The sequence below is a fragment of the Salarias fasciatus genome, chromosome 19, assembly GCF_902148845.1.
Source record: "Salarias fasciatus chromosome 19, fSalaFa1.1, whole genome shotgun sequence".
NCBI classification, from domain to species: domain Eukaryota; kingdom Metazoa; phylum Chordata; class Actinopteri; order Blenniiformes; family Blenniidae; genus Salarias; species Salarias fasciatus.
The window spans coordinates 25,524,438-25,593,321 of NC_043763.1; the positions used below are offsets into that span (position 1 = coordinate 25,524,438).

A 68,884-nucleotide genomic window follows, 5' to 3' on the forward strand; every position below is an offset into this window, starting at 1 on the left:
ACGCCGCCTTCCCTCACTCCACCCTGCATGTGCGCCAGCTGGCGTTCGTGGAGCAGCGCGTGGAGGGGGGGCACCTCTACGAGACGTGAGTTACCCGCCCGCCGCCGCCGCTAATCAGCCGCTCAATTAAAGGTCTTCTTCAGAGCCTGTAATTTGGAGCGGCGGGCCGCTGGATCCGGCTCGGCGCTGATTGCATGATTGCCGTGTCGACATCCACCCCTCCCCCCGGGGGCGGAGGTGAAGGGGGGGTTCCGAGATGAGAGGATGAAGTTCATCCTCCAGCCGCGCACGTTCATCCACCACTACAGTCTGCGAGTGTTCGGGGCGACCGGGGGAGTCGAGGGCCGGTTAATTCCAGCTGTTCGCTGAGGAAAAGTGTGCAGGTTGGAGTTTTTAATGCATTTAACAAATCAAATCCTCAAACTCCTGCATCTGGAAGGAAAAATGCTTTAAAGCAGTCGGGTTCATGGCTTTTTTCCTAAAGTGGGAAAATATTTATGACTCAACAAGAGCAGACAGTCAAACGTCAAACGTTTATTTCAAGTGTGACAGAAAAGCAGAAAGACTTGCAGGTAAAATGAGGAAATGAAGGAAATCCTCAACAGGAAGTGCTTTAAAACATTTACAGAATGAGAGAGAATTAAAAAAACAAAAAACACTTTCTAAATAACTAAAACACAGTTTCATTATTAGTAAGAGAAAAGCATGCTGGGAAAAAAAACCCAGGTCCTCCCTCAGGTTTATTGGATCAACTCCAGAAGTTGATCCAGTTTTAAAATGTCTCCTGGTTTTCGGACTTGGCGGTCTGTGGAACTCAGAGCTGCTTTCATCCCGTTTACTCAACACTTCGAGTGGAGGCAGCGGCTGTGTTTTCGTTCAGAGAAGGTTCCCGTTCGCACGCCGACGTTCTGAACGTTTCCCACGTTTCCATGGAGACGGAGTCAGACTTGTTTTCGGTGACTCTGACCTCCGTTGTCATGGAAACGAACAACCAAAACGCGATGAGGGTTTTTCCGTTTTCACTTGGAAAACATCGCAGATAAGTCGAACAGAACTGATTTTATACTTTATTATTTATGAACTTTATTCTTCCAGTGGCAGATATTGTAGTTAAATATAGTAAACTTCTTGTTGAAGTACTTGGTACTTTTTTCTGACAGTGTTACTTTCAAGTATTGAACCTTAAAATAAACAAGGACTGAATAAATACTATAAAACACCTCCTCCCCCTCTTCACCCTCCCCCTCTCATCCTCTCACCTCTTCATCCTCCCCCTCTTCATCCTCTCACCTCTTCATCCTCTCACCTCTTCATCCTCTCACCTCCTCCTCCTCTCCTCCCAGTGTCGATAAAAGCATCAATCAATAATCAGGAGTTCACTAAAAATCAACCTGTAATTTGACCCCTGAAGTGAACCCGACCTCCTCCTTAACCTCCACACACACACACACACACACACACACACACACACACACACACACGTCTCCAGCTCTCCTCTCTCCGTTACTTTCTTCCTTGTTGCTTCTTGTAAATTGAATCAAATGAAAGAAGCAGGATCTGTTCGGCTCCTCCGGACTCTCCTCGGCTGAAGAGGGGTTTTCCAGGTTTTTGTTTTTTTAAATCCTCCGTTCTGGCTGGAAAAACATCTTGTGAGTGGGATTTGTGAAAACAGACTGTGCCGTCTGATCGTTCAGTGTCAGAACAGTCGTGATATTTTCTGAGAAAGAAAAGTGAACAAATCAGCTTGAACTCCAGCTCCACTCTTTAAGATTCTGTTGTCCTTGTTATAATGACAAGACAGATGTTGTGTTCCTCTGGCGAACAGGAAGGTTTGATTGCAGACATCAGTCGAGCCGTTTCTTTGTCCATCAGCTTCGGTGAATTCTGCATTTTTCAAATGGAAAATGTGTTTCAACACTGATAAGCAAATCCGACAGAACGGACCGTCTGTTGCATTGTGTGGAACAATCGTGGCCTTTCCATGATCCATTCATACCTGCGTCTTATTGTGTGTGTGTGTGTGTGTGTGTGTCAGGATCGTCCAGGTGAAGGAGACCCGTCTGACGTCTCTGGCTGCCAACATCTTCATCGGCGTGTCGGTGCTGCTGCTGCCCGTCCCGCTGCAGTGGATCCCCAAGCCCGTCCTGTACGGCCTCTTCCTCTACATCGCCCTCACCTCCATCGACGGCAACCAGATGTGCGACCGCATGGCTCTCCTGCTGAAGGAGCAGGTGAGGGGCTGACGGTGTGTGTGTGTGTGTGTGTGTGTGTGCATCTCACACCAACAGCAGTGCAAAGAGCTCAGTCTGTCATGTCCACACTTCAGCATGTGTCACATGACAGGGAATCGAACCTGCAGCCTTAACACTGAGACATAACCCACTACCAACCCGCATGCTGGTGTGCGTGCATGAGAGAGAGAGAGAGAGAGAGAGAGAGAGAGAGACAGAGAGAGAGAGAGAGTGTGTGTGTGTGTCTGTGCATGTGCATGCATTTTTGTTCGTGTACATTTGTTTACAGGCGTCGGTCAGTGTGCACGTGAGTTTATGTGTGTGTGTATCTGCGTATGTGTGCACATAAGCGTGTGTGCACACGTTTTTGTTATTTATGTGCTTTCATTTGTGTGTGTATGGATGCATTTCTGTTCGTGCATGCTTGCTTGCTTGTGTGTGTGTGTGTGTGTGTGTGTGTGTGTGTGTGTGTGTGTGTGTGTGTGTGTGTGTGTGTGTGTGTGTGTGTGTGTGTGTGTGTCCGCTGTGCAGATCCGTTTAGTTCTCTGCTGCTGGAGGTTCAGTTTTGTTAAAATACTGATTTTATTTTTCCAGACTGGATTTCAGCCTCGGAGAGTCTCAGGTTCTCAGATTAGATTTTATTCCATCAGAATTTCTTCTCATGTGTCCGATTTAACCTTCGCTGAGGAAGAGCGAGTCGGTCGGGCTCCTCCTCACCCAGCAGCGCCTCCAGGTGGCCGTGTGAGGAAATGACACAATTGATTGGTTTACAAATTAACTTTCTGTTGTTTTTGTCTCTATTTTTATTCACTTCATCACTTTATTTGGAAATACACATAAATCCAGTGGTTTTTGAGAAAAATTTGCACCAGCAGTATTTTTGTGTGTATTACAGCTGAAGCCAGTACTGCTGGATCTGGATTCACTTTTTATTTATTTATGTATTTATTTTTTACGCTCTCACAGTGAATCAATAAAAAAATGTTTAATCATTTAAATAATTGAGAAAATTACATCTTAACACTGATTTTGTCTATTTTTTTAAGCTTAGATTTAAATGGAAGGTCAAGAAAGTCTTGAATTATTTCAGTGTGTGTGTAACATATGTGGACATTTTTAAATAATTCCATGGGAACTTTCAGCTGTAACTCCAGTTCAGATGAACCCAGCGGTGCTGTGCAGCATCCGGCTCCTTCCAGTGTTTCTTTAATTCTGTTACTGAACAGTTTCCCCTCAGATCGAAGTCCTGGAGCCGCAGCGAGCAGCCGGCCGGGCGCAGCTTTAAAATAACACCTGCAGTGTGCGTCTTATATCACACGCTTCACGTTCTCACCGGAGAACCTCCGACGCTATAAATACAGCCGGCGTTCTCCTCACAGCGAGGCCTCGGCGTTATTTATGACGTGGAGGCCGCGGCGTCGGCCGCCGGCTGCCCTGACTCATTTCTTTCAGACTGCAGGAGAGCTGCGGGGGGGGGGGGGTGGAGATTGTATTTTAATCTGTCCTGATCCTCTCACCTCGTGCAGACGTCTTACCCGCCCACCCACTACATCCGCAAAGTGCCCCAGAGGAAGATCCACTACTTCACCTTCCTGCAGATGATGCAGCTGCTGGTGCTGTGCACGTTCGGCATGTACCCCATCCCGTACATGAAGATGATCTTCCCTCTGGTCATGATCCTCCTAATCCCCATCAGGTACGGCTGCAGACAATTTGTCCCGCAAGACGGTTTTTTTCTCCAGCGCTTGAAAGCAGGGTGACTTTCAGGGCAGCACACGTGACGAGCGCCGCTTCTGCTGTCAGTCTGTCCGGAATGTACCCCAAATCTGCCCTGAACCTGCCCTAAATCTGCCCCAAATCTGCCCTGAACCTGGCCTAAATCTGCCCCAAATCTGCCCTGAACCTGCCCTAAATCTGCCCTGAACCTGCCCTAAATCTGCCCTGAATCTGACCAAAATCTGCCCTGAATGTAGCCCCAAACTAATCTGAATCTGCTCCAAATCTGCTCTGAATCTGCCCCAAAACTATCCTGAATCTACCCCGAATCTAATCTGATCCAAAATCTAATCTGAATCTTCCCTGAATAGAAACACGCTCCTGCTCCACTCGGAATCCACACAGATTCCAGTTTTGTTACATGAATCAGATCGACTTTAAATGAATAAAACTTCAAAAGACACTGAAGCAACACGAATATGAAATAATGGAATAAAACACGGTTAGACGAAGTGACGAAAACGAAGATGCTGAAGTCGTCTGTAAACGTTATGTCATGTTTCCATGACGACCGAGCAGGATGACACTGGCAGCATCGTTTCCCTGACATGAATGTGACAACAATGGACGCGCCATGTTTCCATGACGATGATGGGAGCTCCATGTTTCCATGACGATGGAGCGTGACGACACTGGGAAACATCATGAATTTGATATTTTCAAAGTTCTGTCAGCAGAACAAATGGAGTCCTTCTCCACACTCATCATCAGTCAATCAAACACTACGACCACACCGAGCCTCCAGGAAAACACTCATTCCATCGACTTCAGCAGTTAGAAACACTTTCAGGGCTGCAGTTTGTGTTGCAATTCACTTTTTTAAACATTAAAATGACAGATTTTAACATGATTCACTGCGTGGATCAGCAGATCCCCTGAACGACCCTGCAGTTGAACCCACACAGCAGAACGATGGCGCCCGTCCTCTCTCTGCGTTTCTCTCTCCGGCTCGGGCTTCAGCGGAGCGGAGTTTCTGCTTCCTCGTGTTTTCAGTGACTTTTCTTGTTTTTACATGAAGCGTGAATAAAGATCTTCTCTGTGTTTAGGAACAACGTGCTTCCTCATATCATTGAGGCCAAATACCTGGACATCATGGATGCCCAGCACATGTAGCGACGGGACTGCAGCTCCGGATCCACACGAAGACGTCTGGAATCGAAAAGAATTATAATTTAAAAAACGACGTGAGGATGAACAAAAAAAACATATTTTTCAATGCAAAACTGTGCGGAAGCAAAAAGAAGAAATAGCGACTGTTTTGATTTTTGTATCCCGATGAGAACTTTGTTCAAGGTGAAGCACTGGAAACGCGGCGACTCGTCTGGCGAGGAAGCCCGCGGAGAGCTGCGGGAACTGATAGCATCTCTCTGAGGAACCCGACCGTCCGGAACGCCGCTCCGCCTCCTCCACCTCCGTTTGGCACGCCCCACCTCCCCCTCTGGACCGGCGGCGCCGCGCCGCGCCGCGCCGCGCCGCGCCACGCACGGCCCGCGCTCAGCACGGCGCTGCGTTCAGGCGCGCGGGAAATGGGAAAGTCACGCAGATAGAATCGTGTTTGACGCTAACGTAGCGCCGTGTTCAGCTGCCCAGTGGCAATACCCGCTAACTTCCTCTCAGATGTTTGGGTCGCTGCACTGAAACACTGCAGCAGTGCTTTGCTCTCTTCACCTCTTCATCTTCGGTGCACAGGACGCATTGCTGTTTGTAATCATTCAGATTTAGGTTATTTCTTTATTGTTTTAATGAAGAAAAAAAACTACAGCATTCCCATAAATGAAATCGCTCATGTACACAGTACTGCTCAGTAATTCCACTTTCCCACGGGGAAGTTTCTAGTTCCAGAGAGCTCAGGTGGATTATTCCCACCATCCTGGACTTTCCCGTTTCCCAGTCGCTCCTGAAGGCAGCACGGGCGGTGTGTGTGATCAGCCCGCCTCCAGAGAGACGCGCCGGTGTTGTGCCGAGGTACTTACCCCCGACAGGAAGTGTATCCCCTGAAATAATTTGTACCCCCCTGTAACTTAGGGAAGAAGTGAGCCAGGCCTCTGAAACTCTCCAATATCATCAGTCTCAAACAGAAATGATCAAAAAATAAACTTCATGATGGCAGTTTATGATTTGACCATTTTCAGGGGGGGATACAGGCTTTTCAGGCTAAATATGGTCTCTAAATAGAGCAATGTACTAAATGGATCAGTGATGATATTCTTGTCATTATTGTTATTATTATTATCATTGGGCTGGACTTTCTCTCAAAAAAAAAGTTTTGAAGTTGGTGTTTGGATGCAGGGCCGGCTGTAGGCTCTCGCTCGGGGCGCTTGTGTCGGGCTCGCCTCGGGCGCCTGAGAAGCCCGGGCCGGCCCGTGTTTTTATTTTGAAAGTGTGGATAGATCTTCTGGATGATCGTAAATAACAGTAGAAGGCTAATATAAGAAAAATTATCCTAAAGAGCTATCAAAACTCAACATATGAGCAAGGTATGAAGAGAGAGAGAGAGAGAGAGAGAGAGCAATACTTATGAAGACGACTGATTCTTTGGCAGATCAGTTTCTTATGGCGCTACACAGTGTGATAAAGGACGAAAGCTGGAAAAACTAAGCATTTCAAACGATGGACTTGTTCATATTGATATATTAATTATGTACAATGAAAAATAAGCAGCACAGGAAAACGGTAACTCTCACTACAGCCACACAACAATCTGCATGATAGTACTTGTCATTGTTAGTGAACAGGGGATACACTTTCTATCGGGGGTAAGTACCTTGGCACAACACCGGCGCTAACACACCCGGCACCCGGCCGGGCCTGGTCCGCCGCGTCCCGGCCGCCGTCCAGCAGGTCTTCACCGTTCTGTACGTCCGTCATCGTGCAGTGTTCCAGTCCGTCCCATCCTGCACCTTCTCGCTGTGACTCCCTCTTTTCTACGAAGGACTTCAGTCTCTCAGTCATTCCAGCAAATGTCAGTGTTCATTAGAAAAGAGGAAGCGGCGTGCATGTGTGTGTGTGTGAGCGTGCGTGAGTGTGTGTGCGTGTGTGTGTGTGTCATGGACACAGTTTTGATCTGTCCCTTGTCTCGCTTTCTGCCATCTCTTTAGAAAACCTGGTTTTCATGGTGGAATTGAAGTGCTCAGATGAATTAAACCACATTCCACGGGTATATATTCTATGTGATTATCTAGAACGACAGCACAAACCAAACATAGTGAAGTCTTTATCAAATGATGAATATATTAGAATATATTATGGCAATATATGGAAAAAGGATATAGGTGAAATTGAAATAGAATATTTATTTATCATAATGACAGTTTTATCTTTTGAGTACCAGATGATAATTTTGTGTGTTTTCCCCGTTTCCTGGAAGAGACTCTGATAATTCCGTCTGTTTGACATTCCACAGTTGGTGTTTTTCTTGTGTTTTGAGTGTGTCGAGTCCATCCGGCTTCACTGCAGTGTTTCCACGTCCGAGTCCGTCCTGCTCCGTCCTGCTCCGTCCCAGTCCCTCACCGTTCTGGTGCATTGCTAAACAACACACACACACGAAAAGTTGGGTTGAAGGTTTTAAAAAAAATCAGTTCTTTGCGAAATGCATCCTTTTCGTTGGCGTTTCCTGCGGGAGCAGAGGGTTGAAGAGACCCGGTCTTGTTTTCTATCTCGATGTTTTGACGATTAGATCAGTGCTTGCAAACGTTGTCCTGTAATGATCCAGAGGTCTGGAGAGGTTGTTCTTGTTATTCAGATTTCTAAGCACCGGTGAGCTCGAAGCATGTCTCACCTGGTTTTTTGATACGATGCGATGCCAGTGGACATGTATCCTACACCAGTAGCAAGTCGACTCCTCATTAAAGCGAATGCAACGCTCAATATTCAGCAATACTGTGTATAAAACAGACCGGCGAGACCGGGCGGAGCCCCGAGCCGCAGAACCCACCGACAGGCCGGCTGTGTTTTTAAAGGCAGCAGATTTTCACTTCATCACTCTATGATACAAAGAAAAAACAAAACAAAACAAAACAAAAAAAACTGCTTTGTGCTGATTCAGTTATTGCCTGAACTGGAGGCTTTATTAGTGCTTTAAGGGGCCCATATCACAGCTGTGTGTGTGTGTGTGTGTGTGTGTGTGTGTGTGTGTGTGTGTGTGTGTGTGTGTGTGTGTGTGTGTGTGTGTGTGTGTGTTCCTCCCCTCCTCTGCCTCACTCCAGGTTATTTTTTGCGGCTGTTGGTTTGCCCTCGGTTTTGTCTTGCAGGCTCACTTCCGTCAGGTTTTGCTTATAATCATCGGCCACTGTAACAGTGTGAAACAGTGTTTTTCAGTGATTTAAAGCCTCAACAGTCAACAAGACTCCAGAAAGAAAACAAAACAAGTGAGCCTGCCAGTCTGCACTGAGGGCAAAGAGAAACAGGCGCTTCAGTTCTGTTTTCTGCAGAAAAACAACAAAAACTGGTGAAACGAGCTGAGGTGGAGGCGATGAGGAAGACGGCCGCAAGCACACACATCTGATTACACATGAAAACAACACATTCAACGCACGCAGGAAAACCAATACACACACAGATCTGATCACAAACAAACACCAATACACATCACACACACACGGAAAACACAAATCTGATGCACAGAAGTTTTCACATACACACAAACCTTAACACAGAACTACAAACCTGATTACAAATGAATACGATGTTCAAATCTGATCACTGACTCACAATTCTGGTCAGGCACACAAACCTGATCACACACAAAAATCTGCTGACACACAAATCTAATCACACACACGCACAAATCTGAGCACAGATGAAAATATGATCGCACACACACATCTCGTCACAAACATACAAATCTGATGACAGAAAATTCTCATGAGACACAAATCTGACTACAAAGATATATCACACAAAAATCTCAACACACACACACACACACACACACACACACACACACACACACACGTGCACTGTGACTGCATCAGCCCCGCATCGCCCCGATATCCAAATGGCAGCTCCGTCACGCCGCTCTGTTCTACTGTTGTCTTACCGATGTGAGGACGGCGTCCGGCTCCAGGCAGACGTGCGGCGCTGCGATAGCGAGGCGCCGAGGGAGAGCCCGGCAACATTTGCATAATCTTTGGACTTAAGCCTTAAGACAGTCCTGGTGAGGGAAGAAAGAGACGGCGAGGTATCGAGTAATATGTACAGTTTGCAACGCAGAGTTTAGTTTTTATCGACGATCCACTCTAATCCACGGCGAAGGTTTTAGTTCCCGAGTTTGGAGCCGGTCCCGAGGTTTAACTCTTCTTCTTCTTATGTGACAGTACTGTTGTTGTTCCTGGATTTCTTCACTGTACTGATGACTTTTGGAATAGCAGCAAACTTCTCTCAGAGGACTTGATATTGGCTTCAGTGTGAGCGACATACGACTCCCTTCGTGAACCCCGACCCCCGCCCTTCCCGCTCCTCCTAATTGGATTTGTTTGAGGTTGCGTACTGTGGTGTTTCGTTCAGTTTCTTCTTTTCTTTGACCTGATTTCATATAGCCTAACTTTTCTAATCATGAATGTATGACGTGTGGATTTTTATATAGCATACTAATTTAGGTGTCAAACAGAAATCTGTAATTTTGTCAAAAAGATCAGCTATATTTGTAAGCTGTAAGATGTAAAAATGAGAAAAAAATGGTTATCAAACAGAATGTGTTGGTTTACTCTAGTATATAAATATATATACTGTACACTGAAAAGAGAGACTATCTCAAGCTGTTTGCCAAATAAAAAGTAGTAGTGACGTAAAGACGTGTCCTGCATTTCTGTTCACATCAGCTTTGGTTTATTTCTGTCCTGACAAACAAATCTTGAGGTTTAAAAGGTAAATATGTCTCCAGAATTCATAATTGTCAGTGAACAGACAGTCACGCCCGTCAGTGGACAAAAGACATCTGCAGTGGCAGGACACTCCAGGAAGCTGGTCACCAGGTAACACGGAAACCATCTGATCCGAAACACCGGGCCTGTGTGGACTGAACGCCTTCATCCACTGTGAGGAAGTGAGTGACATTAGCTTCACGTCCAGCTAGCTAACTCCTCTTCTCCCAGGCCAAAATGTACACTCAAAAACACAGGAAGTAGTGGGAATCAAACCCTGAATTGAAAGGCTGGTTCAAGATAAAACGGGCGAACTGCTGGAACTGGAAGGCTGATTTCAACTCCAAACTTAGTGATGTTTAAAAGTACATGGCAGCTCAGACACACAGCCAGGAAGCAAAGGGTTACGACAGCTCCCTGCTAAACAAACTGCCATTTCCGATGAAGACAGGTTCCTCTGCAGAAAAGGCTGACGCCGCCATGGCATCAGCTTCCTGAGAGGAAACAGAGCGGTGGACTTCAGACTGTTGGAAATACCTGGAAGGAGGAAAGGACCGGAGCTCTCATGTGAATTTCATGTGGAGTATGTGGAGGAGAAGTACCACAAATTCATCCAAGTATACACTGATGGATGGATGGAGCCAGAAACAGGAGCGACAGGAGCTGCAGTCTTGTCTGGTCCCAGAGGGGAGAAGACCAGCAGAACATGAAACCAGCTCAGCGTGTTACATCTCACTCTGTGGAGATGGAGGCCATTTAGATGGCACTGAAGTGGAGCAGAGAGAGGAAGACAAAGTAATCACATGCAGTGACTCAGTATTAAAGAGCATTCGGTCAGGTATATCCCGCAGTAGACAAGACTCACTCCATATATTAATGCTGGAACACAAAAGGAATGGACATTGTATTCATGTGGGCTCCTGCACATATGGGGGTTGGAGGGAAAGAAAGATCTGATAAGTTGGCCAAAGAAGCTTTGAGGAAAGGACATATTGATACTCCCATCACACTTTCCAGATCAGAGGGAAAGTCCATGGCGTGGAGGGAAATAAGTAAAAAGTGGCAGCTGAAATGGGACAAAGAGAAAAGAGGAGGACACCTTTACAGGATCCAGCAGGAAGTGGAGGAGGCAGCAGAGAAGAGGAGACAACAGTAACAAGACTAAGAATTGGACATACTTATCAAAATAGCACAAAACATCTAATAAGGAAACATCCTACAGGACTCTGTGATGAATGCCAAGAGCCAGAACCAGCAGAGCGTGTGTTCGTGAACTGCAGGAAATACGGGCAAGATGGAGGAAAATGATGGCAGGATTAAGAAGAGAAGGAATGGAGGGAGGAGGGAGGAGGGCTGAAGGAACTATTGAGGAAGAGGCGGAGGATATTTTATTATCTAAAAGAAACAGCTGTGATGAGGAAAATATTTAGTAAGATTCTGAGTGTAAGATAGGAGTGTAACGACCAGCAGATGGCGGTGATGCAACCATTGGGAGGCAAGCGGCCTTTCAACACCACAGAAGAAGAAGAAGCTCCTCAGAAAAGGCGCCATGACATTAGCTTCCGGGGTGTCGGTCAGGAAGCTGCTCGCTGCCGGACTTCGCGGAGCCGCTTCGGGGAGCAACAGACACCTCAGTCGGGCTGCGGCTGCCATGGCGGAGGAGGCGAAGAAGCTGGCTGCGTACGCCGCGGTGGAAAACCACGTCCAGGTGAGAGCGCGATGCTAGCTGCTGTAGTTTCAGCGTTTCAGCGCGTTAGCCGTTAGCTGCTAGCCGCGTTTCAGCGTGTTTACATGCAGTTACAGCGTGTTAGCTGTTAGCTGTTAGCCGCGTTTCAGCGTGTTTACATGCAGCTACAGCGTGTTAGGTTGCAGTAGCCTCGCACTTATGTTTCGGGTTCATGCCGTTATCTAACATGTTTGTAATGTGGCATGTCCGCTGAGGGATTACTTCCACGTTGTGGACACATGTTGTCCAAGGACAGTGATTGAACTTCAGCCGGCTGCAGTGGTTTACATGAAAGCAGCTGCAGAAAGAGCTCAGCCAGCGTGGAGCAGCAGGGTTCCAAGAGAGGATAGGGTCGACGAGCGCAACTGTTTGCAGCTTCGTGCAGAATTGCATGACTGTGGCTTCTGATTGCATGAATGAGGATTAAGAAATCCAGCTTCATCCTGCAGGTCGAAACTTCTGCTCATGATCGGTTTATGACCTTAACAAAACGGGTCTATTAATCTCCAAAAGCGCTTCGCGAACACATTTCATGCAAGTGAGATCAATTGTATTGGACGGAAACGGTTTTGGAGGTTGTTTAATACTGATTATAGAAATGCATTGATCAAAAGTGAACTATGACCCCCTTTTAGATTGATAGAAGCAAGGTGAATGTCACGTAAAACTGTAGTTTACTTTGATTTAATCACTGAAGCAGTGACAAGTTTAAAAGAAAACTGTGTTAAAGTGCTTAAAAATAAATCCATTTAAATACCAGGACTGTGAAATATTTGGTTTTCATACGTTACATAACGCCTTTCAAAGGAGTGTCTGAACTGTGGTGAATTAGATATTTCAAATTTAAAAAAAAATATTTTAAATGACAGAGAAATGTGTGAGAATGTTTTAATCAGTGGGTCGGTGGCATGATCACACATCCATCTTTACCTGGAGGAAATAGATTATTATCTTCACTATTATTTGTGTGTGTGTGTGTGTGTGTGTGTGTGTGTGTGTTACTGCAGGAGTGAAGAAACATCCTCATTTTGAAATAGATGAACAGGGTTTTACATCCTCCTCCGCCCCCACTCTAAGATGTAGAACAGATGTAGTTTTCTGGCCCTCAGAGCTGAAGTGGGGAGAGCTCAGCTGGATAAAAGACTGAAAACGGTGAAAGTAACTCAAACTATGACGACTGACACTGTCTGCAATGTGTGACTGTTCCAGAACAACCAGGTCGTTGGTGTTGGCAGTGGCTCCACCATCGTGTACGCTGTGGACAGGTTAGGTGAGTGACTACACACACACACACACACACACACACACACACCTGCTGAGTATTCACAGGAACATCATTTAGGTTTGTAAGGTTACTGTGACGACACAAAAACTAATCAAGTGTCGTTTCTCTGAGTGAAAGGCAGAAGAGGAAACAGCACATCTGTTTGCCTCCGTTCACACGACGCTGTTCCAGCTCAGGAAGGCTCAAAGTTTTGTTTACAAGGCAAAGTGCTGAAGCGCCTCTCCGTTTCCATGGCAACAGCAGAAACGCTGAAAGGGTGTAGTGAGCATGCTGGGCCACCAGGTGGAGCTGTTGGTTATTTTTATAATGAAATCACACACAGTGGGGAGTGTGTGATGTTCATATGGACAGAGGAGGAAGTCCAGGCCCTCAGAGTTTCAGCTGTGAAGCCTCAGACTCATAAAGCCAGAGTCTGGACGGCGACTCAGTCACTGACTCTCTGGACTTCTTGCTCGTGAGCAGATGAAGTGTTTCACGGCGGTGGAGCTCGAGCACACTGAGAGTGCTGCGTAGCCTTTCAGCCAGTGCGTCCCTGATTTAACCCCCGGAGGTTCAAACTGTGGCTTCCCTGCATTCTGATGGTTCACCGTTTCTGTGTTGCAGCGGAGCGAGTGCGTCAAGAGAAACTCAACATCGTGTGCGTGCCCACCTCCTTCCAGGTACGTCTGATCGGCAGGGGACGGCACACACACACACACACACACACACACACACAGCCAGTCCTTTGAAGGATTCGTGGTTCAAACATATGGCACGTGGGCCGGACGCGGCCCCTCGGGGTCGCCCTGCGGACTCCAGTCAGGAATGAAAGATTCACGTGGAATCTGCTGCTTGTGATTAATTGAAGGGGGAAAGGAGAAATGTGGCGTTTCCAAGGCAACGGCTGCAGGGCGCCGTAGCGTTTCACGCCACAGAGCATCGTGAAGATTGGCTTCGTGTCTCGTTCATTCCTCGTACACACAAGTTAAAACGCTAAAGTTGCGTCTTGTTGGTCTGTTCACACGACAGCGGCGCTCCAAGTGACTGAAAGCAGAACTTTCTGAAACGCTGTGACCGAAAGCTTGTAATGTTTCCATGGAAACGGGGTTTCACTGCATTCATGATCCCAAAAAATGTGGACTTGTGTCGTTTTAAAACCCAGACCTCTCCGGGCTGCACTGAACGGGACGCAAAACTAGATCCGCCGTCCAGAGGTAGAACATGCAAACTCATTTAGACCACATCACAACATATTTTATTTATTTATTTATTTTTTTAATATAAAATAAGTTTGAATTAAAAAACAGAAATACCTGGGTCCAACATGTTGGTAGAAGAAAATCTAATTTATTCCCTCAATACTACTGGCAGCTTGAGATTTTAGGGTTTAAGGAGAATTTTGGGGCAATTTCAGTTGTTTTTATTAGAAATCAGAATAAAAGAAAGTACTGAAATGTTTACTTTTCAGCCTGTTTGATTCCTATGAGGACAAATCAAAAACTGAAGAATAAACCGTGACTTTAAATGACGTTCTTTGATTGAAATGAGGATGATTCCTGAAGAGAAGCTCAGCCCTCATGTTGAGGCTGACGTGGCCCTAAAATGATTTACAGGCTCAGTCGTCAATTTCAGTATTACTGTGTTGATTTGAGTTAAAGCTGCTGTAGGCAGGATTTTGCTAGTCAATGCTCATTTTTCTGTGTTTTCTTTGGATTAAATGTTAGAGTATCCATTGATAATCCTTTAGGAGTGTAGCGCAATTGCACTACCATGAGGGCGCAGCGTTTCCGTCTGTCTCTGTTCTGAGCTGAAAAGGAATCTCGACAGCTCCAGGTATCTTTGACCAATCAGAAGAGCCCCTGAGGCTCTAACCGTGATTGGTCGAGGGGCATTCGTCGCACGTTCTTGTGGGAGGGGCTTAACTTGCGCAAGGGCGTGATGTCAGAGAAAACAGGACAGGATTGGCTGTGCTGGGTTTCAAATCGCCATCTTAGATGGGTCAAATCGCCATCTTGCTTAGGTAAACCTAAGCAAGATGGCGGAGATGCAGAATCCTGCCTACAGCACCTTTAAATCTTTAAGATTGTGAAGATGTCCACTCCAGTTACAGTGTTGTTTTATCGGACATTAGGTGAAATTTCTGACTTTTTAGTGATTTTGGGGAAAACTGAGCCTGAATGAGCCGTTTCTCTGGAGTCTTCCTGTTTTCAGCGCCAGGTTTTCTTGGAATTTGAGTTTTCTTTCCCGCTGTGTGACGATAACGCGACGTGTTTGTGTGTCTCAGGCCCGTCAGCTGATCCTGCAGCACGGCCTCACCCTGTCCGACCTGGACCGGCACCCGGAGGTACGATCGGGAACCAGAACCGGGGAGGGGTAACGGGGTGAGAGGTCAGCTCTGTAATGACGGCCTGTCTGTGTGTCCTCAGCTGGACGTGGCCATCGACGGGGCGGACGAGGTGGACGCAGATCTGACGCTGATCAAAGGCGGAGGGTGAGTCCGACTCTGCAGCAACAAGGAGAAAGTTCTGCCCAGAGCCCGGTTTGACCCAGAAAACTCGCTGTTTACCCTTTAAAATAAAATCCAACTGTTATTGGAGGATATGAAAGACCTAAAATCACTTTTTTCTTCCTGAAATCTTAGAAAGTGCTTTTGATCTGACATAAAGATAAGAATCAGAAGGAAATTTGACATTTGAAATGAATGTTTTAATTGATAACATTTTTATTTACCAGCTCTGGTATGTTCTGCTGCTTCGTTCTGACTTCCTGTTTGCTCCACAGCGGCTGTCTGACTCAGGAGAAGATCGTGGCAGGCTGTGCCAAACACTTCGTGGTCATCGCAGACTTCAGGTTCGAGTCTTTCTTCACTCTGGACTCTGATCGGACGTTACAGCCTCACATCCATCGATTCCTCTCAAAGTTCCCTCACTAAACGCCTGGTTGAACAGCTTCCTGTTCTGCTCTCAGCGGTGGTGGTGGCGCAGTCAGACCCGGAGGCAGGAGCGTAATTAGATGCTTTTAGACTGAATCCTTTTGTCACTTTAATTAGAAACTCTGAATGACAGAAGGATTAAAGGTTCTTGTTTGCGATGATCCCACAGCGAGGGGAGAGTTTCTCCTCCCGATTGACTGTGAGGAGGGTTGACCTGTGTCCCGGTCCCTCAGGAAGGACTCCACGTCTCTGGGCCAGCAGTGGAAGAAGGGCGTCCCCATCGAGGTCATCCCCATGGCGTACGTCCCCGTCTCCAGGGCCGTCGCCAGGCGCTTCGGGGGCGAGGCCAACCTGCGCATGGCCGTCAGCAAAGCGGTGAGTCCGGTCCGGTCCGGTCCGGTCCGGTCCGGTCCGGTCCGGTCTGGGAGGAAAGATGAAGTCACTTTAATATCAGGATTAGTTTTTTGACAATTTAAAAAAAAAAAAGAAAGATTGATTGATTCCGGATTGAAAAAGGTTCTGCTTTTCTCCAGCAGAGGGCGAAATGTTTTCCCCTCTAAAAGTCATTCGTGCAGCTTTGAGCTTCGGTTAAAGTTCACTTCATGAGAGATTGTCGTCATTTAAAGGATCCTGTTTGCTTTGTGCAGAAGAAAGGAGTCACTTTCTGCAGAAAGTCTTCAGTTTTTCTAGGATGCCCTGATGCCACTTTCACCAAACGAGTACCAGTACTAATATTTGAGTACTTACCGAGTACAGATGGCAGTAATTAAAACTACCGTCGCCACACATTTAAATGATGGATTTAGTTTTTGTTTTTCCAGCACATGTTCCCTCAACAAACAGGACGCCACATCCACAGATTCCACTGAACATTTCAAGCTTTACCATGGCGACCTCTGCATGTACTGATAACACACACACACACACACACACACACACACACACACACACACACACACACAGCCCCTCCTCCACACACACTGTGACTGACAGGACTGCTGTTGTTAATCAAAACAAACCAATCGTCTTACTGTCCTTTCATGCTGCTGGCCTCTGATTGGCTGAAAGGAGACTTGAAGTCAGACAGCTGCGACCGGCCGAGTGGCGGCATGGAGAAGAAGAAAAACCCCGACATGCAGCCAGCAGGCCGAGCAGGGACCGGAAGAAATCTCAGAATGTCCCTGTGCCCAGTCGTGGCCTGCTGCCACATTATTTACTCCCAAACAAAGACCAGGTCCCGGTGCTGCAGCTGCTGCCGCCGCTCCGCCTCCTCCGCCTCCACCCGGCCGCTGGCTCGCTGGTGGAGCTGTTGTAGGCAGTCATTGAACTTTTTCACGTCTGGTGTTGAAGTGAACTAAAAAATCCTCAAATTATACGTATCACAGAATCGGGGTGTAAATCGAACTGATAAAGAAGGCGGTCGTCTCAGTCCTGTCAGCTTTTATCTTACTTGACCAGATGTTGCTGCTTTAATAACCTGAATAAAGACGTTCATGAGACGCCAGACGAGTTTTACCTTCTGTCTGCTCTCCATGAATCCAGAGGAGAAAGGAAATGACATTTATTTAAGGGCAGGAAGTTCATCTTGGTGGAAAGTTGATGTTTTTTGATTATTTCATGCAAACAAAATGAAATGTTTTGCAGTGAAATTGCTTTTTTTTTGTAAGCAATAGAAATGCTGAAGTTAAACTGGATCAGTGGCGCCCCCTGCTGGTCACAGTCATTCTTACAGTTACAGTAAAACTTCTTTTCCTGTGAGAACAGAAAGATGAGATGTTGTCTTAAAATGTTTGTCTGGAAATCCAGGAATCTAAATGTAAGAACTGTGTTTTATTAACAAGAGGTTTCAAAACGCAGTTTCTGATCCTTCACTGTTACTTTTTACTGGAGTCAAATATATGAATGAAATTAAAAAAAAAAAAAAAAAAAAACCCGTTTTATAGACGTGAAGTGAAATAAATGAAGCGTCTGTTCCACCAATTTACCTTCAGCGAACTCAGACTTTACAGATCATGACCTGAACCTGCTCTCATTCTCCTGATCTGTGTGTGAAACTGACACACACACACACACACACGTCGAGCCCTGGAACTCTTAGCGTAGCAATGAAGACTCCGTCTTGTTTACCCACAATGCCGAGTTGTTGTTTAATTAGGAGCTTGCGTCAGAGCCGCACATGACTGCTTGGTTACACAAGTCGCTCTGCTCGGAGGCGTTTTGCAGGAAGTGGAGATCAGCTGTGGAAGCTTCACAGGAGGATGTTGAGTTCTGTTGATCCAGTCTCAGTTCTCTCTCTTCATCGCCAGGGTTTGACTCGCTGCACCACCTGCTGGTATGGAGTGGTATGACAGAATCTGCACCGTCAAACGTTCAGTTCTGAAGCTGTGAAAACTACAGTTGGTCGAAGACTTTAAACCATGAGAACACATGTTCCTGTGAAACGAGAACGTGTTGGAAGCGTTTCTTAGCGATCAGCCTTTGATCAGAGTGAACAGAATTCCAGGTTTAAATGGCAGGATGTCATGTTCCGTCATGTTCTACGTCTGTCGGTTTGAACTGAAGAAATGTCGTGAATCGAAATCAGAGGTCTGTTCCTGAAACCGCTCAGCCTCGTCAGAAACATGAAGTGTCCCTGGTCTCTGGTCTCAGGTCTCTGGTCCCCTGTCCCTGGTCTCTGGTCTGTGTCTCTGGTCTCACTGGTTCTTGTTTCTGTCTCTCAGGGTCCGGTGGTCACCGACAACTGTAACTTCATCCTGGACTGGAAGTTTGAGCGAGCTCAGAACTGGAAGGAGGTCAACACGGCCATCAAGATGATTCCAGGTGAGGAATGCAGCGGGGTCAGGGGGTCAGGGGTCAGCAGCTCACCGGTCCACCACAGGGGGACCTTTAGGAACACTTTAGTGCCAGTGTCAGGCTCATGAGCAGAAGGTCTTGATAAGAACCATCAGCGTGTCGGTGTGAGGATCTGATCACCGTGTTCTCAGCCTGACGGAGTGAGAGTGAAACCATCAGCTGTCTGCACCTGGACCAGACCTAAAACCTCCAGGACCGCCGGTCTCACAGGGACATTCAAGGCTTTATTTCACCTTTCAAACCAGTATCCATGTAACTGGACTCAGCCAACCACAAACTGGAATAACATCACTCTATTTAAAATCCTTTGATCACAGTTTTCTGTACCTACTGATGCTTCGGTTCTCATTGTGCTGAAAATGATCAGCTTTGCTCCTTCAGTTCTCTAGTTGGGTAAATAAAGCAAACAACTGAAAGATGCTTTTATTTCTTAGGACATTGTTCTCAAAATAATGAATGCATCCAGTATCCATACAGTCTGTGTAGCCCTCAGTCGGCTCAGACCTGAAGCAAAGACCCGACTCCTGACGTCTCGCGGCGTTATGGTGGCGTTATGCCAGGGCGTGGCAGAGGTGGGCGGGGCTCCAATGAGCTGCTCCTCATCAAATACTGTGGGAAATGGAAAATCAGGGTTTCATGGTCCTGGTCTTGAAAGGTTAAAGGTTAAAACTAGTGTCTTCCTTCCAGTGCAGAGAGAAGTGGAGATGTTGTGTTGGAGTGTTACTTTTGACTGAATGGGTTGTAAAGATGTTGTTTCCCCCCCTCTCCTCCTCCTCCTCCCCCCCTCCCCCCATCAGGTGTGGTGGAGACGGGTCTCTTTGTGAACATGGCTGAGCGGGCGTACTTTGGGATGGAGGATGGGAGTGTGCAGGTCCGAGATCCTCCGGTGAACTGATGACACTATCACTTCCTCCACCTCCACCTCCACCTCCACCTCCTCCTCCCCCCACAAGTGCCGCATTAGTGATTTCCAGCCGGAGTCGGACCGAAGAAGACCAGAGAAAAGCAGAAAGCCTCTCCCATCCCGAACCCCCTGGTTTGGCTCCCCGCCCCGCAGACGGTGCTCCTGGTTCTGAGTTTTAAAGTGCCTGATGGGTCGAGTCGATGTCGCGCCGGCCTTCTCCTCTGTCCGTCGTCCCGGAGCGAAGGCGTGCCTTGTGTTGGAAACATAACAGCCATTTATAATGAAGCCCCGAGCCAGACCCGCTGTGGTCGGCCGATTAGAGAGAGACGATACACACACACACACACACACACACACTCTGCATGCTCGTCATTTCGTTCACACCTCAGCTGTTACTGTACAGTGTCATGAAGCACAGCGGTGTGTGTTCCTGTTGTCCTGGTGCGGCTCCATCAGCTGATCCGCTTCACGGCTCAGTCAGACCAAAGCCTCTGTCTGAAGTCCTGGACTCTGCCGCCGTGAGCGTGGCCGTGCGCGCCCCTCTGTTCGTCCTGCATGACGTTTATTCCACTGCAGCCGTCATTTATTTCACTGTGAGCCGGTCCGGAGCAGGACGGGCGGCGTTCAGCTGGAGCTCCGCCCTGCGAGGAGAACGGAGGAAGCCGTGCCTTGATTGACTGTGGAAGCAGCAGCGGAGCTGATCAGGTCGTGGTTAAATGATCCTGGATCTCTTCTTCCTCCTGCTGAACCGCAGCATGTGTCCTCATTAGGGAAGCCGGTTCGAATCCCAGCAGCATGAACATCTGGACTTCAGACCAGCAGCCTACAGTGAAAACTGGATTTCTTTACTGTTACTTGAACCTACATAAAGCTACACTTTATTTGGTACGTTTGTGTTTTTTTTTTTTTGTTTTTTTTTTTCCTGTGAAACCATCATGGCTGGGAATGTAATCCATTAAGGAAAAGCAGCTCGTTGGCGTTTTTATCTGCCAGCCGCAGTGAGACGAGGGCATTCAGTCTCATCTATCAATAAAGCTCCTGGCCTCGAGACAAAGACACACAAACACACACCAGCGTTCCCCATTCCTCTCTCCACCAGGCGACTGTGATCATGACTTGTTTTCTTTGTTTTTCTGTGTAAACAATACAGGACCAACATGACGACGACAGCGTGCCTCCTGGTTTTATTTCAATGCATTTTATATTGAACACAGTATTCAAGAAGGAATCTGAGCTTTCAGTAGTAATTTCCTGACAATCACCAACACATTCTTGACATGAGTTGTGTCAATGCATTTAATTTGCTTTCAAAACTGATCTGATTATATTTTAACAAATAATTTAAATCTAATAAATAAGTTTATAAATGTATACATTTATAAATTCCTTACAGTTCTTGTAGATATAAGAATGTAGTGGTGTACGTACACATGATATATATGGAAATACGTATCTACTCTGGACAAAGCTTTTTCAACACTTTAGTTCAGTAGTCTGTTTCAAGCTTTTCGTATCGTTTGTCTCCATCTGAATCAGCTCATACTGTTGGATTAATTTGATCACCTGTTTGATTTTATTTATCTGAGGGAAAGTTTAAAGACGTTTTCGAGCTCAAAAGAAACCTTGAAGAGGAAACCTTCACGTTTCCAGGTGGTCTCGTTTGTCGTTCACGTCAGTCGGGATGAAAACCGTTTGTGCGTCTCTCCCGTTCGGCCACAGGGAGGCGCTGCACGTGCAACCGTCTTATGTTGGAGTTTCCTCTGCTGCAGGTTGTTTACAGTCAGTCCACCAAACAAAGGCTCCGACTGAGCTGACATGCTTTAAAAGATTTAAACAGAAAGTCCCCCGGGGGTACGGATTAACCTGAAGCTGCGGCAGACGTCAGGTGACGCTCCTGGAACTAAAGTTCATTCTGAAGAATGGACAACTTGTGGAACTGGTCCCTGACACGCGCGCACGTCGCGCCACCGGGTCAGGAGTGTCGGATGTTTGGAGTCCTTGAACTCGTGACCAGAAGCAGGAACTCTCCGCGCTGAAGCCACGTTGGTGTTTTCGTGTTGCTCTGTCTTGACAACTACTCTTGATGGGCAGCTGGAGCCTCCAATCCGGACCAGGAGGCGGCGCGAATCCACCAATGGCGTCGCTGTTTACGAGGATGGCTTCTCCTATTGGATGCAGTAGGACTCCGCCAGCCAATCACAGCTCCACACCGGGATTCGCCATCGGGGACTGCTTTTGCGTCACCTCTGCGCAGTGCGCATGCGTCACTGTGATTGACAGCGCTTTGACCAATAGGAAGCACTGTTTGGGAGGCTGGCGCGCTCCGAGCCCGCCTCTTTTAGCGACAGCGGCCTCGCGCAATCAGTTTCTGCTTAGTGTGCGCGGAGCCGTGATTGACAGCCAGCTGGACCAATGAGAGCCCGGCACATGAATTTTAAATGAAGTCGGGGATTTTTCCGTCCAATCCCAGAATAGAAACAAGGCGGGACTTTCCGTTACCAAGGCGAGTCTGAATCAGGTATAAAGGGAATAACATGGTGTTCCAGTAGCTGTTTATGTTTTTTAAAGAGAACATTCGGAGGAGCTTCAGGCAGTGGTTCTCACTTTTATTTGTTTTTTTTTAATCGAATGTGAAGATTTTACCGGCAGCGTGGCATGTAAAGCTCATACTTCACTAATGTGCCAGTTTTACAAATGGAAAGGGGGCTTCACATTGGAAAGGTGAGCATTTCCCTGGTGCTCGTGCTGCTGCTGGAGGCGCTCACCGGGTCCGGAGCTTCTTCTCTGGGTCCGGGCACCGCCGCCGCCGCCGCCGCCTCCGGGGGAGAGCCGCCGCCGCCGCTCGGCTCCCGGGGCTCAGGGTCGACCCCTGCGGGAGATGGTGCCGGGGTCATGCAGCGCAGCCTGGACAGCCTGGGCTCCACGGTCTTCGGGGCAGACGTGACCGTGGAGGACGACGACAACGGCTCGGCGGGGGAAAGCGACGAGTCCCCCGGAGAGAGCCACAGGAGCGTCCGGCAGACCAGGTAACTCCGAGCCGCCGGTTCACCGCGTCCCGGAGGCCCGCTGGACATGCGCCCATTATCGGACACAACTTCCCATGAAAAGGCAAATCTGCTCATTTAAAGACAGATAAAGTCGTTTTGGTCTCTTCAAAGTCTGGGAATGTCCCCGTGTCCTCTCAGCTCGCCAGTAGAACTGTCCGCGTGTTGCTTAAAAGTTACCATGCAGTGTTTGCTTCTCATCTCCTGACGCAAAAACTCTGTTTTACCCCACATCCGTTGAACGGCTTCCTGATATTCGGATCGATATTTGACGGGCTTTGAGCGCAGAGTCCTGCCAGCAGACTGTCAAACCGCGGAACTGGAGGAAGGAAGCGGTACAGAGCCTGTCCGACAATGGGTGCACGCGCCCGGTGAAAGTTCTCCGTTGCGGAGTAAACGCGGTGGGTGAAGCGCAGGGCAATGCTGGGGTGACTTCCGTCTGGCATGCCAGGACATAACACCCCAAAACACACACACACACACACCCAGACTGAAGACGGGGGTCTGACCAGGAGTTTCGCCTCCTGCTGGTGTTCATATGATGAGTCCACTGGAGGATGCAGGGATGTGTTTGGGTTTTTCAGGTGTGGCATTGGTTCCCTGTGCAGGATCGACCCAGGTAGCCGTCACCCTGTGGCTACAGACACATGGCTCCATGTGAGAATAAACCCTGATAACCAGAACAAACATGTCTCTGCCACTCCTGGGTGGATTTTATCTCCCAACCTGCTAATTGAAACGCAAAGTTACATTTATTATCGTGTAACGGTCCCTGTGCACTCCTGGAGTGAGATAACATCCCCTCATCTGCAGCCACTTATCGGCTGCTGGCAGCGGAGCGGCTGAGTGAGGCTGAAGCAAAGTCTGCTCATCTTCTCTGGTTAACCGGGGCTTTACTGGGGAGTTTTGTGGAGGAAGTCATCACGGCTTCGGCGGTTTGTTAATATGGGATGAAGCTCCAGAATAAACCGACTTCATATGCTGACTGACAGTTGGATGTGGGGATTTTGTCGTGATGTGACAAGAGTTTTGCTCTGGATGAGTCGTCCTGTTCCCGCAGGCGGGGGGGCAACAGGAAGGAGGAGGAAGCGCTGAAAGGCGTGCAGAGTGAACGTCAGGACATGTTGACATGTGTCCCTGCAGAGCCGTCCCCCGTCAGGCAGGAGTTCGGGGCTGGAAGTGGTCCTGCCGCAGTGGGCAGGGCGTTGATTCTGTCTTCAACATGCTGCTGGGTGTCTGAAGCGGTGTGAGCAGACTGTCTCACTCCAGAACTGTGTGTGTTTCACACACCGTGTTGAGAAACGGTTCTGCTGCTTCCTCTTCAACCTGACTGTGAAAACTTTCCTTTCTACTCAGCAAGTTTCTCGTTTTCAGTCGACATTTGAACCCCTGAGAGTTTCTCGCCACCCAGACCTGCCTGTGTCCTTCCTGCTTCTCACACTGAGTCCAGTTCATGGAAAACACACTTCTAGATAAGCGGTGGAAATCATTTATTGGCGTGGAGGCGGTGTGGACGCCTGACCCGCCTGCAGCGGGTTTGTCCTGAGAGGACGAGACTCACGCCCGTATCGGGAGGAGATCCAGAGTAATTAGCGAAGAGTTTGCTCAGTGATTCCCCTGCCAGCCACCCCAGCTGCAGGAGAACTCCTGATGCGTCGGTCACACCCTGCACCATCCGCCATCCGCCGCCTCCACCTCTCCCTCACCTCCACTCCGCCACCATCCATCTCAAGCCGGTTTAGAACGTCAAACTCTTTCCTTCAGACTTTAGAATCGGTGTAAACAGGTGTGCATGTTTTCCTCTGACCTAAAAACTCCCCTACACACACACACACACACACACACACACACACACACACACACACACTGTCAATAACAAGCCGGCTCTTGAATGTTTCCATCAACCAGATGAAGAATTCACACAGCAGACGCGCATCAGTGAACAGCTGATGATTAATTGAGAAGCTCGTGTGTAAAACAACACTGTTGACACACAAATTATACAATCAGAGGTTGTTGAAGGGTCAGAGCTCAAAGCGAGTGTTTTCTTTGTCTTCGGCGGCTCCTCGCCTTTAGCTGTAGACGCTGCTGCTTAATGTCGTCTCCTGAGTATCTGCTCGACTCCACAACGGCGCAAACACTGAGGGAGTGAGACTTCCTCCTCACATCGTCCGGGTTCAGGAGGAAAAAGACATAAATGTAGAATAAAACAGTGAAGACTGAGCAAGTTTTTAACAAAGTGATGGTGATATTAAAATGTCAAACAGGTTATATGATCTGAACTGTGAAGTTCAGCCTTTTGAGAATGGATTTATTTCCTGAGAACCACCTTGGAAGACTTTCCAAGTCAAACATTCGCGTGACGACCAGGTGAGCCGAGCTCTGAACACACCTGCTGGAACACGGCCTGAGCAGCGCTTCAGACACACCAAGCAGGTTTCTACCGGGGTGTTAGACATTTTTAAGTTTTTTCCCAGCTCCCCCTCCGCCCTCCACCCTCCGCCCTCCACCCTGTATCCTGTCATCTATAAATATTGGATCTGTTTGCTTTGACGGCCGTCGCCGCTGACAGCTGTCGTCTTTATGTCAGGAACTCCGCTCTGCAGACGCTTTACAGCGTCTCGCCGTATGTAAACATACATGCATACGTGTGTGTGTGTGTGTGTGTGTGTGTGTGTGTGTATGAATCATATATGTGACGGCGCTGCCAGGTTTGATGCCTCCTCCCGGCTCCTCCGGGGCCGCCTCCTCCTCTGGGAGTCACTCTGAGGTGAGAGGAGAGAGGACAGCGGCTCCGTTTGAACCTGCTCCCCCTCGGTGCCTGCTCCTCCTCCCCCTGTACCCACCGCCGCCCCCCCGCCCCCCCGCCCCCCCTCAGGGCCGTGGAGGAACGGCAGCTCTTCTGGGCCGCCGTGCTGCCAGGCTGGCTCCCACCAGCCTCACTGCTTAGCAACAGCCAATCGGCCACGACGGGCAACTTGTTGGCCAATGGCGTCCTGGAGACGGGCCGGAGCTCAGAATTTGAGTCGGCCACATGGGTCTGGCTATAGTTAGGTAAAGGATGGAGTGGGGGGGGGGGGGGGGGGTGAGAAGTGGAGAGTTCACTTCCTTGTAGTGTTTTTTTTTTTTTCCCTCTCCCTCTCTCACTTTGTTTCTGTCGGCGGCGGCGGCGCTGTAACCGGGGAGACGCTGCGGGTTTTATTAATAGACGCTGTCCTAAAATAACAGGTCAGGATGGAGGAGGACTGAGTTTGAGTTGGAGTCTTCTGATAACTCGCTGCTCGAGATGTGAATGTAGGATTCACACTTCAGACAAGCTCAGATCACTTTATTCCTTTGACATGTCAAAGCTCCATCAGGGGTGCGATGACCTCCAGGCTCCAGGCGATGACCTCCAGGCGTTGACCTCCAGGCTCCAGGCGTTGACCTCCAGGCGATGACCTCCAGACTTTCTTTTGCGCTCTGCCCTGAAAGTCTTGTGCAGCCTGAGGTGCAATGACATCTCTGAGAGTTTCAGACAGATTCGGTTGTGATTATTATCAGACGGAGTGTTTTACTGGGTCAGCGGCGGTTCCGGGGAGTCGGCGGCCGGCGTCCTGCGGCACTGCAGCATGGGCGGGGCCGGGGAGGAAAGGTGCGACGCTCCAGAGGAGGAGGGGGGGATGAAAACACCGGAGTTCTCCCGGAGTCGGCGGAACCACGCTGTCTTGTTTTCACTCTCGCCGGCTCCTCACTGCTTAGCAACAACCAATCAGAGGCCGGGACGGGAGCCGCGCGGCAGCCAATGGGGCGGCGGGAGCGTGGCGCCACGGAGTTTGGATTTCACCACGTGTGAAGGGAGAGCAGGGCGAGCTGCTGCAGCAGGAGGAGAGACGGTGTGTTTTCTCCTCCGGATGAACCACGCCCTCTGCTCCTCTGCAGCCGGCCTGCAGGACGGCGGATCGCCGTGTGTTTGACTGATGACCGTTATATGAGCCGCCAGAGCGCTGCTGTCGCGCCACGTACGGCCGACGGCGTTTATCTGCTCCGACTTTTGGCCGTTGTGCTAATCTTGATGTAAACGTCTCGTCTGGGCCGTGGTTGTTTTCTGCTGCGTGCTGTCCCTGTCAGCCGTGCAGCGCCTCCTCCTCCTCCTCCTCCTCCTCCTCCTCCTCCTCCTCTTCCTCCTGCTCCTCCTGATGCAGGGCGCGGCTCGCCGCCGCTGCTGCAGCATCCATAACTTTCCCGCCACGTGCTCCCCACGCGCTCGTATTTGTGTCCGGGCTGCAGGGCGGGCCGAGCGGCGGCGCGGCTCCGCGCTCCGGCTGCTTGCCGTTGCATGGTTACAGCCGTTGCCGCGCTGCCATTGGCCGCCCGTCCTCAGAGCCGATCGCCCATTGGCCGAGCCGGGAGGACAGCGGCGCTCCCATTGGCTGCCGGGGAGGCGGCGGGCCGTGCCATTGGTCCCGCTCGGCGCCCGGCGCTCCTTGGAGACCGGGCCTGTGTAAACATCCCGCCTGTTTCTTTGAATGGAGTGTTTACAGCGGCGCCGCCGAGCCGGTGTGTGCAGACCGGGGGGCCGGGGGTCTCCGGAGAGCCGGGTAATTGGCTCCGTGATGGAAGCGGCGCTCGCTCGGCGTTACTGTGACACTTGGACGGCTCTCAGCCTCCTCGCTCCCTCCTTTCTTCTGCGCCGAGCGTCTTCCCGCCGCCGCCTGCTCCGTGTCGGCCAGCGGCGCCTCGGGCTGCGTGTTCTCCCTCTGCCGACCAGCACAGCCGCTTTGTTTTGTTTGTGTTGTTGTTGGTTTAACAGAAGGATGTTTTTGGAGCTGCTCCGCCCTTCCTCCACTTTGCTCAATTAACACCATGATACCTCCTCAGTTGTAGAGTTAACTGCCCCCCCCCCCCCCCCCCCCCCCCCCCCCCCCCCCCCGCTGCCTCTCATCCTTTATCTGGAGTACAAAGAGTCCACAAAGGGCTTTGATCAGCTGTCTGCTGAAGCCCCCCCCCCCCCCCCCCGCCTCTATCTCTGGAGTTGAACCCGCTGCTCTCTGACTTCTTCTTCCTTACTTCTACATTCACAGCGCGGCTCGGGGGGGCGGAGGGGGGGCAGGAGGCGGGGGCGGGCCAGCCGAGGCCGCCACAGCTTCCACTGCTTAGCAACAACCAATCAGCCCAATATTTTTGGCAGGCGTTCGCAGCCAATGGAGCCGGCGCGAGCGGCTTTTGGCGCCGTGTTTTTATTGGCGGCTGGGAGGAAAAACAATGTTTTCCTCAGCGCTCCACGCTCGGGCCGATCGCGCCGAGAGCAGATTTGGGGAGATAATCTTGGCTCTGATGGGCTGAGAGACACACGGTCCATTAGCGTTAACGGATGCCATTTGCATTTCTGTGCAGTCGTTCCGGTTCCAGCTGAGCTGAAACGACAGACTGCAGCAGGAATCCCTGCGAGTGTGTTCCCCGCTGCAGGAACCGTCCTGAACACGGATCTGCAGGCCCAGGAGCAATCCGGGTCTTTGTTTCCTAAAGCTGACACATCCCTGAACACGCTCCGTCTCCTTCAGGACCGCCGGCTGTTCAATAGGTCGGATCAATCGGTTTTTAGAGTCCGTCAATAGCTGCTGGTCTGCGGAGGAGGAGGCTGGCAGGCAGCAGGGCGGCTGCAGTGTTTTCCTCCGGCTGTGTGGTTTGCCTTGGAGGGAGGCGGTCAAACCCCCTGTGCCTCCTGCAGTCCCAGCTCTGTGTGTGTGTGTGTGTGTGTGTGTGTGTGTGTGTGCGCTCGGCAGACCTTCAGCGGTTAAATAAAGCTAAAAGCCTTGTTGACAGATCCAAATCAATAGGCAGGACGCGGCGGCCGCCTCCTGACAGGCAGAGCGGCGGAGACCCTCAGGGTGGAGCTGAACGCCCCAGAAACCGTCCAGCACGGCATCGTGGGCACTTAGAGGAGTGAGACTCCTGATGAGGGTTTGTAGCAAACCCGTCACCAGTGAAGGTCTGGCGTTGGTTTGTTTTGGGTGGAGGGAGGGAAATAACCGGAGCGGAGAGACTTGTTCAGATCCATCACCGCGGAGCTTCTGTCTCTGTTTTCTCTGGGGTGGATGTTTCTGCTGCTGCTGGAAGTCCTGAGGCCATGCATCATGTCAGGGCGGTCCGTCCGCCGCCGCTGCTTGTCCTCCTCCTCCTCCGCCGACACGGCGCTCCATGAAATACCTCCAGCGTCTCTGCTGGGATTCTTGATACGTCGTTTGTTTACTGAGCAGCGAGGATGAGGAGTTCCTCTGTCGAGGAACACACTCCTCCTGCCGGCGCTCACAGAGAGCCAGGAGGAATCTCACATCTTTGGCTTCTCTATGAATCGAGTCTTCTGACACTGAACCTTGTTCAGCGTTTCCGGTCAGCCGGTCATGTGATCATTTACAGAAACAGAAGTTCCTCTCGCTCTAATAACCTTCTGAATTTACACAAACCTGCATGAGACGCTGCTGTAACCTGCGGGGCCTGCAGGGGGCAGCGTGACAGCGCCACGAGCGGCAGAAAGCCCTCGAACTTCACCTAGCCACATCTGAATTCACTTTTCTGTTTTTTTATCTCCCTGCCCGTCTGGACACTGCCCCCCCTCGACTCCCAGCGGTACTGCAGCGTTGATTCTCCCTGTAGACGTGACGGAAGTCAGAAACGGGTCAGGCGGCGCGGTGGGGAGGCAGTGGGGTTGTTATTAAAGACGGTGTTCAGATAGAAGCAGAAACAGATACACGCAGATAAAAAGAGAAAAGTCTTGTTTTGCTGCTGGTTTGAAGTTTGAGCAGTTTTTATTGAGAATATTAAATGAAGGAGCTTTTTTCCGTTCCAGGCGCTCTGGGTTTGCTTTGTCTCAGAAAATGTCTGCTCGGTCCTCCGGTCCTCTCCGGAGCGTCACGCCACGGTTTCACACTCCACTTTAATATTCAGCTCATCGGCACGACGGCCTGTCAGGCTCCAGATGTTTCCAGATGTTCAAGGTCACCTTGACTGCTGCTCAAGGGCGGAGTCCTGAACGAGTCCTCCTCCTCCTCCCGTCTCCTGACGTGCCGCTTGTCTCCGCAGGTCCCTGGTCATCATCAGCACCCTGGACGGGCGGATCTCGGCGCTGGACCCTCACAACCAGGGCCGGAAGCAGTGGGACCTGGACGTGGGCTCGGGCTGCCTGGTGTCCTCCAGCCTCAGCAAGCCGGAGGTAGGGTGGAGCCTCCCCGGCGCACTCTGACCTCTGGGGAGGGCACATGCACGTCCACAGGCGTTCACGCCGTTAGCGTCGTGTCTGGGGGGGGGGTGGCTTCCTGTCTTCCTGACGTGGGTCAAAGGTTAAAGGTGGTAAAGCTGGTCCGCGGCCCTCGACTGTACGACCGGGAATTGAACCCGGTGCCCTCGGACGGGGTCGGTCTGGAGCTGCTGGTGCTCGCCTTCATGTCATGCAGCGCCACAGATGCCCCCCCCCCCCCCCCGCCTCTCATGAATCCCAGAGTGGCTGTTTGGCCCGGAGGATTCTCCTCTTTGTTGACGGTTGCTTTCCACTCTGAAGCGCAGCCCTCGCCTGCTCTCACGCACAATGAGCCCGCCCACGCCGCCGTGCTGACAGTGGAGTGTAGCCCGGAGCCAGACCGGCGAGACCAGCGCCGATGTGGACTCGCTCTCTGAGAGCGTCCGGCCCCGGGGGGAAACGGCCTCTGATGCTAACGAGAGTCGGGATGATCTGAGATCATCGAGGAGCGCCGCTGCACAAACATGGCCGCCTCCTCTCAGGCCCGGCTCAGACGGGCGTTTGGAAGCGGCGCGTGACGCTCATCGCCGTGGACAGGTGGCGTCTTCGCTCTCTTTCTTCCTCAGAGACTCAGTGAAGTCTGGACTCCGGGTCCCAGTGAGCAGCGGGGAACAGGGCAAGGCTGGAAAACCAGCAGGGGTTCGCTCAGATCCGTCCTCCTCCTCAGCACGCAGCCGGCGCCGGGGAGGATCATGGGAGTGACGGAGAAGCGTTCAGCCTCAGCAGCAGTTCACTGACAGACCTCCAGACCGGAGCTGAGAACAGGATGTGCTTCAAAACTGCTGCGCTCCACATTCAAAGAGCGGCGGATGCACGAAGCCTTGTCCTCCGAGGTTCCGGAGTGGAGAACCCTCGAGGTTCCTCCCAGCACTCCGGCGCGGCGCCGCAGACCTCCGGAGGAAATCCCACCTGAATATGAAGTGGCAGCGCTGCGCTCCGAACTGCACGAGGTTCCATAGAAAACAGCTCTTCTGGCTTTCTTTTGATTTTCCTGAGGAAACTGTCTGGGTAGCACCGGAGGGAGTCGTTTTAAATACAGTATATTTACTGATTTTCACTCTAATTTAATGGGTTAAAAGAATCTAGTGCATCTAAAAGAAGCTCATGTGGTGATCCAGTTTACAGACGAAAAACCATAAACTCATAGTTAACGTGAGTTTAGTTGTCAGGTTCCTGTTTCTTTTTTAAAATTCTTGAGGAATTCTCTTCTACTTATTTTCAACACTTGCAGGCTGTTATAAAAATAATAATTTATCCTCAGAGTGAAGCAGAATAAGTACGATCTTCCTTCAGTGTGACAATCTGCCACAGCTAAAACGCTTTTATTTACTCTGTTTAAATACCCAGAAAAGAAAAAAACAAAGTGGCAGATCCATGGTTGTTTGAGCACACACACACACACACACACACACACACACACACACACACACACACACACACACACACACACACACACACACACACACACACACACACACACACACACACACACACACACAGAGTTTTGTCTTGTGGGGAAAAATGAGTGTTCAGTGTTGTTTACAGTAACGTCAGATGGCGAGAGGCTCCAAATGAAAAGAATAAAACACACATTTACAGTGTGTGTGTGTGTGTGTGTGTGTGTGTGTGTGTGTGTGTGTGTGTGTGTGTGTGTGTGTGTGTGTTCAACTTCTCACCTGTTGGCTTTAATTTGGCTGACAGAGCAGAACGAGCAGGAGGTGCCTGTCAGCTCCGAACCCACTGACTGGCTGTGACGTCGTTTGTTATTGTGTGTGTGTGTGTGTGTGTGTGTGTGTGTGTGTGTGTGTGTGTGTGTGTTCTGGGTCCCTCACACACCAGTCTGCTTGGTGATGGGAGGCTGGGGGGGTCTGCTGCTCCGCTATTGGCTGGCATCGGCATGCCAGGACGGACGCAGCCAGTCACCTGCTGCATCCAGCAGAGAGTGTTACTGTGTGTGTGTGTGAGAGAGAGAGAGAGAGAGAGAGAGTGTGTGTTTTCATGAAATGAGGGACAACAGAGCCACAAACAGCACTGTCTGCAGAAAATGAAGCAATGACTTCAAAAAGCTTGGAGTCGGTCCCAGGTGCTAAAGACAGTGTGTGTGTGTGTGTGTGTGTGTGTGTGTGTGTGTGTGTGTGTGTGTGTGTGTGTGTGTGTGTGTGTGTGTGTGTGTGTGTGTGTGTGTGTGTGTGTGTGTGTGTGTGTGTGTGGGTGTGTGTGACTCACATTGAAGAGGCGGAGCTACAGGGGGTGGGGGAGGGGGGGATTAGGGAGGTGAGGTAATGCCTCAGTCCAGCGATGATGTCATCATCACACACACACACCCCCCCGCTGAGAGAGCCGTGTTGTGAATGGGTGAGTGTGTGACGGTGTGATGGATTTGTCCTGTGATGAACGAGACGAGCTGCGATTCATCAGCATGAAGGAGGAGAGGAGGCCGACAGGAAGTCCGTCTTTTTCAGTTTCCCTCTCACCTGCTCCGCCGTGCCGCCTTAATGAGTGTGTGGTGGCGGTGTGTGTGTGTGTGTGTGTGTGTGTGTGTGATAGAGGTGTGTGTGTGTTACGGGGAGAGCAGATCTGACACCGTCAGTAAAGCCGCCAGCCTGATCAGTGATTGACAGGAAGCTCCGTCCAGAGGTGTGTTAATCCTGAGACATCAGCTGGATGTGAATAAAGCGGCCGCTTCCAGGCCCTCGCACCTCATGTTTACCATCGGAAGACAGCCGGCCGGGCTCTCCGGGGCTTCTCTCATTGAAATTCCAGCTGGTTTTTAACTTTATTGATCTCCTAATTGCTGAATTTGCTCCTTATCTCATATTAATCAGACGTTTTTAATGCTCATTCAGATCATTAAAGAATGAAAGGCTGAAGTGTGAATGAGTCTCAGCCATTAAATATTCATGGATCCTTTAAATTCATGGCAAAGGAAAGGAAAAACATGTCGTCCTGAATTATTGATCGTATTATTTTAAGTTGGAGGCTCTGCTGAATATGAGATAATCCTCCAGGTTTTGTTTTCCTTTGTGTTTTTAAGGTGGAACAAAACTATCACTTTTAAATGAAACGGTGAAACGGTGAAAACAGATTCTCAGGATCCGACAAGACAAAGAGGTGGAACAAGCCGATGGGGGGTGGAGGAGGAGAGGAGGTGGAGGAGGAGGGTGGATGTTGATCATATACTGTTCATCCGCTTCAAAGGATTCCTTTAATTTGCTTTGATGTGAGATTTCATACCACCAAAGAAAGGGTTGCCATGTCTTGTGAAACAAATCCCCTTTTTGATACCCTGGTTTCAGCCGGCAGTGCAGCAGGTTCTCATGTCAGCGAGTCTGTTCTCATGAGGGTTCTCTGAAGAACCTGAAGCCTCCTTCACGCTGACGTGTTTCAAGAGAGAAGTGTGTGTTTTACGTTCATCTTTATGGGATCGGTTTTAAAACGACGTCTGAATGCAGAATGAAAACGAAGCCGTTCTTCTCCTTCATGAACTGAAAACTGCTGGAGCCTCCAGGTTCCCCGCCGCTCTCTGCTCTTCAGATTGTTATGGACTTCTGTCTTCATGACGGACGGTCGTGTTTCCAGAATGTGGAAGACGAGCGGCGAGCGGTTCTGCACTGTGCGTCTCTCCAGCCTCGTCCTCCTGGGACACTTCCTGTAGGACTTTTCACTGCTTCCTGTCCAGGTCCGATGCTTCTCCACACCTGTTGACGCTCCGCAGAGCCCCGCAGAGAAACGTGAATAATTGACCGGTTTGCGCCGAGCTGAGAGTCGAGTTGAGGACGAGTCCCGATGGAACCAGGACGGACCGTTAGCAGGGCTGCTGGGCATCTTAGACCTGGTGGAGCCGGCCGGCCCGGGCTGCTGTTCTTCACACCCTCAGCCGGTTTCTGTCCACTGTAGAGCTTGAGGCTGGATCAGTGACCGGACGCTTGGTGGACATTTATAGAAATAAATCCCCGTTTACAGACGACACACAGCTTTACAGCAGCTCCTCTGAACAGCAGGGACTGGTTCTGATTGGTCTCGGTTCGTCACATCATGGTTTTGACCATGAAGTCGGCCTAAAGAGCAGCATGAAGACGTCCCCCGTGGACGTCCAGTTCGGTCAGTCTTTCAGAAGTGAGCTGTGCTCGCTGGTCTTGGCCTTTTGATCAGTTCGACTCGTCTTGATGTGAAGCTTCAGAGTTGAGGGAACAAAGAGCAGCTGGTCTCTGAGGGACGGAACCAGTCCACCAGTTCTTCCTAGAAGCGTTTACCTCCAGGGGAAGCCTTTATTTTATGACTTGTACACTTCACAAGGTGGTGCTGTGATCCGGATTGGACCCCCTGACCCCCCTGACCCCCCAGAGAGGGGGCTGACAGGCCGATCGCCCAGCCTCGGCTCTCTGTGGGAGCAGACCTGCAGATTAAGATTAAGGATCAGGAGCAGGATGACTCACCCTCAGCCTGGAGAGCTGGAGCCCCCCCCCCATCCATCCCAGCATGGTGTGATGTGATGGCCCGCCCCCCACCTCCCCCGGTCATTAACGAAATCCATCCTCTTGTCTCCGCCCCCTCAGATGAAATCGCTGCTCCGGGCTCCGCTCCACACTAAATCACTCCGTCACTCTTTTCTGCCTGCGGCGCTTTTCAGCCCGCCACCGACAGTCCGACCGGCGTCCGGAGCGCAGGCGGAGAACAGGTGGAGCTCAGATCCACGACCCGGACGGCTCGCAGCTTCGCTCGCCGTTTCCCAACTTCGCACGAAATAAATCTGCAAACGTCTTTAACTTTCAGATGCAACAGACTTCAGACGCCTGGGTCAGGTTTCTGTGTTTGAGTCTGAATCCGTGTTTTTCCATGGAACTTTTTATTCCTCTATCCTGGTTTTCCCTCCAACAGGAGGAAACACACCGTCTCAGAGTGACACAATTTAAACACCCGAACAGAACCGTCTGCTTCATGGCTTCAATCAGAGCATCTTCACAAGGAGGGAGACGTTCTCCTCAACGTTCTGGACTGAAATTACACAACTGAAGTGTGTGTGCGTGTGTGTGTGTCTGTGTGCGTGTGTGTGTGTCTGTGTGCGTGTGTGTGTGTCTGTGTGCGTGTGTGTGTGTCTGTGTGCGTGTGTGTGTGTCTGTGTGTGTGTGTGTGTGTGTGTGTGTGTCTGTGTGTGTCTGTGTGTCTGTGTGTGTCTGTGTGTCTGCGTGTGTGACTGTGTGTCTATGTGTGTTGAACCTGTGAAGGATAAATCAGGATTAGGGTCAAGTTTTCACGATGATGTCATCTCTGCTGCCCCACAGTGAACACATGACAGCTCACACACACACACTCACACACTCACACACTCACACACTCACACACTCACACACTCACACACACACACACACACACACACACACACACACACACACACACACACACACACACACGTTCGAACAGTTTTATCAAGATCCAGGTTAATTGCGTAGGCTCTTTCATAACAATCCTGTGGTGTGTGTGTGTGTGTGTGTGTGTGTGTGTGTGTGTGTGTGTGTGTGTGTGTGTGTGTGTGTGTGTGTGTGTGTGTGTGTGTGTGTGTGTGTGTTGTGACTTTGTTATATTGTGTTTCTCACATGGAAGCCGTCCTTCATCCTCCTCATCCTCAGTTCCCTGGCTCTCTCCTCTCCTCCTCCGTCCTCAGATTAACGGTCGGCTCATGAACGTTTGAGTCGAACTCCTTCTGCACACACTGTACCGGTGTTTGTTCTCGCTCGGCGGCGCTCGGCACTATTTCATGTTCCTGCAGCCGTTTTAAAATAAACCCTTCATTCAGGGTCTGATTTGGCTGCTCCTTCTGTGGAGAAGTGGTTAGCTCTGTCCCAGCAGGCGGAACCCGGTTCGAGTCCAGGCTGAATGTAACAACTGCCAGAATCGCTCTCGGACCCCCGATGTGAGGCGAGTTGTTCTGGTTGGTCGGTGGTTCCAGCTGGTTCTTGTTATTGGTTGTTCTCCAGTCGGATCAATGGAGGCCACAGTTCAGGATATTTTTTAATTAGTTTTTGAAGTCATTGATGGATCCCACAGCGACGCTCCTCCTGCTGTTTTCCAGATGTTCGGCAATAAGATGGTGATCCCCTCCCTGGACGGCGCCCTGTTCCAGTGGAACCGGGACCGGGAGAGCATGGAGGCGGTGCCGTTCAGCGTGGAGTCGCTGCTGGAGTCGTCCTACCGGATCGGAGACGACACCGTCCTGGTGGGGGGCAAGTCTCTGACCACCTACGGCCTGGGGGCGTACAGCGGGAAGGTCTGTTTGCTCGTCACCCGCTCGGCCGGGCCGTCCGGCGCCGGACTGACCCCCCCGTCCGTCTCCTCCTCAGCTGCGCTACATCTGCTCGGCGGGGGGCTGCAGCCGCTGGGGGGAGGACGAGGGCGAGCCCGAAGACGTGCTGCTGCTGCAGAGGACCCAGAAGACCGTGAGAGCCATCCGGCCCCGGTCCGGGATGGAGAAGTGAGTCTCAGATGTTGTCATTACTTTGAAGCCTCAGTGTCTGTCTCTTGTCCGTCCGTCCGTCCTTTAACCGGGTTTCAGAGTCTAACTCAGCCGCCGTCCGTCTCGCTGGACGTCCCCCAGGTGGAACTTCAGCGTGGGGAACTTTGAGCTGAAGCTGGTCCCGGAGATCCGGTCCGGGATGAACTTCCTGGAGGGCGAGACGCTGAGCGGCGAGACGGCGAGGGAGACTCAGCAGGTCATCAGTGACGAGCCGAAGCAAACGGAGGGCCAGCAGGACCAGGACCGGGACCAGAACCTGGACCTGGACCTGGTCATCAAGGTGTCCGTCCCCGACTGGAAGGTGATGGCCTTCAGCCCGGAGCCCAGCGGCCAGCTGGTCTGGGAGCGCCAGGTGAGGCCGGACGAGCCGCCGCCGGTTCGACCCCCCCTCCGGACGTGGCGCTCACCGTGTGTCTGTGCCGCAGTTCTGCACCCCCATCGCCTCGGCGTGGCTGGTGGGCGGCGGCAAGGTCACGCCCATCAGCCTGTTCGACGACTCCAGCTACAGCAGCCAGGCCGACGACGAGGACGAGGACGAGGACCACGGTCCAGACCGGACCGGCAGGGCCGCCGAGTCCAGCGTCTACCTGGGTGAGTCCGGCAGGCCGCCCATTAAAGCACGCCGTGCACGCTCCAGCACGCCGTGCACGCTTCAACACGTGTCTCCAGGTGAACCGGGATGTGTTGGGGTCTTTCAGGCATGTTCCAGGGACAGCTCTACCTCCAGTCCTCAGTGAGAATCACTGAGAAGTTTCCCTCCAAAGCCATTGGGTCCAAAAAAGACATCGTCCCCCTCCCCACGGTCAAGTGGAAGCCTTTAATACGTGAGTCTGCAGACGTCGGAGTGTGTCTCCGCCCACTCGCTGCTTTTCTGACCAGAGGCCTCCTCCGTGCAGATTCTCCGTCTCGGACTCCGGCTCTGGTCGGCTCGGATGAATTCGACAAGTGTCTGAACAATGACAAGTTCTCCCATCAAGAGTACAGCAACGGCGCTCTGTCCATCCTCCAGTATCCGTACGGTACGAACCGCCCCGGCCGTCAGAACTCGCTTTTAAAACGCTTTCACTGCTTCAGAACTTCAGTTGTTGAACATGGACGTCTTCACCGTCCTTCTGTTTGTGTCCTTCTCTCGCTCACTTCTTCTTCTCTGGTCTCTTCCTCCCGCAGACAACGGCTACTCCTTCCCCTACAGCAAGCGCTACCGGGAGAAGCGCCACGGCGCCGTCAGCCTGATCGACGGCACCGCGGCGGGCGCCGACAGCCGCCGCAGGAAGGACCCGGTGCTGCTGCTGCCCTGGTGGAAGGAGATCCTGGGCACCATCGTCTTCTGCATCGCCGCCACCACCTACGTCGTCCGCAAGTTCTTCCACCCCTCTGCCCCCGTGGCCTACGTCCGGGTACGACCGCGTCGCACGCGCCGTCGGCCGAGGGCGTGAGCCGCCCGTCCCGAGACCCGTTGGTGTTTGAACGGTGACACTTCCCTCGTCACAGCCTGTCCTCCGTCCGTCTCTGCAGCAGCGGAAGGAGTCGGAGACGCAGTGCCAGACCGACAGCAAGTTCGACCTGGAGGTGGAGGAATCCAAAGAGCCGCCGGCCGGCGAGCCGCGCTCCAGCGACTACGTGTCCCGGTGAGCCTCCGCCTCCGCCCGCTCTGACCTCGGTCTCAAGGTCGACCCGTCAGGACGTCTCTCCTGTCTGTCCCGATCAGATCTGCTCCTGTCATTACTGACCTGCTGGCATCTGATGGGTGGAGTTTGCATGTTTTCGAGCGTGAGCAGAATAATTCCTCTCTCCACGCCCAGAGCGGCTGCGAGAATCTGATTAAGCTGCAGGTTTTTTTTCTTCTTTTCCGTCTTTGATCCTCCTGAAAATGACAAGCGTGCCTCCCGTCACTTCGGAGGCGGAGCAGAGACGCTCGCTCCGTCTGAAGCAGACAGTCAACACTCAGCTGGTGCAGCGTCGCTCTGATCCAGTGCAAACAGCTGATTTAATGCCAGTAAACTCAGCTTGGTGAATCAGGATGAATGCAGCTCAACATTCTGAAAACGTCTCGTGTGGTGTAGGATTCATGAGCCCCCCCCCCCCCCTGGTGGTCTTTGTTCAGGATGGGTCCGTCTCTCTGACCTCCGTTCAGCAGTGACGCTCTGATCACAGCTGACTCTCGCTCCTGCTCTCTGGAACCGTCAGGGATCCGTCTGATGACGGATTTCCCAGAGTGCACGGCGATAAGTGAAGTGTGTCCCTCCCCAGGTACCTGACGGACTTCGAGCCGGTGCAGTGCCTCGGCCGCGGGGGGTTCGGCGTGGTGTTTGAAGCCCGGAACAAAGTGGACGACTGCAACTACGCCATCAAGAGAATCCGTCTGCCTAACAGGTAACGGCTCTGATCCTCCAGCCGGACGCCGTCCCCGGGGGGCCGCCGGTCCTCCTGCAGCCGTCTGGAGCCCTGGTGACCCCTGGTGACCCCTGGTGACCCCTGGTGACCCCTGGTGCCGGTGCCGTCTGTCCTCAGGGAGCTGGCCCGGGAGAAGGTGATGCGGGAGGTCAAGGCCTTGGCGAAGCTGGAGCACCCGGGGATCATCCGCTACTTCAACGCCTGGCAGGAGAGCCCCCCCGAGGGCTGGCAGGAGGAGATGGACCAGCGCTGGCTGAAGGACAGCAGGTGGGTCTGGTCCTCCGGTGCTCCGGTCCCGGTGTCTGCACCGTCCACGCCTCACTTCCTCCAGACTCAGGATGTCCTCTCCCCTCCAGCGCCACCGACTGGCCCATGAGCTTCCTGGACCACATGGAGGCGCTGTCGGTGAAGGTCCCGGTGTCCGGCTCGGCGTCTCGGAGCCGCGCGGCCGGAGGAGACGCCCCGGAGGCGTCTCGGGGGCGGAGCCTTCTGCTGAGCGGCGGGTCGGAGCTGTCCTTCCAGCCGCTGCCGGGCCGGGACAGCCTGACGTCGGAGCGGGACAGCCAGGCGGACGCCGAGGCCTCCGACACCCCCCACTCCTTCGAGCTGTGCCCCCCCCGCGGCCCCGGCGACTGCACCTCCTCCTCCTTCGACATCGTGTTCGAGGACTCGGGCTGCGACCGCGACGCCGAGGCCGACTCCGCCTCCGGCTCCGCCTCCGCCGCCGGACGCAGGACGAGCACGGAGAAGAACACCTCGTCTTCCTCGCACACCCGGCGGCAGGAGTCCGTCCTGCTGTCCTCCACCTCCACCTGCACCTCCACCTCCCCGCCCCGGCCCACCTCGCTCACCCTGCCGCCACCCCCCGCCACCCCGGCAGCCAGAGGACAGCCGTCCCCCAAGGTCCGTCCAGCTCCCGTCCTCGTCCGCTGTCCGTCTGTCCCTCTGTCCGTCTGTCTGCTCAGAAACACATCAGAACTGTCTTCATCCCGTCTGTCTTAAGTTTGAGTTCGGTATGTCTTAATCCATAATTCAGTCTGTCTTAATCCAGAGTTCAGTCTGTCTTAATCCAGAGTTCAGTCTGTCTTAATCCAGAGTTCAGTTTTACTTAATCCAGAGTTCAGTCTGTCTTAAACCAGAGTTCGGTCTGTCTTAAACCGGAGTTCAGTCTGTCTTAATCCAGAGTTCAGTCTGTTTTAAACCAGAGTTCAGTCTGTCTTAAACCAGAGTTCAGTCTGTCTTAATCCAGAGTTCAGTTTTACTTAATCCAGAGTTCAGTCTGTCTTAAACCAGAGTTCGGTCTGTCTTAAACCGGAGTTCAGTCTGTCTTAATCCAGAGTTCAGTTTTACTTAATCCGGAGTTCAGTCTGTTTTAAACCAGAGTTCAGTCTGTTTTAAACCAGAGTTCAGTTTTACTTAATCCGGAGTTCAGTCTGTTTTAAACCAGAGTTCGGTCTGTCTTAAACCGGAGTTCAGTCTGTCTTAATCCAGAGTTCAGTTTTACTTAATCTGGAGTTCAGTCTGTCTTAATCCAGAGTTCAGTCTGTCTTAATCCAGAGTTCAGTCTGTCTTAATCCGGATTCTGTCTGGATTTGCTGAACCTTCTTTCTCGGTCTCTGTTTGCTAAAAGCTCCCAGCAGCGTCTGAGTCGATCAGTGAAGGTTGATGGAAGTGATCCTGTTCTGGATCCGTGCCTCAGGGTTTCTCTGGTTCTGGTCCCGGTCCAGGTCTACCTGTACATCCAGATGCAGCTGTGCCGGAAGGAGAACCTGAAGGACTGGATGGCCCAGCGCTGCCTGCCGGAGCACCGAGAGCACAACCAGTGTCTGGACATCTTCCTGCAGATCGCCGAGGCCGTGGACTTCCTGCACAGCAAGGGCCTGATGCACCGGGACCTGAAGGTCAGAGCCGGACCAGAGACCGGGTGGTTGGGTGCGAGTTGTGTGTTCAGTGTGAGTGACGGCGGTCTGCCACCCCCCCCCCCCCCGCCCCCCCCACCAGCCCTCCAACATCTTCTTCACCATGGACGACGTGGTGAAGGTGGGGGACTTCGGCCTGGTGACGGCCATGGACCAGGAGGAGGACGAGGACGAGCCCAGCGTGCTGACGCCCGCCCCGCTGCTCACCCGCCACACGGGCCAGGTGGGCACCAAGCTGTACATGAGCCCCGAGCAGGTGAGCGGCGCCCGGGGGGCCTGGGGGGTGGGCAGGGACGGGAGGGTGGTTCTCACAGCCAGTCCTCTGTCCGACCCGCAGCTCTCGGGGAACTCCTACTCCCACAAGGTGGACATTTACTCTCTGGGCCTGATCCTGTTCGAGCTGCTCCACCCCTTCAGGACGCAGATGGAGCGAGTCCGGGTGAGTCTAGCTCAGTTCATGATCCACGATCAGCCTGTTTCCATGGCAACGGGGCTCCAAGTGGACAGGAAACTTCTCTGAAGAGAAAATGCAAAAACGATGAAGTTTGATCCGAAACGTGGAAACGAGGCGCCGCTCCTGAAAATACAACAAAATGACCTTCAGCCTCCATCACCTGGACTTTTCTCACTTTGACAACATTTTCCGTTGATATCGGATTAAAACTTAACATATTTAGTATCTAACTGAACACACACACACACACACACACACACACACACACACACACACACACACACACACACTCACTCAGGTGTTTCCCTCTTCTCCCTCCAGACGCTGACTGAAGTCAGACTCCACTGCTTCCCTGAGCTTTTCTCCAAAAACAACGTTCAGGAGGTGAGTGTTCCTCTGCCGCCCTCTGCTGGAGGAAAGGCGAACTGCAGCAGCGCAGTGCTTCCTCCAAACACAACAGACAAGATGTTTTTTATTGTATTAAGTCACCAATTCAGCGCAAAGTCACGTTTTCAGACTGAGAGGAAACCGTGATGCCGTTGAGCACAACGCCTCCACTAACATGATCTCAAAAAGGTTAAAATAGTTCGGTTTATTCACAATGAACTGAAAACATGAGCAGTTTCTCAGTTTTCTAAGCTCCATCTACAGGTTAAAATGAGCTGCGCACAGTTTGATCTAAACTTCATATTTTAACCGGATTCTGTTTGGATTATTTTGCTCCTAATTCAGTTGATTAATCTTCTCAATCTGCTCCGATATTCAGTAGAAATGATGAAAGCTCAGCTCATCTGTGGCTGATTGATGAGGAGGAATCCCGTGCAGGCCTCTTCCTGCTGGGTTGGTTTACTCTGTGGAGCTGTTCACTTCATAATGAGATTAACATAATCCGGCATAATCTGTGACTCTCCGACGCTGGAAATCCCCTCAGTGTGGCGTCCAGCGCCCCGCCATGAGCAAACAGAGAGGCCTTAACCGTGTGTGTGTCCGTGTGTGTCCGTGTGTGTGTGTGTGTGTGTGTGTCCGTGTGTGTGTGTGTGTGTGTGTGTGTGTGTGTGTGTGTGTGTGTGCAGCTGAGCATGGTGCGCAGCATGCTCTCCCTGAGCCCCGCCGAGCGCCCCGAGGCCGCCGACATCACCGGGACGCCGCTCTTCCAGGACCTGGAGCTGCCGTGCCGTCTGGCCGTCCGGCAGCGCTCCCGCACCTACAGCGCCTCGTCCACCGGCCGGCCGGCGCGCCAGGCCTCGGCCAGCTGAGGCCCTGAGCCGGACCCCCGGCTGGACCCCTGGACCCCCTGGACCCCCGCCTGGACCCCCTCATCCACATCAATAAGACAAAAACACCTCAAACCCCCAAACACTGCCTCACACGCCGTCGCTTTAAAAGCCAAGAAGAAGAGAGTGAGCAGGAATCTGACACACACACACACACACGCACACACACACGCAGAAGGTTTTCCGTTTGATGCTCCAGTGTTCACTCATTCACTCTGGAGCCTCAGGTATGAGGCCGGACTGTCCTGACCGGGCGAGCTCTGCTGGGGGTCGCCGGTCGGAGCTGTACCGGGGGTCGCCGGTCGGAGCTGTACCGGGGGTCGCCGGTCGGAGCTGTACCGGGGGTCGCCGGTCGGAGCTCTGTCGCGGATCAAACACCCGATGAGGGAGACCAAAAACACAGCAGAACATCTTTCCTTTGTCAAGTCTGTTTTGATTGTTTTTCTACGGAGAAGGTGGCGAGTTTCAGTCTGGTCTGTCAGAGATGACCTGCCTTTAGGGAGGAGCTTGAGGAGGCTCCTCCTCTTCCTCCTCCTCTTCCTCCTCTTCCTCCACTTCCTCCTCCTCCTCTTCTAAATGAATGAATGAACCTTTTCTGCATGTGCCGATCAGAAAGTGAAGTGGTGAATGTGAGTTTGTACTCTGAAACCTCGGACTCAGTTTTTCACTCTGACTCCGAGGTGATCGATCACTTCCTGTACATACCTGAATGAAGGGGGGGGGGGGGGGGGGGGGGGGGGGGGTTCTTGCTTTCCTGTACATACTGTAAGGCTGTAAGATAGCGCCGTCCTGTCTTAGGGATCCCTGAACGTTCCGATCGCCCCAGTGTTTGTTTCCACATGTGAGCCGAGCCCCCGGAGAACCGCAGGAACCAGAGTGCCATTGGAACGTCTGTCAAGTGTACTTTATTCCCTGAACTGATCGATCGCCTCGCGCTGGGTTCGGTTCCTCAGCAGCGTTTAGTTCTGAAGCCGATCCCATGTGGACCTGGACCTGATCCTGGTCATGTGACCCACGTTCGAAGTGCTGGGAGAGTCACATGGTCTGTTTGTACGTCCTCACTCAGACTGCTTTCAATGATTGTACTTTTCTAAGGGTCTCTGTTTTTTTAAGGAAGGGAGCAGAAATTGCAGTTTTTTTAAATACTTCTGCAGGGTTTTTGAATTTCCGTGTCTGACTGAAGAAGTGGAAGCCACCGTCGGTCTGTCGCTCAGCATCATTCCTCCTGTGGAACGACCCGAGCGTTTCTCCTCGCTCCTCTTCCACCCCTCGGTAGTGACTGTCGTCTCATGTCAAACAGCGTTATTGACGATCGTGTATTATCGTTCAATCCTCCCTCCGTGTGACGACTCCAGAGTTTTTTAAAGCTTCATTAGATCGTCTCCTGCCACCGTAGCTGCGTGTTCTCGTGCACAAACCTCCACTCTGTCCACGTTGTAAATATGTTTATTTGCTTTATTTATGTTCTGATGCCGTGATCAATCCCTGAGGGTTGGTGTTATTATGGATGCGCTTCATGACTCGGAGTGCGTTGGAATATGATGACTTCTTATAAGTCTTGAATTTAATAAACTGTTCTATACCGTTTGTACAGTTTGGTGTCTGGGTGTGCAGTTTGTGTCTTTCTGGGTTTTCGGAATCTGCTTATTGAATAAATCAGACGAGCAGCTCTGATTACAAAGTGCTTTAAATTGGACTTCATTAAATCTGCATTCATGTGTTGATTTTCACTTTTATTGTGCTCGGGAAGAATCTGCAAACTGGCAGAGGCTTATTAGAAACTGGCACACATAATAAAGCATATTTACTCATTTAGCAGACAATTCAGTCATTCTCAGACCTTTCAAAAGCCAAAAAACAACACAATTAAGTTTCTGACCACATTAATACATTGATCAATTCTAGTAAAATGATAAAATCAGGTAATGTTTCACACAAAACGATCATCTTGAGATGCACAAATACAACAGATAAAAAAACAACCACAAAACCAAAAAATATTTCAATAATGACTTCATGAAACTATAGAAAAATCAGCTTAAATGTGGTTTGGTAGAAGACAATGGTTCTACAGAAAATCTCAGTCTGATTTCACTTCACACAGATTGGTCGATTGCGCAACTTTACACTTGTGTAATCTCTTGATGTTGTGCATTTTGCTTGTTTTACAGAGATTGAATGTCCTGTAACCTGAACCCTGACATGGATCAATTACTTGTGCAGCGTACTGCACTGGGTAGATCAGGCCTAGAAGATGATCAATCATGTTTCATGCATTTTGTTATCTATATATATCTACATGAATACATTTTACACACAGCTCATGTGTGGGCGGCTGTGGCTCGGTCATCTTGCTGTTGGGAGGTTGTTGGTTTGATTTCCCATACACGTTCATATGCCAAAGTGTCCTTGGGCAAGACATTGAACCCTGATCTGCTCCCAGTGGACAGGTTAGTGCCTTGTGGAGTGTGAATGGGTGAATGTGACGATACAGTGTGAAGTGCTTTGGGCTCTGCTGTTGCAGTGTAAAGCGCTGTATAACTGTAGTCCATTTACGTATGAATCTACCCATATTTATAGAGCTATAGTGTCTATAAATGCAATTACTGCACACATGCACACTAATATTAATCATGTCTGAAAATGAGTAAGAAAAAGCAAATTTTATTTGTTCTATTCTATTCTGTCGATATGGAATGTTTCTAGTTGCCCTTTAGCTGCAGCTACAGGTCGCTGGTTTCGTTCATGAAGGAGTAAAATCTAAACAACTTAACTGAAGTTATAATCATTCAAAAACATTAATTCCCCTTTCATCCTCTGATTATTCACTGAATTTGAAAATGGTATGGATTTTAAAATCAGAGGTGTTTCGTAGGCTAACCTTTAATCTTAATCTGGATACCAACCTGTCTATCTATCGTGCCTATATAACTACAGCTCCCATAACCCTTTGCTGCAAGGATACAAACAGGTGTCTTGTAAAAGCATCATGGGAAATGTAGTTTTTAAACGAATCCGTCCATGTTAGCTTCTATCTTCCGCTGCTTGATCGGTGAAAGGTGAAAGAAGAGGTAAATGTGTCCGCGTCGTGTAGATTAATGAGTTAATGTGTTTAGAAGTGGTATAATTCACAGTTTGAGGGAGAATAGGGTGAATGTTTTCCCGGTGAGGGGGCGGGCTCTGCGGCGCGTGGCGCATTTCCGCCCCCTGACGTCACTTCCGGATGTCAATCAGCGGCTCGGTGCGGCGCTGGGACGCAGCAGCACCGCGGGGAAGATGGGGAAGATGTGAAGCGAGTCCCCGGCGACCAGCACCTCTCCTCCGAACAGCGCGACGCTCCCTCCGGGACAGCAGCTCCTCCGGCCCGAAGCGCCTCCGGGCGGCGGACCGCTCCTCGGCTCTCCCCCCGCAGCGGCGGGGCTCCAGCCTCCAGCAGCCATCTTTTGTGAGAGAATGTCCGGGGCGCCGCGGCGGGCCTGCTCGGGCTCCGGCCGGGGCCGGGGCCGGGGCTCGCTGGGCCGGGGCTTCCTGGTGCTCTCCACCGCCCTCCTGCTCTCCGTCGTCGGCGTGCTGTCCGGGCTGGCCGGCCTTGCCGAGGCCAAGGAGTGCGACAAGCCGTGCATGAACGGCCAGTGCAACAACGCCACCGGGAGCTGTGTGTGTTTCCCCGGCTGGGTCGGGGACCAGTGCCAGCACTGCGGAGGACGCTTCAGGTACGTGCGGGAGCACGGCCGCCTCCTCCGGGGGGAGAGCGGCCGCCGCGACCGGAGCCTCTGGAGGCTCCAGCAGAGCTCCGGGTGATGAACCGGGAGATGGAGAAGCAGCAGCAGCAGCAGGGCTCACCTGATGCACCGGGTGGCTACCTGCGCCTGCCCCGGAGCAGGAGCACCGGGGCAGATCCTCAGTTACTGCCCCGGCTCCTGACCTCAGGGGCAGATCCTCAGTACAGGTGCACGTGTGCCAGGCAGGGGCAGGTCAGCTGATGTTCATGATGTTATGAAGCAATAAACATCTTTATGACTGACAGGTCTGCTGCATCAGGAACACACACACACACACACACACACACACACACGGACTTGTAGACTCTAAAGGTCACTTCTTTATTTGCATGCTTGCTGCACAGCAGTGGAGAAGCTCACATCACTCCTCACAATGAAAAGTTCCCCGGTTCAATCCCAGCCTGTGTGCTGTTTGCATGTTCTTCCCGTGCGCCTGCATGTGATGGTGAGCAGACTGTTGGCTCTATCCCTGATTGTCGTGCTTGGACGTGAGCGGCACGGTGGAGCAGCGGTTCACCGGTCCAGGGTTTCTGATGGGTGGAGTTTGCATGTTCTCGCGGTTCCAGGTTGATAGGTGTTGATGGTGGCGTGGCGCTGCTGTCTGCGTTTCCTGAACCCAAACACACGTTAAGCCGTCGGAGCGGCGTTCCCCTCCGGTCCCTGACCCACCTGGCAGCTCCGGTTTCCTCCCAGCGGGGCAAAGAGACGCTCATCAGCTGGACCCGAGTCTGTGTTCATGTTTATGAAGAGTCGGGCTCCGGTCCTGAGACGGACCGACCACCTGTTAACGGTTCGACCCCGAGAGAGAAGAGGTTCAGTCACAGTTCCAGTGACTTGAATGCTCGTCTTGTTTGATTGAAATCCAAATATCTGAGTTTGTTAGATAGTTTTCAAACCAAAGATCGAGTTTAAAAAGACATAAAGTAAAGAGAGACGGTGAATCCAGGCCGCCAGCAAAGAGACTGTCGGTGCCACAAGTTCAAGAAGTTCAGAGAAAACATGAAGAGAAACCAGATATCATCTGTCATGAACTACTTCAATCAAATGAACAATAAACTGTGAGACTGCAGTGGCTGGCTGGCTGGCTGGTGGTCGGAGGGTCTGATGGTGCAGAACGGCGGCCTCGCTTCCCTCGGTCTGTCCCAGGGTCGCTGAGCCCCGCCGGGCATGGAACCACTGAGTAATGCAACTGAGAAGCGTCTCAGAGTGTCTAGAAAAACGCAATTTAAAGCCAGTGCAGTCTTGTTATTATTGTTGTTCAAATCAGTGTCCTCAGTCGCGCTGACAGGGTCTCAGGTTGTAGCAAAAAGTCACTGATTCGTTTGAGAATTTGATGCCTGAAACTTTCAAAAAAGCTGGAACGGAGGAGTTTTATTATTACTGTGTTTATTACTGTCATCCATCCATCAGTCCATTCATCTATCATATTTGAACCAGAACTGATTTCTTTGATCTGATGCTCAGAAATTTGACCACATTGATTCATCCCTGATGTATTGATTTTAAATTCTACTCCTAGAAAGCCAGAAATTATTCTTTATTTAATCCAGAAGAGATTGCGCGGTGGTTGTCTCGAATCACTTGGTAGTTGTCCTCGATCACATTGTGGTGGCCCTCGATCCAGTTATGGCGGCCCTGGATCTCGTTGTCGTCGCCTTCGATCACGTCGTCGTTGCCCCAGGCGCCATTATGTTTTAGTTGCCGTCAGTCACATTGCTTCTGCCCTGGATCCAGTTTTCGTGGCCCTGGATCTCGTGGTGGGTGCCCTGGACCCTGTTGTGGCGGCGGTAAACCTCGACCTGGTAGCGGCTGCCGTGGCTCACATCGCTGTGGAATGGGATCATGGAGCCATCGGAGCTCCGCCTCCTCAGGCGTCCAGAAGTCGGCTCCTGTGGGGGCATCACACAGTTCGTGAGGATCTGCTGGACACCTCAGCACAGTCCTGGGACCGGGGTCTCTGGACCGGGGGTCAGCTTAGATCAGAGCATTCTGCTTCGTTCAGGCTCTTTTTTGTTGAAAACTGATATTTACTCCCGGAGAGTACTTGACGGTAATCTGATTTTGTTCCAGCCTCACGATGAGTCTGCAGCTCGGATTAGGATCGTCTCAGGACTGGGTTCACTTCAGGGTTTCATTTTCAGGATATCTGCAGTTTGAGTCCGTCCAACTGGAGCCAGTGGGAGGTCTTCATGGTCCAGGAGAAGGAAGCCCAGACTAATTTAATGCTGACTTGGTAATTTATTAGTATCGATCACTCAGATGTGGTGTGGAGTTAGCGTTAGCTAAACCGTGAGCGCTCATCACATTCAGGTAAAGTTACAGGATTTAGTGGGAGGAAGATGCTCTATAATCTGGATCTTTGGGGGGGCGGGGGGGGGGTCCTCTGGTCTGAGGCTGTGTTTAGAATAAAGACAACGGCGCCATACAGCGCCGGGCCAGTGCCGGTAAAGAGCTGTTCCTGTGGCAGGCTGGTGCCAGACTGAGGACCAGAACCCTGTGGAACACAGAACCACGGGAGCTGAGGGTTGTTCTGGGACTCCTTGGCGTTCGGCCCAGCTGGACTCTGCTCCTGTTCTTGGTTTCTCCACTGCATTGGTTCTATTCTTTTCCTGCTCACAGCTGATGGGTTCAGGTTTCATGGCTCGCTTCTTCTGCTGTGGCTGTTTCTGAAGCGCCGTAGGAATAAAGGCGAGTTGACGACCTTCCAGTCAGTCTCTTACTGTGAGGTGGCGGTGCTGCCCACTGCTCCACCGTGCCGCTGCTTTCAGGTGAGCGGAGGTTTAGCTTGTGGCGCTGTATTTCCGTGGAGGATGGTGTCCTGGCTGTGAGCCGGTTTTATGGACCCCTCCCTGGTTGGAGCGGTTTGGGTGGAGCGGTGGAAAAACGGCCGATGATGGTGATCAAAGTCCGTCGACTCCTGGAAATATGGTCGTAAAATGAAACCAGGAGATCACAGGAGAGCGCGGACACTGCGCAGCCGCCGACCTTCAACTTTACTCTGCATTCCATTTATTTTCTCTCATCGTTGACTCTGACCTGACGAGGGTGGAGCTCTCAATCCAAGGTTCATGGTTAAAAACATGGAGTGAAACAATGAGCAGGATCTAACTGTGATTTCAAAGAGGAAGCATTTGTGGGATGTGTAACGGCCTATTGCAGAAGCAAAGATGACTTAAAGTAGAGCCATATGAAATCCGTGTTAACGGAATCGCGGAAATGACCAATAAAAACGGAATTGGAATAAAACGCGGAATATTGCGGAATTCGTCCTAATCTGGTCTGAAATTCAGTTTCCGGGAGAAAATGGAACCTTATAGTGCAAAGCAAACATGCCGGGGGGACCGCCCGAGCTGCTGCAACCTGTACGTCGCTTCCACAGCGCTGCTAACATGCTAAAGGTGCGTTCACAACGCCAAATGCTTTCCGCGATTTTGCGTCAAAATACAATTGAAAACAAATGTGAACGCGCGTTCCCGCCGCGACGAGACGCGACGCAACAACACGATGTCCAAGCGAGCTGCTCCCTCCCCTCTCACACGTTCAAGAAAGTTATGAAACTCCACGCTAAGCGCTAAATACAGAGCAGAACAGAACACGGACTTTTATGCCTCAGGGGAAAAGCTTTTTTGTAAATACTGTCAACGTACTGTGGACTGGACTCGCAAAGACGCATGCGACTAATTGAAAAGTATTTCTTTGTTGCAGGACTTTAAACATTAAATGGACTGTTACATCCTATTAAATTGTGGACATTTATTCATTTCCACTTACCAGACACCTTTTTTATGGTAAAAATGAGCATAAAAAACAAAATACCAAATTCAGAAATATTAAAACGGAAAAAACGGAATTTGGGAAAAAGTAAAACGGATTTCATATACCTCTACTTAAAGGCAACGACCCAAATGGTTTTAAAGCCAGATCCAGCTGGGTTCCTGGTCACTGGGTCTAATGTTCTGGAGTTGGGTGATGACTTGGAGTGAAGTGGACTGATCGCGGGTCAGTTCAGGTGTGCGCTCTGCAGCGTGCGTGCGTCATGGCGAGAAGAGAAGGACCGATTCGCTGCACTGTGAGCTGAAGTGGGTCAGTGGCTCGCCTTCACACATGGACTGGCTGGTTCTGGACGTTTCAGAGCGAGATGTCGGCCATAATGAAGAGAGCGTTACATAACTGTAGGGAGATCGTAACGTGTCAGCTCGGCACTAGGGATGCAACGGTACGCGGCAAAATATTGAACCGTTGGGTCCGCTCGGCACGGGACAATTCGCCCTGATGGACCGCGGTTTTTCGGTTCTGTGATTCATTTTCCACAGCGGCTTTTCAGCCCGTCGCTCGTGTGTATGCGCCTGTCCGGACGGATAAAAACCTCTCTCTCTCCGCGGGCTAATGTCCAGCCGCTGCTGTGTTGCTGCTCACGCTGCAGCGCTGCTTAGCGCTGCTTAGCGCTGTTGTTGTTGTTGTTCTTCTTCTACTGTTTTCCGGCAGACTAGGCGCCTCAGGGCACACTGCTGCCTCTCTTGGTGAAGTCCAATATCGCAGCAACAAATAAACCGTTCAACTGTAGCCGAGTCGAAGTGCAGCGATAGCTGCCAGGTCCGCTTGTTATCAGCTTTTTATTTTGAAAAGTCACTCGTCAGTGTTGGCAGTTGTAAGTTGTGGGATTTTTGGCTTGTTCCAAAGTGCCGTTTGGGCTTTTTCTGCTCCCAAACCCAGCTGAGACTTGAAGCTTGTATAATGTATACAAGCAGTCAGGCAATAAGAGGATATTTATTATTTGAAAATACTCTGTTCAGAGTCTGTTATCATGAGAGAAGCGCGTGATATTACACAGGACAGCAGTGACCATGTTATTTGGTAATGTTTACCTTGAAATGCATTTTCTGCTGACAAGAAAAATAAAGGGAGATTTTTGGGAGAAAAAAATAGTTCTCTTTACCCCTACTCGGCACGTTCACTTCCTGTGTTGTTGGCCTTTAGCGAGTCAGTTGAAGTAAATCTGAGCTACCTTGAAGGAGGTCTGTCTGTGACGGAGAGTCGTGAAATCCTCCAGTCCAGTGTGAGCGAGACGGTCCACAGCATCCTGCACCTGACCACCGTGAGACCCCCCGGAGCCCTGCAGCCCCGGGTGTGTGGTGGGGAAAAAGCTTAGCTGCTCCGTCTCCTCCATCACCCCCTGCTGTGGACGGCTGATCACCTCCTCTGCAGCAGGAGCAGACAGGGGGCGTGTCATGTGGCTCCTCCCACCAGGAAACAGACTCGGCAGCATTAAAGCCAAAACAACACTCGGATGTAGTCTCTGGCTACTGTGGATTTAAATCTAGTTGTAGCTGTTAACGCAGCTCTGAAGAGTCGTAAAGGCCGAGCGAGACGGACGTCTTGTCTTCTCTTATCGTCTGATGGTGGAGGAATTCCTTTTTGACTCCAGTAAACATTTTCCAATCCGCCGTTTCTTCTCGCCAGTCCAGCTTGTCGGACTGTTGCGCTCTGAACACTCATGATTCCCATCACAGTTTTTTTTACTCTTGAGCAGTTTTGTTTTTCTGCAGCTCTTCCTTCTGATGGTCAGAGGTGGCGCTCATGAGCTGCAGCAGCGTAGACGCACTCTGTTCCCGTGGTTTCTGTTGGTGGATCCTCATTATAAGACAGTACCTGATTTCTACCAATAATAACCTGACATCCTGACAGTCCTCCATGTTCTGGGTCAGCTGATCGAAGGGTCTCCCAGCGTGTTCTGTCCCCGTCCAGGACCCGGTTTCCAGACCGAAGTGGTCTGGAGTACAGATGTCTTGTTTCAGTGGAGGTTCAGTCTGTGAGGGAGCAGCGAGGTTTGGAGTGGACGGCCGCTGAGAGACGCCGTCCGGAGCGTCTGGTCCTCTGAGAGACGCCGTCGGGAGCACCTGGTCCTCTGAGAGACGCCGTCCGGAGCGTCTGGTCCGCTGAGAGACGCCGTCCGGAGCGCCTGGTCCTCTGAGAGACGTCGTCCAGAGCATCTGGTCCTCTGAGAGACGTCGTCCAGAGCATCTGGTCCTCTGAGAGACGCCGTCCGGACCGTCTGATCCTCTGAGAGACGTCGTCCGGAGCGTCTGGTCCTCTGAGAGACGTCGTCCGGAGCGCCTGGTCCTCTGAGAGACGTCGTCCGGAGCGCCTGGTCCTCTGAGAGACGCCGTCCGGAGCGCCTGGTCCTCTGAGAGACGTCGTCCGGAGCGTCTGGTCCTCTGAGAGACGTCGTCCGGAGCGTCTGGTCCTCTGAGAGACGCCGTCCGGAGCGCCTGGTCCTCTGAGAGACGTCGTCCGGAGCGCCTGGTCCTCTGAGAGACGTCGTCCGGAGCGCCTGGTCCTCTGAGAGACGCCGTCCGGAGCGTCTGGTCCTCTGAGAGACGCCGTCCGGAGCACCTGGTCCTCTGAGAGACGTCGTCCGGAGCACCTGGTCCTCTGAGAGACGTCGTCCGGAGCGTCTGGTCCTCTGAGAGACGTCGTCCGGAGCGTCTGGTCCTCTGAGCGTCTGGTCCTCTGAGAGACGCCGTCCGGAGCACCTGGTCCTCTGAGAGACGTCGTCCGGAGCGTCTGGTCCTCTGAGAGACGTCGTCCGGAGCGCCTGGTCCTCTGAGACGTTGGTCTCCTGGCTGGGGGAGCCGAGCCTCCCTGACGGCCGGGGCTGTTTACAGTCGGTAGTCACAGTGTTGCGGAGTGAAGCTGCCCCGCCATTGGAGAAGCTGAGGGTGGAGCAGGTTCCATCGGCTCCTCTGGTCATGAAGCAGCGTCGGGTTTGGCTCTAAGGCAGCGTCGCCCGCGGCCTTGGACCAGCAGCTGTCCCGTCCCGTCCCCCCCGTCCTGTCACCTCGTCCCGTCCCTCTGGCCGCCTCAGATAATGATTCGCTGCAGTTCCGGTGGTTTTCGGGCTGTTTGGAGCTGAAGTTAGCGTTTAGCTCGCGGCTCTGGAATCATTTCTGATTCTTCATTACAGTTTTACAGACATCGGCTGAGTTTGAACAGCAGTGTTTTCATGATGGCTTCACTTCAAATCGTGACGTTTAGTTCACGTTCTGGAGGAAATGTCGTTTCTCAGGTACCAGAAAGACCGGCTTTTACTGTCGGTATGAGGCTGGTGTCAAATTACAAGCTGGATGCGATTCGTTCAGCCAATGTGGAAGTAAACGGATTGAAAAGACTTCTTTCGATGTGTAAGGATGCCCAGATGGGTCAATGTTCTGTCTGAATGTTGCTGGACGCTTTTCATGTTTGAGTTAAATAACGCGACTGTTGCTACGCTAACCGTTCCTTTTCTCTTTCTCGTTGACGCCGAACGCCGACCCTCACATGAACCTTGGAGACAGACGGACACTCAACGGATTTTTCATTTCAATAACTTGATTAAATATTTGAGCAGTGAAGCTGAAAGCTCTGAGTGCTGAACTGAAGCTAAATGCTAACGGGCTAACGCAGCACAGCTGGGATTCTGTGATTCCGTCAGGCTGAGGCTCAGCTGTTTCTCCCACCGACTACAAATGTAGAGAAGCTGCAGAAACATAATCCGACCCCTCGGCTTCTGCCGCTCGTCATCAATTCAAGGCGAGTCTCGGCGTTCGGTGCGGTGATTCACAGCGTCGTCCGACTGTTTCAGTCGGCGCCGTGCAGAAAGCTGCAGCACGCCGTGGAGCTCGGTGGAAACTCGAGGCCACAGCAGCAAAACACGAGCTGCTTTTAAAATCAGAACCCAGCCAGGAATAACCTGTGGTCCTGTCCTTCTCCCCGCAGGCTGACCGGGCCCTCCGGTTATCTGACCGACGGTCCCGGAAACTACAAGTACAAGACCAAGTGCACCTGGCTCATCCAGGGCCAGTAAGTACCACTCCTGTTCGAATAACCCGAGCTGAACGGCGGCGGCCTCCTGCCCTCCTTTCGCGCTCTCTGATTGGAGGCACAGTGGTTAAATGAGACTGTGAGCGCCGTGCAGCCCCCCCCCCCCCCCCCCGTTATCGCAGCGTCCTGCTCGGTGAGCAGATTTACGGCTGAACCTCGTAAACTCCCGCCGTCCATTAACCGACTCGCGGCTCCGGTTTGTTTTGCTTTTCGCCCTCGTCTGCAGAAACGCCGCCGCGCTCCGTCGGTCCGCTCACGGCGTTATCGGAGCTTTTTATGACACAGCAGACACCGAGGGCCATAAAAGACGCCCATGTGGCGCTTTAGAACGGCGTTGAGTGTTTCTGCCGCGCCGTTTAGTCAATCATTCTCCTGGAAATCTCATCTCGGCTCCCCGGGCGCCGAACCCGGCCGAAAGAGGCCGAAACCTCCAGGAAGGAGAGGAACGCCGCTCGGTCCTCTCTGATCAGAGGTCCAGTAAAACCCACTGGTGGAGGCTGAGAGATGATCCAGATTAATCAATAGTCTGTACCTCTACTGCCCCCGCGGGCCCGGAGGAAACACTGCAGCCCAACAAGGAATTCAACACTTTGAGGACGGAATCTGAAACTGAGAAGTTCTACAGACTAAACCACTGATTATCAAAAGTCTATAAATCCACTAAAATGTTTGAGATTATTAAAAAAAAGAAACTTTTCCCAGCCTGGTTTTTAGCAGAAATAACTCAAAGCTTATTAAATTCTGCTGGTTAGTTCAAAAGAAAGAAGAAGATTGAGGATGTTTTTAGAACTGTGTGATACGGCCGAAGGCTCAGTCCTTCAGTTCTTCACCGTGAGATTTAGAAAAGGATCATATATAATATTTCCCTCTCGTTACTTTCCCCGCATGCTGACTCTGAGCGGTTCCTCGGTTTGTTTCTGGATAGTTTGACGGCTCAGATCACCTCCTGATCTCCTCCCCCTCCTCTCCAGGCCCAACACGGTCCTTCGGTTACGCTTCAACCACTTCGCCACCGAGTGCAGCTGGGACCACCTGTACGTTTACGACGGAGACTCCATCTACGCCCCCCTGCTGGCGGCCTTCAGGTATGGCCGGCTCCGCCCCGTCTCACACCTGGGGGGGGGGGGGGGGGTTCCTCAGAGGTCCCAGACTAACGGCGTCTTTCTGCAGCGGTCTGATTGTTCCGGAGCGGTACGGGAACGAGACGGTTCCCGAGGTGGTCTCCCAGTCCGGCTTCGCCCTGCTGCACTTCTTCAGCGACGCCGCCTACAACCTGACCGGCTTCAACATTTCGTACAGGTGAGGCGAGCGGCACCGCGGCCCGGGGGGGGGGTTCGTCACGCCGTGGTGGGAGCTGACGAGTCGACGTGGTGCTGGGGTCAGTAGTGGGACGTGTTCCGAGTGTGGAGGTTCCTCTGGATCAGCCTGGTGGCAGCAGAGTCCAGCCCGACCCGCCTCACAGGCCTCGCTCAGTCAGCACGCACACACACACACACACACACACACACACACACACACACACACACACACACACACACTGGATCTTTTGCCTTCAGCTGTTTTCTCATTAGAAATTAAACTGAAAATAGAGACCTTCCTTGAATATCTTCATATAAACATGATATCGACGTCTGTCTCTTTGGACTCTGTTCTTAATCACAGTTTGTGTGACTGTAGTTGTAGCATCGTGTTGTTGTAGTTGTGACATTGTGTGTCTTTAGTGGTGACATTGTAGCTGTAGTTGTAACATTGTGTCACTGTAGGTGTGATGTTGCTGTAGTTGTGTCATTGTGTATTTGTAGTTGTAACGTTAAAGCTTTAGTTGTAATGTGTGTTTGCAATTGTGATTTTGCTGTAGTTGTAACATTGTAACTGTGATGTTGTGTGACTGTAGTTGTAATGTTGTGTAGGTGTAGCTGTGATGTGTGGCTGTAGTTTAATTTCTTTTTGGTGTTATGACATTGCATATGTGTGACCTTGTATATCTGTAACGTGTAATTGTAACGTTGTGTAGCTGTAGTGTTGTGTGTTGCTCCTGCAGGGTTTAATTGTGGGTCGGCTGAGGTACGGTCAATAAGACACCCGTCATTTTCACTGACAGTCTGATCATGTGACCCGGATGGGAGGCCTCACTTTAATGAGAACACTGTAAAAAACTGCAGCTGCTGGTCACCTGGACCACCTGAGACACCTGGACCACCTGAGACACCTGGACCACCTGGACCACCTGAGACACCTGGACCACCTGGACCACCTGAGACACCTGGACCACCTGAGACACCTGGACCACCTGGACCACCTGAGACACCTGGACCACCTGGACCACCTGAGACACCTGGACCACCTGAGACACCTGGACCACCTGGACCACCTGAGACACCTGGACCACCTGGACCACCTGAGACACCTGAGACACCTGGACCACCTGGACCACCTGAGACACCTGGACCACCTGGACCACCTGGACCACCTGAGACACCTGGACCACCTGAGACACCTGGACCACCTGGACCACCTGGACCACCTGGACCACCTGAGACACCTGGACCACCTGAGACACCTGGACCACCTGGACCACCTGAGACACCTGGACCACCTGAGACACCTGGACCACCTGAGACACCTGGACCACCTGGACCACCTGAGACACCTGGACCACCTGGACCACCTGAGACACCTGGACACCTGGACCACCTGAGACACCTGGACCACCTGGACCACCTGAGACACCTGGACCACCTGGACCACCTGAGACACCTGGACACCTGGACCACCTGAGACACCTGGACCACCTGGACCACCTGGACCACCTGAGACACCTGGACCACCTGACACACCTGGACCACCTGGACCCCTGGACCACCTGAGACACCTGGACCACCTGGACCACCTGAGACACCTGGACACCTGGACACATCAAGCGGGGCCGCCTGGAGGAGGATCCAGATTATTGCTCAGCAGCTAAACCAGGACCCAGGACTACAGTCAGAGGTCATTGCAAAGGTCACTCTAGTAGTTATTGGAATAAAAAGTAACTTTTTAAAACACTAGTTTTTAAAGTAGCTTCAGGAATGTCAGTACTTTACAGTAGAGACCCTTCACTGCAGGAGACGGACTGATGTGAACAGTCAGCAGTGCCGTCAGTTAGAAGCAGAAGGAATCTTTAAGAGTCCAGAAACACGCAGACGACACTTTGATCATGTTTCTGTTCGTGATGGAAGAAACATCGAAGTGAACCAGAGGAAACCAGGCGGGGTTTTAGAGTGAGCCCGCCCCCTGGAAACATCTGCAAAGGGCACAATGGACGCCCGCTTCGCCGCCCCGTCGCCGTGGCAACGGGATTGAAGCCAAGTCGAGACAAACAGAGAGGGATGAAAGCCCCCCCTCCCCCACCCCCCCTAGATGCCCCCGGACCTCCCGGTGTGTGAGCTGAGCCGAGCTGGAGGTGCAGGAACATCAAACCGCGAGGAGAAGCAGCGCCGGCGTCTTCGTCTTCGTCTTCGTCTTCGTCTTCAGGGACCAGGATCCTCCAGCGTCTCACCCTGTCGGATAACAACCTGCTGTCTTCCTCCAGTTCACCACAGACTGTGGATCAAAGACTGGTTTTCGTTTTCACCTGAACCACGCAGGAACCTGAAAAGTCTGCAAATCCAGTCTGATCGGTGTTTAGTCTTTCTGATCGCACTTTAAGACGGAATAAAATAGTTTCTGTATGGAAATAGGTCCAGGTTTTGATGAGATTATACAGCAGTGTGTGTGTCTCTGAGTGTGTGTGTCGTGTTGGTGTGTGTTTCAGTGTGTGTGTGTCGGTGTCGACTGTCCCTCAGAGCTCAGGCTCCGGGTCTGACTGAGTCCTGTTCTCTGGAGGCAGAAACAGGAAGTGAGGAGTTGTTTTCTTCCTGTCCTCAGCCTCAGCAGCGTCTTCTCTCCGCCACTGACTGGTTCCTCGGTTTAGGGGAGAGAAGTGTGTGTTTGTCCCTCCGGCCCGGAGGCGTCCAGGCGTCCAGGCGTCTGTCTCTTCTGAGACGCCGGACGCTGAATGGAGACGAGCCGTTTGGCGTGGAGAGCGTCTGATCCCAGCTTCACTGCTGCGCTCGCCGTCCGCTCTCCGTGTTTCTGAACGGTCCTGTTTCCACAGCAGGAGTCTGGTCTCACCCTCCATGTTCAGTTTGCAGGTTCAGATCCCACTGCCATGTGCCCCTGAGCAAGGCGCCTCATGCTGAACCCTTGGGGTCGCAGCAGGACGTGTTGAGAGCTTCCTGCAGCCGGTTTAAGTGTCCTCTCTGTCTCCGCTCGTGTCTCTCAGGGTCAACACGTGTCCCAACAACTGCTCGGGCCGCGGCGAGTGCCGCCTGTCCAACTCCTCCTCCGTCGAGTGCGAGTGCGACGCCGGCTGGAAGGGCGAGGCCTGCGACGTGCCGTACTGCCTGGCCAACTGCGGCTACCCGGAGCGGGGGCGCTGCCAGGGCAAGGCCTGCGTCTGCAAGGCCGGCTGGCAAGGTGGGCGGAGTCTCCACACACACACCTCTACACACACACCTCTACACACACACCTCTACACACACACGTCCACCAAGGCGTCTCTCCAGACGACGGCTCCTCCGCTGCGTCTTCAGTGAAGCGGCGGTCGCCGTGCAGAGCGGTTTGAGAACGGCGTGATTTAAATCTGAGGAGCGGTTTGGGTGAAGATCTGAGTCACCAGCAGCCGTGTGTGTGTGTGTTTGTGTGTGTGTGTTTTGACTCATCGGAAGAGAGAAGTTCAGCAAAATGTCAAAAGCAAACACAACTGTGGAAAATATTTCAAATGAGGAACATATACACACACACACACACACACACACACACACTTTGAGTCACCAGTTAAAACCACATGCAGCGCTGGACTCAACCCGGTGGTTTTCTCTGTGTGAGGCCGGAGAGCTCGCCACTGCACGCTGTGTGTTAATGTCGGGTCTGATTGGAGCGCATCGATTCGTTTTTCCAGTGGTTAAAGTGAACGAGCTGAAGGAGAAGAAATCCTGAAGCAGGCTGAAGCTCGATGCAGCAGGAGAGACTCATTAACCTCATGAAAGGTCAAAGGTCACTGCTAATGCCTGGAATCTCCACAGAGAGAAACTCAGGAGCATCTTTCCCCTCAGTGTTGAGTGTTTGTTGGGTTTCTGGTTTGATTGTCATCGTTCCTCCACCGCTGAACCTCAAACCACAACTTTAAAGCCTTGAACCTTCCATCCCGTGTCTGGGCAGCGGCGGTGCCTGGGCCCGGCGGCGGTGCCTGGGCCCGGCGGCGGTGCCTGGGCCCGGCGGCGGTGCCTGGGCCCGGCGGCGGTGCCTGGGCCCGGCGGCGGTGGAGCGCTCAGCACCGCCGGGTGAGCCGAGCAGAGACAGACGGCGTTTGGTGGAGCCGCCCTTCCCTTCGCAGCAGCGTCGCTACAGGAACGCCGAGGCGGCGACGGTTTTACGAGTGGAAAAGCCGGCGAGCCGAGCAGGTCGGAGGAGAACGGCCACCAGGGGGCAGAATGGCGCTTCCTGTCCTGGCACGCCGCCGCCGCCTCCTGCAGCCGTCGCCACCCGCCTCCATCTCTGCTGCTGATCGATTTCTCTGATTGGTTGATAAACGCTTCGTTCCAGAAGACCGACCGAACGCCTGGAATCGGCCGTGGCGTGCGGCGTGTCCTGCTGGACGGAGGACGGGAAAAGAGCAATCGCTTCTTCTTCCTGTTTGTTTCTCTTCCCTTCATTCAGGAGGGAATCCGGTTTATTGTTCGTCTCATAAAGAGGGGAAGCAGCAAGGCCGCCGCTCTGATCGTTTCCTGAAAAACCTTTAAAACTACAAACACTCCGTCTCGCTTCACTCCGGCTTCCAGCTGCTCCAGCTGTTGAACCTGAGCTCTGTTTTGATGGAGCTGCTCCAAAACTACCAGATTAACGTACCTCAGCCACTGATCAGGATCTCATTGTTCTCCACTCTCCTCCGCTCGTTGGTCCGGTTTTACATCACTTTAAATATTTGTGAGTTTGTCGTTCGTGTGTCTGTATTTTGAAGTTGAACATTGAAACATTCCCACGTCAATTTTTTGAATTTGAATGTTACAGCCGACCTGATCTGTAATAAATCTGTCCCCGTCCCCCACCAGGTCCAGACTGCTCCGTCTCGGTGCCGGCCAACGCCTCCTTCTGGAGCCGGGAGGAGTACCCGGACGCCGGGCTGGCCCGGGCCTCCCACAAGGCGGTGGTGGAGCAGGGCGTCATGTGGGTGGTCGGAGGCTACGTCTTCAACGCCTCCGACTACCACATGGTCAAAGCGTAAGTGATCCAGTTCAGGACGGCCCGTCTGCGGAACGGCGCCGGCTCCGGAGTCGTTCTGTGGAAATGTCTTCACTTGTCCTCTACGGTTTTCCTTTTGTCATGTTGTGAAGCGTAAATCTGAAGGTTGTTCCAGAACCGGTCAGCTGGTCCGACTGGTCATACTGCTCCATTATTTACTGTCACCTACCCTCCGCGACCACTAGGTGTCTCTGTGTGACAGCAGAAAGTCGCTACAGCGTTAAATAGAACAAAAAAAAAAAAAAGCTTCATTCCTGCTGAATCGCTGAGACGAAATGAGCGACAGACGGACAGAAGCTTCTGGAAGGACGATCAGCACCACTCGCCTTTCCTGCCGGTCACCGTTTCTGTTCTTTTGTTCTCCAGGTACAACCTCAGCAGGAGAGCCTGGCTGACCCTTGACCCCTCCGTCAACACGGTCACGCCCCGGTACGGCCACTCGCTGGCTCTGCATGAGGTGAGCAGCAGGATGGGGGGGGGGGGTCTCTAAATATAAAATAGTTTCTCTAAATATAAAAAGATGAGCCAACTTGTCTCAAAAAACCACACAAAACCGTGATGATGCTGCTTCGTGTGCTCCGACTCAACTTATTCCTTTAACGTCTCCTAAGCGAGCTCCAGATCTCCGTGTTGAAGGAAAGACGTTCTTTTCTCCGGTCAGCAGTGTCACGTTAGCCCGACTGTGGCTAATGCAGCTAGCATTCTGTGGAAGTACGAGCGTTGTTTGTTTAACCAGCCTTGAGGTTGGTACTGATTCGATCTCAAGAGGCCACAGTCCAGACCTGCAGGTGGAGCAGGAGCTCAGACTGGATCACATCCTCTTCATCACTGCTTTCATCAGCCGTTTTCACTCCTTCATACACTCAGCTGTGTTGACGTCGCTCTTCCATTTACTGTAAACCACGTTAAAACAGCGAATGCTAATCTATCTAAGAGAAGCAGCAGTGAAATCCTGACAGAGATCCGTTCCTCTTTCTCACCCGCCGTCTGGAGCTCTTCTCTCTGCGGGTTTTGACGAGCTGCAGAGGAGCAGCAGCTTCCTCAGGAGCTGCAGGTGGAATAATAAACCTCAGAAACACGTCGAAGGTGCAGAAACGAGCCGAATCCATCCCGGTCTGTGACTGTGGGCGTGCAGCCCGAACCCGAGACTCTGATAGACGAATCCGACTCAGAATCATGAGTTAGTCTGGGATGATACTGCAGAGCCTCCTGGAGTGCAGAAACAAAAACGTCGGGTTTGTCTCCTCTTACCTTAAACACGCAGAGCTTCATTTACTGCTGTACTGACGAACTGAAGCAAGGCACAGAGACTGAACACTGAGCTCAGTAAACGTCGACAGCCGCTCCTCCAGAGAACCATCCAGAGCAGGGGTGTTCAACCTGTGGCTCTGGAGCCACATGTGGCTCTTCAGTCCCTCTGCAGCGGCTCCATGAAGCCTTCACAGCCCGAGACCTGAATAAACATTTAACCTATTTTTAAATTATTATACGATTCGTGACTCTTGGTTCAAAAGGGGGTTCTGGGCCTGTGACCGGGTGCTGGAGGTCATGTGACCCGGGTGCTGGAGGTCATGTGACCCAGCTGCTGGAGGTCATCTGGTCCGGTCTAAGCCGGTCTGCCCGCCTCACGCTCCCTCCGCTCTCCTCCAGGGAAAGATCTACATGTACGGCGGGAAGATCGACTCCACGGGGAACGTGTCCAGCCAGCTCTGGGTCTTCCACATCCAGAACCAGACCTGGGTCCTGCTGAGTCCCCGGGTCAAGGAGCAGTACGCCGTGGTGGGGCACTCCGCCCACATGGTGCCCCCCCTGCAGGAGGGGGGCGGCGCCGTCATGCTGGTGCTGTTCGGGCACTGTCCTCTGTACGGCTACGTCAGCCACGTGCAGGAGTACAACCTGGGTAGGTGGAGGGGTCAGGGGTCGGCCGGTCCGGGGGGGGTCAGGGGTCGGCCGGTCCGGGGGGGGTCAGGGGGTCGGCCGGGTCCGGGGGGGGTCAGGGGGGTCGGCTGGTCCGGGGGGGGTCAGGGGTCGGCCGGTGCGCGGGGGGGAGGGGTTAGATGACTAATAATCCTCAGATCTTTATTTTCCTCCTCCTGCAGCTCCTCTTCCTCCTCTTCCTCATCCTCTTCTCCACTGTCCTCCCCAGTGTCGGTGTCTCTGTTTGAACCCCTGCAGCGCTGCCTGGTCATCATGTGACCTCTGACCTGTGTCTGCTTGTCGTTTCCCAGCCAAGAACTCGTGGAGCGTGGTTTCCACGGACGGCGCTCTGGTGCAGGGCGGCTACGGCCACAGCAGCGTGTTCGATCCCGGGACCAGGGCCATCTACATCCACGGAGGCTACAAGGCCTTCAGCGCCAACAAGTACGGCCTGGCGGGCGACCTGTACAAGCTGGACGTGGACAAGAGGAAGTGGTGAGCGCGCACTTCCTGTTCCGCCACACCTGAACCTTTCTGCTCTGACTCTGACGGTTCCCTCTGCGGCCGGCAGGACGGTGCTGAGAGACAGCGGCTTCTTCCGGTACCTCCACACGGCGGTGATCGTCAGCGGCAGCATGCTGGTGTTTGGAGGGAACACGCACAACGACACGTCCATGAGCCACGGCGCCAAGTGCTTCTCCTCCGACTTTCTGGCCTACAGCCTGGGTCAGTCACGCTCTCCCACGGTCCCTGGTCTGTGTTGCATGTTCTCCCTGAGCATAGCGGAGCTCCCTCCCATCTCGGACAGTAGACTGTTAAACAGAAGACATCGTTTCTCATAACCTCTTTCATGTGTTCATACTGGATAAAAACACATGTACACAGAAAGCAATCCCACCTCCTGCCACCAGAGGGCAGTCCTGCCTTTATTTTCACATCAACAGAGAAGCAGCAGCTCAGTCTTAAAAAGTCCTTTAAAAGAGAATCTCTCCGCTTTAAACACAACTGAAGAACAAAATCATTCAGTTGATTCACAGAAGACTGAAGAACCTTCTGTGGCGCGTTCAGGCGCCGAAGCGATGGCGGGAAAACGTAAGAGGCTCCCGGCTCGCCGTCCGTCGTCTCTGCTCCTGACAGCAGGTGTTAAAAAGACGCACAGAAGAGAGTGAATGTGGTTGAACGGCGTTCACAGGAAAGATTCTAATGTCTGTTTTACACTCAAGGAAGTGGGTCACCAGGTAACAGGGAACCCAGTCAATCTGAAACACCGGCTGATTTATTTCTCTTTATTCCATCTTTTGTGGGGTAACTCAGGCGGGAATCCCAGGGTTTTTGTGTGAGAGCCTGGAGAAGACGTGTAACTTGTCTTGTTCTCTCACTCTGGTGGAGACGCTGCGATTTCATGGTAGTTTATTAGATTATTGACGGAATCTTGTTTTGTTTTTATTAACTACACAGAGGAGAAAGATAAAGTGTCAGGCTGGTTCTGGTGTCAGTCGATACTCCATCCTGTGGAGTCGGCGTGGATCCATCCTGAATTCATCCGGCTGCCGTCCTCCTCCCCCCTCGCAGTCACTCCAGTTAAAGCTCTCTGGCGTGTGTCCTGATGGCAGCTCGCTCGGCGGCGGCGGAACTCATCCTCATTTTGCTAACTGCCTGTAAACAGCCTTGTAAACGGAGCTGGCTTCGCTCTGCGGTGCTGTCACGAGCTGCTCATTACCGGGAGGAGAGGCTCCCCCGAGGCCGCCGGCGGCCCCGGCACATCCCCGGGACACGCCGCTCCTCCGCGCCATTACCCGCATGACTGACAGGAAGCCAGATTACAGCCTCCTCCGTCGCTCTGCAGCCAGTTTGTTGGTGAGAAATGCAGATCCTGACTGGAAGGAGTCCCTCGTCTGTCGGTCTGTTCATCTCCCTCCATCATGAAACCACTGCACCTGGAAAATTCCTCAACGTTTCCAGCAGAGTGGAAATACGTGAGCGAAGCCGTCACGTTGAAAACGTTCAGTGTTTTCCAGACTCAGAGTCGAGCTGATTTTAGCTGTTTGGTTCGTGTTTGTGAAAGTTTACAGGCGTCGTTCACCACTGATGGAAAGCTTTAGGTTAAAAACTGCGATGGGAGCATGTTTCACAGATCAGCTAATGCTGCTGGCTAAACATGTAGCTATCAGCTAATGCTAACCAGGTAGCCTCTAGCCATTGCCAAGCAGGTTCAAACCAGCAAAGATAACCATCTAAAAAATAATATAAACTGTGTTCAAACACATTGTCCTAAACTTTTTATTGGAATTTCTTCCTTCTCCTCTTCTTTATTCTCTACTTCTTCTTCAACTCCTTCTTCTTCTTCTTCTTCTCCTTCTTCTTCTTCTTCCCACATGATTTTGTAATTGTGCAGAGTGCAGCTGAACCCCCCGCCCCGCTTTCTCTCCTCTTAATCATCCTCTTCCTCCTCCCCCTCTTCCTCTTCTTCCGCTCCTCCTTATGTAATGTTGTAATTGGACAGATCGACCCCCCACCCCCCCACCCAGCAGCTGTGGGGTCTGTCAGTTGCCCCCTCTCGGGGTAATTGTCTGGTAATCACAGTGGAGACGGCCTCGTGTGGAGGACTAATTGTCCCTCCTTAACAACGTGAACCCAATTAGAGCGGAGGATTTAGGGCCGTCCGGTCCGACACTGCTGGGAGCTGTAATCAATCTGCACACCGGGGGCCGTTTCCAGGCCACGGCAGCCCCCAGCAGGGCCAGCAGGGGGCAGTGTGGACCTGTGGATCAGCGCTGGGCTCTGTCTGACGGTTGTGTTTTGCTGATGTTAGAGTTTAAACAGCAGACGTCGCCTCCCAAACACACGATTCTTCACATCAGCTTCCAGTGAATCGACGTTCTCTCACCTGGCCGGAGAACCCAGAGACCGGATCCTGGTTCGAGGAGCTCTGGTTTATGGAATCACGTCCGCCGACCGAGTTCAGGTCCGACGCCGTCTGTAGACAGGCAGCGAGGAGAGCTGGGAGGAGCCTTTAGGCTCCGATGGACAGGAAGTGAAGGAGGCGTGTCTCTGTCTACTGCTGAGGTTTGATGAGAGACCCGGTCAGCGGTTTGACCTCTTGACCTCTCTTCTCTCTGCAGCCTGTGACGAGTGGACGGTTCTTCCTCGACCGGATCTCTTCCACGACATCAACCGATTCGGACACTCGGCGGTCTTCAGCGACGGGTAACCCTCCTCCTCCTCCCTCCTCTTCCTCCTCCCTCTCCTCCTCTTCCTCTTCCTCTTCCTCTAAATCTTGGATGATTCCCTCGGGGAATTAAAGTAATGTGAACGTGAGTCTTGCTGCAGTCAGACATGCTCGCTGCAGATCTGCCTCACGTGTGAACCGGAGCTGATTCCTCTGCTCGCCGCACATTTCTTACATTACATTAGTTTTTCTGCTTCTTTTATTCATGACCACATGTTTCCTGAACTTTCCGTAAACCCCACGTCTTCTTCAGCAGGAAGGAAAATACATTCGAATAAACACAAGAGGAAGATTTCAAGCTGAAACTGATGATGGCTCATATCGAATGCTTTCACATCTGGTTTGGTTTCTATCAGTTTTATGACAAAAACAATGAATTAAAATCATTGATTACGTTTTCCCCCCAGTTTTTAAATTGTTAAGGAAGTTTCACACAGTGTGATTTCCAAAACTCCTACACCTCCAACAGTCCCTGAATGCATCGAAAAGGCTGAACTTTGGTTGGTCTTGTTGTTTTGATCTGTTTACGTGACGCCAGCTCGAAAAGCCACTGAAATGCAGCTTTTGGAAAACACTCCGTCTCCGTCTCCATGGAAACAAACCTCGTGCCGTCCAAACGCCGAACTTTCCCAAAACGAAAACGGAACAACGATTTTCTCTTGAAACGATGTTGAGTAAATGCAACCTAAATGCTGCTTTTCATGCCGTTAAATCTGATATTTGCTCATCGACAAGGCTTGAAAGGCAGTGAAAAAGACTGATTTCATTCCTGTTTTTTGTGAAAAATGTCTTCAATCATGACGGAAACAGTAGTTTAATGAATAGAATCCGTGAACTGATGGTTGCAGTGAGACTCGGGTCTGATCGGCTCTCGGCTGCAGTGTTGAGGCTGAAGCTTTCTGTTCTCTCCGGTCGGAGTTTGTTGATTTGAGGATGAAACCGTCCGTCTGACTCCACGGTGAAAACCCGTCAGTCTGACGGAAAGCGAGCAGGACGAGTGACGAGAAGCCTTTTCATGGCGGGGAATCGATGGAGACGGGAGGCTGAAAACGCTGAGTCGTGCTTCAGTGTAATGTGCAGCGCCAGCAGAGCGAGACGCCTTCAGATTAAACCCTCCGTCCTGCTGTAGCGTCAGATATTAACACCGATCGGCTCTCTGCTCCACTGAATCCTCCACTTCGGTTCGCTCCTGATGGGAGTCAGAGGACGACGCCGCAGGTTGACTTTCAGATCAGATCTGGATTATATCTCACATTTCACCGTTTATTTAAATTTGATTCTCTTTTAAAAAAATGTAAGATGTTTTATAAATATCATGAAACATGAATGTTTATTGCCACTTTTCCAATAAACTTTATGATTTTATAATTTGATGCTAAACACTGTAAAGTGTGGAGACTTGGTTATGCTCTGTCGTCTGGAGGACGATGGATTGAGTTTTGTTGAAGTGTTCGGCGGCCGAGCAGCTGATGCGTCTGCACGAGACTGAACGCCCGGTCTGTGACACGTAGCAGCGAGCTTAGCATTGTTAAAGTGATTTCCCATGATGCACCCTGGTGTTGATGAGAGAAGACGTGGGTCAGGAGGCGTCTGTCAGCGTCTGTCTCTGGTCCCGGTCCTCGTCTCATGTCTTCAGGCTGTGGACGTGACTGTTTGAACCAGACAGACGTTTGTTTTTATCAAACTGTGTGAAATCCTGGCCGTCCATCACCAACACAGCGTGTTGACTGTGAGGAGCCCCCCCAAACCCCCCCCCCCCCCCCCCCACCCCCCCCACCCCCACCCCGGAGCTCGGATCAGCAGATCGTCCGTCTCATTTCTCACTCCGGCTGTCTGTTTGAAGGATCCGTCTTCTTCACTCTTGTCAACAGAAAGAAAATTACAACTGGATTTCAACAAAATGAAACAAACTGATGTTCAGAGAAACTCCGGCTGCTGTTTGAAGTTCCGCTGCGTCGTTGCTGCAGCTGAAAGAGAGAGGGGGGAAAAAAAACTTTATTAAAGGAAACAAATGATTCCTGAACAGAACAGTGAGGCTGCTGAGCCGCCGACTGCAGACACTCAGTACCTGCAGAGCCTCGGGACCCTTCAGACCCCCTAGAGCCATCCAGAACCCTCCAGAACCCTTCTGACCCTTCAGACCCTCTGGAACCACCCAGAATCCTCCAGACCCTCCAGAACCATTCTGAACTCTGTGTCAGTCCAGCAGCCACATTCCTCCTGGTTCCATCCTCAGAAGGTCGGACCGGTAAAACGAGTCCAGTCTCAACATCAACCCAGTTTCCACCAAACCTTCTGCTGTGAGCTCCAGCTGTTGCATTGTGGGTGTTTTTCCAGACTGGTCTGACGGCGAGGTTTGATACCATCCAGGGATCAGGTCCCTTCACTCCAGGCGGAGTTCAGCCTGCCGCTCTGAGGAAACCGTCCAATCAGTGAAAGCGTGGTCAACGTTTAACTCCAGATATTAATTCATGTACTTTGATCAAACTTCCATTAGTTTCAATCAGCTAAAGAGATTCACTTTATTAAATTTGATTTAATTATTTCAAAGATAAAAACACTAAAGGCAAATGAATAAAGCTGGTCCACCTGGTCTGGACTCAGTCCTGATCTCAGAAAACAAAACTGATGAAAATGTCAACGGTTAAGGATCAAACTCAAAGTAAAAAATAAAAAGAAATGTCGGTTTGAAACATTTTTTCTTTTGGAGCTTGTTGACGCCAGATGATGTTCCTGGTCTGCTTCCTGTTTCCTGCTTCCTGTTTTGTTCCTGGTCTGCTTCCTGGAAGTATATCCAGCTGCAGACTCATGTAACGCCACAAAACACGCCCACTGTGACGGTCAGGGTTAGGGATGATGACATGATTCCCCCACGTCTTCACTTCCGCTATACTTGCCACCATGGCGTGTTTTGTAGGACCTGCGGTCTGCAGCTGGACCCTTCTCGCTTCCTGTTTTGTTCCTGGTCTGCTTCCTGCTTCCTGTTTCGTTCCTGGTGTGCTTCCTGTTTCCTGCTTCCTGTTTCGTTCCTGGTCTGCTTCCTGTGACGTTCCGGTCTGCGTCCTGTTTCCTGCTTCCTGTGACGTTCCGGTCTGCTTCCTGTTTGGTTGCAGCGTCATGTTCGTGTTCGGCGGCTTCAACAGCCTGCTGCTGAGCGACGTCCTGCTCTACACGGCTCCCAGCTGCTCCGCCTTCTCCAGCGCCGCGTCCTGCGGCCAGACCTGGCCGGGCGTCCACTGCGTGTGGAACGCCACCGCCGCCGCCTGCCTGCCCTGGGAGGGAGACGGCGGCGCCGCCGAGCCTCCGCCGCCGTCCTGCACCGCCAGATCATGTAGGTCCCTCCGCCGTCCTCC

At 51.8% G+C, this 68,884-nt stretch overlaps 4 protein-coding genes across 5 annotated transcripts in view; all 4 read left to right on the top strand.

Annotated features, from left to right (window-relative positions):
• Positions 1 to 8,002, top strand: part of slc4a11 (solute carrier family 4 member 11) — a 95,939-nt gene extending 87,937 nt beyond the window's left edge. For both annotated transcript variants that reach the window (XM_030116261.1, XM_030116262.1), the window contains 4 exons: positions 1 to 85; positions 2,036 to 2,231; positions 3,758 to 3,927; positions 5,054 to 8,002. The exon at positions 1 to 85 is cut by the window's left edge and continues 89 nt beyond it. In XM_030116261.1, the coding sequence (XP_029972121.1) occupies positions 1 to 85; positions 2,036 to 2,231; positions 3,758 to 3,927; positions 5,054 to 5,120 (518 nt within the window). In that variant the 3' untranslated portion in view covers positions 5,121 to 8,002. The remainder of the gene's footprint in view (positions 86 to 2,035; positions 2,232 to 3,757; positions 3,928 to 5,053) is intronic.
• Positions 8,003 to 11,418: 3,416 nt separating this feature from the next.
• rpia (ribose 5-phosphate isomerase A (ribose 5-phosphate epimerase)) lies at positions 11,419 to 20,714 on the top strand. The gene is made up of 9 exons (XM_030117635.1): positions 11,419 to 11,576; positions 12,804 to 12,864; positions 13,483 to 13,538; positions 15,143 to 15,202; positions 15,285 to 15,349; positions 15,640 to 15,708; positions 16,024 to 16,165; positions 18,511 to 18,610; positions 19,441 to 20,714. The coding sequence occupies exons 1-9, from the start codon at positions 11,520 to 11,522 to the stop codon at positions 19,536 to 19,538; spliced, it is 708 nt and encodes a 235-aa protein (XP_029973495.1). The 5' UTR covers positions 11,419 to 11,519; the 3' UTR covers positions 19,539 to 20,714.
• A 1,348-nt stretch (positions 20,715 to 22,062) lies between these two features.
• On the top strand, positions 22,063 to 43,539 carry eif2ak3 (eukaryotic translation initiation factor 2-alpha kinase 3). Its single transcript, XM_030117213.1, has 18 exons — positions 22,063 to 22,573; positions 29,654 to 29,783; positions 35,938 to 36,132; positions 36,206 to 36,336; positions 36,460 to 36,730; positions 36,804 to 36,969; positions 37,077 to 37,202; positions 37,275 to 37,397; positions 37,546 to 37,775; positions 37,894 to 38,006; positions 38,629 to 38,751; positions 38,890 to 39,039; positions 39,129 to 39,675; positions 40,500 to 40,673; positions 40,774 to 40,947; positions 41,029 to 41,130; positions 41,467 to 41,529; positions 42,219 to 43,539. The coding sequence occupies exons 1-18, from the start codon at positions 22,242 to 22,244 to the stop codon at positions 42,399 to 42,401; spliced, it is 3,333 nt and encodes a 1,110-aa protein (XP_029973073.1). The 5' UTR covers positions 22,063 to 22,241; the 3' UTR covers positions 42,402 to 43,539.
• A 2,118-nt stretch (positions 43,540 to 45,657) lies between these two features.
• The window catches only part of atrn (attractin), a 76,974-nt gene continuing 53,747 nt past the window's right edge, over positions 45,658 to 68,884 (top strand). Inside the window, exons 1-12 of the mRNA XM_030116390.1 lie at positions 45,658 to 46,132; positions 53,957 to 54,040; positions 55,033 to 55,146; positions 55,232 to 55,360; positions 58,368 to 58,561; positions 60,196 to 60,364; positions 60,752 to 60,842; positions 62,036 to 62,285; positions 62,614 to 62,797; positions 62,874 to 63,028; positions 65,425 to 65,509; positions 68,645 to 68,862. Of these exons, the coding sequence (XP_029972250.1) occupies positions 45,873 to 46,132; positions 53,957 to 54,040; positions 55,033 to 55,146; positions 55,232 to 55,360; positions 58,368 to 58,561; positions 60,196 to 60,364; positions 60,752 to 60,842; positions 62,036 to 62,285; positions 62,614 to 62,797; positions 62,874 to 63,028; positions 65,425 to 65,509; positions 68,645 to 68,862 (1,933 nt within the window). The 5' untranslated portion in view covers positions 45,658 to 45,872. The remainder of the gene's footprint in view (positions 46,133 to 53,956; positions 54,041 to 55,032; positions 55,147 to 55,231; positions 55,361 to 58,367; positions 58,562 to 60,195; positions 60,365 to 60,751; positions 60,843 to 62,035; positions 62,286 to 62,613; positions 62,798 to 62,873; positions 63,029 to 65,424; positions 65,510 to 68,644; positions 68,863 to 68,884) is intronic.

Bases quoted from the DNA above. Each gene is read 5' to 3' on its own strand.
- rpia (XM_030117635.1), top strand. From the start codon at position 11,520: ATGGCGGAGGAGGCGAAGAAGCTGGCTGCGTACGCCGCGGTGGAAAAC. The intron at 12,865-13,482 runs GTGAGTGACTAC...TCTGTGTTGCAG, and splicing joins GTACGCTGTGGACAGGTTAG to CGGAGCGAGTGCGTCAAGAG. The intron at 13,539-15,142 runs GTACGTCTGATC...TGTGTGTCTCAG, and splicing joins GCGTGCCCACCTCCTTCCAG to GCCCGTCAGCTGATCCTGCA.
- eif2ak3 (XM_030117213.1), top strand. From the start codon at position 22,242: ATGGAAAGGGGGCTTCACATTGGAAAGGTGAGCATTTCCCTGGTGCTC. The intron at 38,007-38,628 runs GTGAGCCTCCGC...GTCCCTCCCCAG, and splicing joins TCCAGCGACTACGTGTCCCG to GTACCTGACGGACTTCGAGC. The intron at 39,040-39,128 runs GTGGGTCTGGTC...TCTCCCCTCCAG, and splicing joins CGCTGGCTGAAGGACAGCAG to CGCCACCGACTGGCCCATGA.